This window comes from Triturus cristatus, chromosome 3_1 (genome assembly GCF_964204655.1).
Source record: "Triturus cristatus chromosome 3_1, aTriCri1.1, whole genome shotgun sequence".
In the NCBI taxonomy this organism is placed as follows: Eukaryota; Metazoa; Chordata; class Amphibia; order Caudata; family Salamandridae; genus Triturus; species Triturus cristatus.
In genome coordinates this window covers 100,364,769-100,436,857 of record NC_140583.1, presented here as the reverse complement: position 1 = coordinate 100,436,857, position 72,089 = coordinate 100,364,769, and the positions used below count along the sequence as shown (strand labels likewise).

Sequence of the window (72,089 nt, the reverse complement as noted above, 5' to 3'; positions counted from 1 at the left end):
ACAGGATGGGCCTTTCAGGGCCGGTACTGCAATGATTTACTTCTTTCCTCCACAACAGATCCCAAAGAGTCAAGGTGAATCAATTCCTCTCTCAGCCCTCCACTGTCATGAAGGGGGGTCCTCAGGGGTCCGCCCTTTCACCCATACTTTTCAACTTATGCCTAGAGCCACTTGCAAATGCACTGCACTCCACGAACATTCTTCATCACATGTATGCTGAGGACACTCAATTATATCTGAAAATCTCCGCCACAGAAGACTTGATTTCACTCAACTCTGCCTCGAAGAACACTGAAAAGTGACTCATTGATAACCACCTCATGCTCAACACCTCCAAAACGGAATTCCTCCTCATCGCTTCCCCTAATTACACTCCCAAGCTTGACATTTGGATGAAGACTTCAACAGTTCTCCCCACATTATAGAGTCTGCAAAATCCCTTGGAATCACACTAGACAAACACTTGAACATGCAGAATCATATCAGCAATGCCGCCAAGAGATCGAACTACCATACGAGTATCCTAAGGAAACTCAAGCCATTCCTCCCACAGCATGACTTTAAGCAGCGGTCCAAGCTCTTGTATTGCTGAGGCTGGACTACGGAAGCTCCATGCTTTGTGGTCTTCCCAAACATAACTTGGCCCCGCTAAGGGCCTCCATTAATGTTGCGGCCAGACTGATTACCGGTACAAAAAAAAATCAATCACATATCCCCAGCCCTAAATACCCTAAACTGGCTGCCGTGAGAAGCAAAGATACATCTAAAGATTGCCTGTCTGACTCACGAAGGCCTACATTTAAAGACCACCATATATCTGGCACAAAAGCTAGAGTTATCAGGAGGATGCAGATTCTCACGAGGTGCGAGCTCACTGCTTCTGAAACCACAGATTTTCCACAAAAAGATACGAGTTACAGAGCCTTCCCTGGCATTGCCCCAAAGATTTGGAACTCTCTGCCACCGGAAGTCTGTCGAATCTCATCCACCACTTCATTCAAAAAGGAAGTAAAAACAATCCTAATGAACAGGTTTCTGCCCTAAAAGACTTTGGGGCAGATTTATGAGGTTTTGCCGTAGGGAAGCTGCGCTTCCCTACGGCAAAAGAAAAGGGCAGGGATGCGCCGTATCTATAAAATGCGGCGCATTCCTGTCCTTTTCCCCTGCGCCGGCGCACAATGGGCTGCCTGCAGCAACGCAGGCACCTCTGCACCATGGTGCAAGGGTGCCTGCGTTGCGGAGATGAATATTTTTGTACAGGAAGGGAAACCTTTCTGTCCAAAAATAATCACAAGAGGTTTTTCCTCTTTGTATGGGTGCTGCAGAATGCAGCACACATAGAAAAAGGAAAAACGAGGAGAAATAAAGATATTTCTTCCCGTTGCACCTCCCTTACGCCTCCCCTGGGGAGGCGGAAGCTTTTGGCGCTGCCTCAGATTTACGATTTCTCGTAAATCTGGGGCAGTGTCAAAAGGCCATGGATGTTGCTGGGAACGCCCCCAGCAACACCCATTGCACGCCCCTTTCACGCAGAACACTGCGTTAAAGGGACTGATATTTATGAGGCAGCATTAAGCCACAAAAAGTGGCTCAGTGCTGCCTGATAAATATCACGCAGGCTTCTGCGCCACGGAACGTCACAAAAAGTGACGTTCCGATGGCGCAACGGGCCTCATAAATCTGCCCCTTTGACTCTATTGTTTACTTCCTGCCCCCTATTCTGATGCCCTGATTGACGGCTACATCGTTGTACACCTGTGAACTCCAGCATTACCATGCTATTCACATATATGTAACCAATGCTCTTTTTCTACAAATGTATCCTACCTACCCTAAATGAAGCGCTCCGATACCCTCTAGGGTCACGTTCGCGCTATACAAAACTTCATAAATAAAAAGGAGGGTTTTCATGGTCTACCAGGGACATCAGAACCAATGAGGCATGATACTTGGTATGCGTTTTAGGGTGGGCCCCATAAGGTAGGGGTCGGTCATGGAGGGTGTCAGCAGATGGGGTACATGTCAGACCCGTGGTTGAACCAGTCTTTCATGAGCCCTAGTGCAAGGAAGGAAACAGCCCCCCCCCACCCCCCCCCCCAGTGCTGTTCGAACTGAGAAATATAGCAATAATCAGGTTTCAGTGGGCCTTGGTGCCACTGCACCTGCTGCACAAATGAAAGCTACACCCGTGTCATCATGGGAACTTGTTCTCGATTTGCTCATTTAAGCTCCCTGTTTCCTGCCGCCATAGCTGGACTATAAAGCCCGCTGCTGTGCTGTGATCTAGGCGGCGGCCTGCCTAGCGCCTCGTGCAATCCTCGTCTCGCCTAGGATGCGCTACATGACGTAGACAAGGGCCACAGAGGGGAGGCTCGGGTACGCAGCCAGGCCTTCTCACTTGAAGGGGCGCACCCAGGAGTTTTCGTCTCCGACACATCTCTGGTTCTCATCTTCAGAGCTGCTTTCACGTGTTGGGCACAAATTCATGCTGTGCCAGTCTTTCCGACGAACAATTATAATGTATATCCTGTCTTGAGCTTCCCACCCTGCCACGTTCACCCGCTGCGCATTCATGGCAGCCCTGCTCGGAGCTCTATTCAAGCGCGCGCGCAGCTGAGAGCATCCCTTTAGTTAGGGCCCTGCGGCGGCCATATAAAAGCACTCATTGTATTGTGTTTAAAGCCCCAGCTCGCCTCTGAAATCCTCGCTGCCTCCGATGAATGAATGGAATTCAAAGCCGTCCGAGCCTCCAAGCTCAATGTGTGGTGCGAGTTCGCCACCTGCCGGCCAGAAATATAATGCTTAATATTAGTTTCTGATTTGCAGATTACAGGCACTGCTATGCCGGATTTAGCCGACTATTGAAGGAAGTGTCTTGGTTCCGTGAGAGATTTAAATAAAATCGGATTGCTAGCTACATCCTTAGAACGTGCCAACACTGGGCCCATGGTTGCTGGATGAAAAAAACACTAGACCCCTGCACTTTCCAGCAGTGCTTAATTTGTAAAAAAATAAGTGCAGGTGCTCAAATTTGTATTAGAAGGCCACACCCACTCCCCTGGCTCTGCCCACTTTCTTTATTGGCTCCGCCCACTTCCTTTATTGGCTCCACCCACATCCACAAGTCCAACACGACAGAGCCACCACCTCACTTCTTGAGTTCCACAAGAAGCTGAAGACCTGACTCTTCACATAAGCACCTCCGAGACAAAGTGAAGAAACACAAAGCAAGACAGAAAGGTCAGATCAGGTTAGGGTGCAACAGGTAGTAGCACTGAGATATGCACGTATGTACTTTTGTGCATGCGCCAGATATCTTTGCTCTGAATGCAGTCCCTTAATGGAGCAATAAGTATCCTTCACCAAATATCGTTGGTAGTGGCATGGAACATATCCATCTACTACCAAGTTTATTGTATCACAATGCTGAGCAATCCTCTAATCCAGTGGTTCTTAACCTGTAATCCAGGCACCACTGAGGGTCCAGAAAGCATGCATCAGCTCAAAGTTTTGTTTTTCAACAACAAACTGCAAAAGCTCAAGTTAGGTACTGAAAAAATGGCCTTGGCATGCAGGGAGTTTCTACCAGTGCAAGAAGGTCATTTCTTTGGCTTCCCGTTTGGAACGGACAGGCTTGCCCTGGTTGTCTAGAACAGGAAACATCTACAGAAGGACCTTTTTCCTAAATAGGATAGACAGTTTGACATACATTGAGTGATGGGCTAGCGAGAGATGAGCTATTCACCAAAAGAGTTCTTATGTCGGAGCGGGCATAGGCTCTTCCATTAGAAACATAGTGCTCCTTCAGGCTCTAAATAGAGGAGGGAAAGCAAGAGTTCAGTGAAAAGGACATCAAAACTCTAAATGAGGCCCAAGGTTTTGTACATAGAGAAGGGAAGATAGAATTGCTAAAGTTTTTTTAAAAGTAATAATTCCAGCAAACTTATTCTTTGGTGGCATCCCTGACTTACACATTTCATCCTGGCTACCATTTCACAGGAGACTATTCAGTTTTCTGAGCATTGACATTTTGCTCGCTGACCGATGGAGCACATTGAAACAAATAACAATGAGATGGGTTATTGACCCTTATCGTATGCGGCATGTAGTGTAAGTGGGGCCACTAGAATTCTGTGTTTCTGCCGCTGTATTGGTTTCCACATAATTATGGATTTACTGCGTCTGTCAGATGATCCGCCATCTACTACATCACCTACACATCAACAAGAGTTGTTTCTAACTTTGACAACTCAAGTGTTACTTAAAAAAAATCATCAAACATGAAGCCATATGGTGGCAGACCCTCGAACCATTTACAAATGTGAATTGGTCAACCTTACAGTTGCCAACTGTTTAACTGGCACTGAAGAGGTGAATCCTTTTCCGAGATAGTATTTATGTGCTAAACTGTGAAAATAGCAAAATAATAGGACTGCAGAATGTGCGTCATTATTTGCTCTTTATTACTGCATAATTTAGCCAGCTCTGCCCATAATTTGGGGCTCCATTGTTCCATAATTCCAGTGGCCCGAATTTATACCACTGCACTCAATGGTGCTAGAAAATGAGCAAACAAGTGTTATTACATCTTCCTGATCTGTCTGGTGGCGCACACAATTATATGAAAATAAACCTTTTTAATCTTCCTCTTTACTGGCAAAAGAATCTTTTGAAGATCAACGTGAAAAATGTAGTAGTCAGTAAACGCCTCCACAAACAATTACATTTTAAACTAACTGGTTTGTTGTAATTTTATGTTGTAACCCTATACTATGCGACTATAAAATAATGTAAATGTAAAGAACTGTGTTTTTCAGAGTAGAAGAAAAACAGCATGCATATGCACACCGTTGGTCTGCAGAGATTCGTGCCAACATTAAGTGCATATGGCACCAGCCTGCTTCCGGAGAGTTCAATGCGTTTTGCTGCACTACCAACACAATGAAATATCTCTTAGAACCCCATGTCACCACTTGCAAATGCTCTCAAAATCAATATACAAACACGCAGGCTGCACAAACGTCTAAGAGATTTTTTCGGGACCATTTTCAGGAAAAGCGACCTGACGGCTTTCTAGTTTTCAAGATAGGTAACAAACTACTGGCATGAGAGGCATTCTAAATAACTAATGCACAAAAAAGTGCTACAAATAGTCTGATACACGGTAAATATAAAACGACATTTACACGGGCTTACTGACTTGTTTAAATACAGCATGCAGTGCACTTTTAATGTTCCTCACACTCAGACGATCACCAACCTGAAAAATGACACTTCTTCCACTGAACAGCACCGAGTGCTCGGAGCTCTTGTGAAGAAAAAACCAAGGCTACAGCTCTGTGTTTGTGATTATATCCACTGAATTACAAATAGCGTCTCCCGTCCCAAGCACATCACTTCCGCTTCAAGGTCAAATGGCTCCCTTGTGCGTGTACGTGTGTACGTGTGCCTCATGATAGGTCAGAAGGCTGGGACGTCCAAAAGTAAACATTTTACTGACGAAGCCAGCCGGCAATGAACCCAGGCAGGCATGGATTTACCGCGCAACATCAGGTCTTCGCCGGGGAGACAGAGGGAGCTTAGTGAGTTGATATTGCATGTAGACCCGGCCCTAAGAAATAAGTGCCGGTGCTATGCACCGGAAAGCACCGGCACAAATTAAGCACTGCTTTCCAGTCAAAGTAGTCTGCCTAGGGCTTCCAAGCTGTTCAGTTACCTCCGGTGCAGGGGACAGAGGACCCAAAATAATTGTTATTCTTATTTTTGTTACTCATCTACATGGCCTGTTTTTAATTCTGCATCCATTGAAAGTGTCATTATTTTTGGTTGGTGGAGATTGGTACTTGAGTAGATCAGTTGCCAGTGCTTTAAATGGAAAAAAATAAGTGCAGGTACTCATTAAATTTAGTTGGGGGCGTGGCTAGTGGGCGGGGTTAGAGGCGGGGTGAGACACGATGATAGAAACACTTCTATTGAGTATTCATTTTGCCCTTGCATAGTGTTGGACTTGGCACTTTTTGCAGGGTCATCCCTAAACTTTTTGCCTTCCTCCTGCATTTTTTCTGACCTGTTGTTGGCTGTTTTATGACTCTGGGCACTTTACCACTGCTGTTCAGTGCGAAAGTGCATATGCTCTCCCTATGTAAAATGTATATGTTGGTTGGATTCCATGATTGGCTTATTTGGTTTACTATCAGACCCCAGTAAAGTGCACCAGGATTGCCAGGGCGTGTAAATACATTGTGCCACCCACAGAAGCGGCCTGGTAAAATATGTCTAAGGTCTGCCATTGCAGAACCTGCGTGCAGTCTGGTACTGTCATGCTGACAGGGCAAGTGCACCCACTTCCCAGTCCCTAAACCTTCCCTTAACTTCATATTAGTCACCCCTATGGTAGGCCCTGATGTGTGTGGCATGTCCTAATAGTGAATTACAGCCATTTTCGTTTTTTCACTATTGCATGGCTACCTGTTCCCATAGGCCAGAATGGGCTGTTAGAATTGTTACATCCTATGATCCTAAAAGACCCAGGGAACATGGTAGAAAATCGAGTTTAGTATGCCTGAACTCAGAATAATAAAATACATCTTTTAGTAAAGTTAATTTTAATATTCTGTGTTTGCAAATACCACTTTTAGAAAGTTGGTATTTGCTTGCCTAACCATTTCAGTCCGCCTCTGCTATGATGTGTATCTGCCTGTCTGGTTTGTGTGAGTGACAGGGCTGGGGAAACCCAGAGCGGCAGGGCTAGGTAGCCTGGTGGTGAATAGAGAGGTTGACATCCAGATGGGTGGGACCTGGACTCTGAATAGGGCTGTGCTCTGCCACCACAATGCTGGCTCCACCTCCTGTGGAGCGGCTGATGTCTCTGCCCTGCACCCTGAATAGAAAGGCAGAGTCATGTCAACAAGTGCTCAAGAACTGGTTTGGACTGGGCAAAGGCCCCCCTACCCCACAGGACCAAAGGAATTAGGGGTATAAGTATTGGGACCCTGCTCCCAAGAAATTAGATCCTGCTTGACAAGAAGAACCTCTGCCTGAGGAGAAGGAACTGGGAAAGCTGTAAGGAGGAGTACTGTCCCTGACCTGGGGGATTGGCCTGCAGTGGTTGCCTTGCTGCTGGAAGGAGAGGAGAAAAGACTACAAAGACTTTAATTCAACTTGTGCTTAAAAGATCTCCAAGGGCTTGTGCTGAGCTTGCCCCCTGAACGAAGTCCCAGGACCAGTGGACTTCACCCCCCAGCTCCCCAGAGTCTTTTGGAAGTGCCTGCTGCTGTTGTTGGGCCTTCTGAGGGACTGCGTGTTGCAAGGAGCTGGAAGCGCGACTCAAGAAGGAGAAGCGTGCAGCCGTCGGAGCTGTTGTCGTTGCATCTCGCAAAGGGTGTCGCCGCCGCAGCATCGCTTCGAGCGGAAGCGTATCGCATCATTCCAGAAGTGTCTCGCAATGCCGAAGAAGCGTGTCGCCATCGCAGCCATCATAGCTGACGCATTGCACCGCATCAAGAGAAGAGTCTCGCATCGAGGAAGAAGTGTGTCGCCATCGCAGCCATCGTAGTTGTCGCATTGCACCGCATCAAGAAAAGCGCCTCGCGTCCACGGAGAAGTGTGCCGCCATCGGAGCTTCTGTCGTCGCATCGTGTAAATGGGTGACGCCGCTGCAGCATCGCATCGAGCTGAAGCATCTCGCAAACGTCGGAGAAGAGTACCGCTGCCAAGGCCGCTGTCATCGCATCGCGTAAAGGGGTGACACCGCTGCAGCCGACGCATCGAGACGAGTCTTCTCGCAACATTGGAGAAGCATAAGGCATCTGGAAGATCTTCACGTCTTTATTTCTTTGCACCAAAAACTTCATCGCATTAGCATCGTTGCAACACTTTCGTTGCCCTGCGTGTCACATCTAAGGTACATTGACTTAAAGTGTGGCATTTAAGAACTTAAGAGAACTAAGCAAACTTCTACCATCTAAGTAACAGTATTGTGTATTTTTGTCGTTTAATGGTCTTGTAGTAACTCTATATAAAGAATCCTTATTTTTAATATAAAACCTGTGTGGTGTCCATCTGCAGTGTTGTCACTTGGTTACTGTATGTGTTCACAAATGCTTAACATATAGTGCTCTGAGATAAGCTTTGTCTGCTCGCGCCAAGCTACCTAGAGGGAGAGCAGGGGTTATTTTAGGAGTGTAACCCCTTACCCTGACTAGAGGAAAGGTTCCCTGCTTGTCACAAGTACCTACCTGTGCCAACCAGAGAATCCGGATTCTAACACATTGTCCTTGACAGTTGTCTCAAACTTTCCATATGTACATATGGTAATAAAGGGTGGTGAGAAGGTCTTCTGGGAACAATGCCAGGAGCTTCTAAACCCTGAATGCAGCCAAGCCATCAACAGTACTATTAGCCATTCCAGGCTAAGAATCAATGTGCACCAGGACGAGTGAGACTGGCATAGCATCATTAATAACAAGTATTAGACGCATTTCTTTTCAAATACCTCCTGGGTGTCCTGATTCTCTTCCTCTCTGATTTACTTTCTCTCTCACACACAAACATACACACAACTAGGCAAACACACACAAACAAGCAGACAAATACTCTCTACCAATCTTCACATCTCTAATCTCTCGATCCCTCCCCCACTCACTTCTTTCCCATTTGTATCCATTTCTCCTTACCCCTAAGGTATCCTATAATCCTCTATTATCACTCTTTCTATTTCTAATCTGCCATCTCCGTGCCTCTGTTACTCTTTCCATAGTCGACTCAATCTCTTCCCCATCTCTGTCTGCCCTTACTCCTTCTGTCTTTATTTTTTTCACCTTTTAAACTCTCCTCTGCTCCTTCTATCTCTGCTCCCTCACTCTTTACCTTCTTTCACCCCATTCTCCTTCCTCTTCTCTCGACAGAAGGCTCCATGGCCAGGGAGCTTGCAGTGGCAGGCAGTGAGCACTGCAGGGTCGTGAGCATGCACACATTCAAGCAGGGTAGAGGTCAGGGGAAGAACAATACTGGCCTCTGATGGGCAGGTCAGTACACCTCCTCCCACCTCACCTGGGCTCCAGGCAGGCCGCGTAGGCCATCTCCACCACCTCATCCCTGTCAATGTCACAGCAGGTGAACAGGGGTGGGGGTGGAATTGCAGGAGCAAGTGAGTCAGGCCTCAGTGGGAGGCCAAGCGTTTAATGGCACGGTCACTTATGCAGGCTCTCTTCCCTCCCACCCATTCAGGCTGCACACATCACTGTGTCCCTGGCAGCCGATGTCCAATACAGTAGCAAGACGACCCAGCATGGGGGCCCGGCAGGGTGAGGCTGAGGACAATGAGAGCTTCTGGAGCAGAGGCCCACTAACCCCTGCAGCAGGCCTCCAGCAGGCGCCAAAACTGCAAACATGCTGCCAAATAAATGGAGCACAGCTGGCCCTCAAGCATCGGCCCAGTGTCCATCTGATCAATCAGAGTACCGGTACTCTCCTTGTCACTGGAAAAGTGCCGGTACTCAGCTTGATAAAAACAAGAAGTGCCGGTACTCAGTAAGAGTGAGTACCAGCCCATTTAAAGCACTGTCAGTTGCAGTAAGCACAAACGGTAAAATGTTGTCATAGTTTTTCTTTCGGAGCTCCCTATCAAGCTACGTTTAAATTGTATTCAGTTTTGTTAGGCCGGGTACAAATTGCGCGATCTACCTGGTGGAAATTATTTGAAATCCTCCAAAGATCACGCAAATTCACGTTATTAAACGAAATGCCGGTGTCTGCTTGTTGCACTATTTCTTAAGCACAAAATGTGCCCTTGTGTCCATTTTTGGTGCAAGGATGCATTTTGTGCTAAAACAAGCGCACAATCACGTATGACGGGAATAGTCGTTTGCGTTCACGTATCTTCCTGTCCTCACTCGATAGGATTTTTACCGGAAGGCCCAACTAACTACATGGCGTAATCGCAGGCATTTTGTGCAAAAATCATATGCAACATTCCAGAAATTATGCAATATTTCACCCAGGTATATTTTAGACCAGACGCTGGTATAGCGTGCTAAAGATGCATCATTGATTACAGCTTTTTTCCAAAGATACTTCTTTCTAAATTCTATTCAGCTATAGACAAGGTCACTGGACCAATGCGTTATAAAAAATAACCAGTTTCCTCAAACGTCCTCAAAACAACCTTAAACGCAAATGTCACACCACAGACTACACTTTGTGGCCCCTGGGCAAATGTTTGCGAGTACCCATGACATAGACAAATCACCACTTGTGTAACCAAGAGGCCACTCTCTCACTGAGAAATTGTGGACATTGACGGGGTTTGAGGTTGTGCATTTTGCTTCTTTTGATTGGGGTCACCGTAACCTTGCTACTATCCAGCATCTGCCCGGCTACCGTACCCTTGGTATAAAGCATCCATCCAGCTACCGTAACCTTGGTATACAGCATCCGTCCAGCTACCATAACCTTCGTATACAGTATCCGTCCGGCTACCATAACCTTGCTATTATACAGCGTCCGCCCGGCAACCGTACCCTTGGCATACAGCATCCGTCCGGCTACCGTAACCTTAGTATACAGCATCTGTCCGGCAACCATAACCTTGGTATACAGCATCCGTGCAGCTACCGTAACCGTGCTATTATACAGCGTCCGTCCAGCTACCATACCCTTGGTATACAGCATCCGTCCAGCTACCGTAACCTTGCTATTATACAGCGTCCGCCCGGCTACCGTCCCCTTGGTATACAGCATCCCTCCGGCTACCGTAACCTTAGTATACAGCATCTGTCCGGCAACCATAACCTTGGTATACAGCATCTGTCCAGCTACCGTAACCCTGCTATTATACAGCATCCGCCCGGCTACCGTACCCTTGGTATACAGCATCTGTCAGGCTACCATAACCTTGGTATACAGCATCCGTCCGACTACCATAACCTTGGTATACAGCATCCGTCTGGCTACCATAACCTTGGTATACAGCATCCGTCCGGCTACTGTACCCTTGGTATACAGCATCCGTCCGGCTACCATAACCTTGCTATTATACAGCAGCCGCCTGGCAACCATAACCTTGGTATACAGCATCCATCCAGCTACCGTAACCTTGCTATTCTACAGCGTTCGTCCAGCTACCATAACCTTGGTATATAGCATCCTTCCAGCTACCTTAACCTTGCTATTATACAGCGTCCGTCCAGCAACCACACCATTCGACCGGCTACAGTAACATTGCTATTATACAGCATCCATCTGGCTAACGTAACCTTGGTTTACAGAATCCGTCCGGCTACAGCAATCTTAGTATACAGCATCTGTCCAGCAACCGTAACATTGTTATTATACAGCCTCCATCTGGCTACCGTAACCTTGGTACACAACATCCGACCGGCTACCGTAACCGTGCTATAATACAGCATCTGCCCTCCTACGGTAACCGTGCTATTATACAGCATCCATTCAGCTACCGTACCCTTGGTGTACAGCATCCGTCCAGCTACCCAAACCTTGTTATAATACAGCATCCATCCACCCACTGTAACCTTGGTATACAGCATCCGTCTGGCTGCCGTTACCTTGCTCTTTTTACAGCATGTGTCCGGCCACCGTAACTTTGGTATACAGCATCTGTCCGGCAACCGTAACCTTGCTATTATAGAGCATCCATCCGGCTACGGTAACCTTGGTATACAGCATCCTTCCGGCTGCCTTTACCTTGCTCTTTTTACAGCATGTGTCCGGCCACCGTAACCTTGGTATACAGCATCTGTCCGGTAACCGTAACCTTGGTATACAGCATCTGTCCGGCAACCGTAACCTTGCTATTATAGAGCATCCGTCCAGCTACCGTAACCTTGCTATTATACACCATCCATCCAGCTACTGTAACTTTGGTATACAGCATCCATCTGGCTACTGCAACCTTGGAATTATACAGCATCTGTCCAGCTACCGTAACCTTGCTAATATACAGCATCCATGCGCAAAAAAAAATCCTTTGTATTTTGCAGCAGTTGGGAGTCGTTGGGAATAATGTTGTTCGAACCATCAATTAAGGGTGATCAATTTGGCTGTATGGAAGGGACCGTAGCCCTGCCCCACAGTGTTCCGAGATGCGCAGGGTCCTGCAACTTTCTGTTGAACTGGTATGTGCAGGGGCATAGCTATCAATAGTGCGCGGGTTCAGTGGCACTGGGATCCATTGGTGAGCGGGTCAACTGCACCTTAATTTGTAGCGGTCTTTTCACTACCGAACCAGTGTAATTCCCTGCTTGCATCAAGGCCCCCAGCACCCCGATTACACCACTGCCTGTCATCAGTCAGCCTAGGAAGATGGTCTAAAAGCTTTTTGATGCCGGGACCCTCTTGTCAAATTCTTTTGGGCATAAGGACCCACTCCGGACAAAAAATTCTAGAATCTGGTGCTCTTCATCATCAACAACTATCGACAACCATACATGCCTCCAGTTGCCACAGGAAATGATTTTTACGGTGGGAAAAGAATATAAAACCGTGTTTAACTAAGAGAAGGTCAGCGAGCGTGTTAACATGGTCAAAGGTGGAGCTAAAACCAAAGGGCCTCCTTTATGAAGAATTGGCGTAGGGCAGCGCTGCCAGTCTTCTTGCTGCGCTGCCCCACGCCACTGGGAAAGGGCAGGAATGCGCCATATTTATGAAATACGGTGCATTCGTGTCTTTTCCTATTGTGTTGGCGCACAAATTGCCGCCTAGCACCAACATAGGCAGGATTGTTTTCACGCAGTAAGGGGCACCTTCCGTCACTAAAACAATCCCAAGAGGCATTTCCCTCTTTCTATGTGAGCTGCAGATTGTCGCACACATGGAAAAAGGAAAATATGAGGACAAATGAAAACATTCCTCCTCATTACGCCTCCGCTGGGGAGGCGTAAGGATTTGGTGCTGCCCCAGGTTTTGTAAATTTGGGGGAACATCAAAATCCATGGGTGATGTGTGAGAACCCCCAAGCACTGCCATGGAAGGCCTTCTTGAAGCAGTGTAAGGCGCCGCAGTTACTTGCGCTGCTTTTTCTTACTCCATATCTACGATGCCACGTAAAGGCATGCAGGGTGACTTTGCACCGCCTCAAAGGTACGGTTGAGACGCTAGGGCTGCAGGAGTGTAAAAAAAAATGATGGTCTGGCAGCGCAAGCCTCCCATAAATAAGCCCCAAAATATTCTGGTAGTTGTTTTAGGTTTTTCACCAACAGGTAGCTACATATAAAATAATGGGCGGCTTAAATGAAAAATACATTTAAAAAAGTTGTTGCTCAGTGGGAAATGCACTGTAGTACATTATAAAACCTCTATTAGTTAATGCAGTGCAGAGGTCTGTGTGTAACCAGAGAGCCACAGATTTAAATCTTGGTTGGTGAAGTGGAGAATAGTGATGTGAATTTTTAGTGCTGTGAGGTCACAGCCTGTGACAGAAAGCACTGCGAATATGTAAGTCATTTTTTTATACTAGCATGACACACAGTATAAGATAAACACAGACACAAAATATGCACATAGTTTTACGATGAAATGCTGCTTCCAAAATGTTAATTTTATTTTTACCAGATCCTATGTAATGCAATTAGTTTTTTTTACATAACTGTCCCTTCAACACCTCATTAGGGGTACTAAGGGCTGAATAAATACAATTGTGTTTAAAGGCACACACTTCACAGGCCAGTGGTTAGCTCTTTGCACTACCACTCAAAAAAAAAAATCTTTGTCATCACATTGCTTGGAGGGATTCCATCAATTAAAGCCAGAAGGGGCTCCCAAGCACCCTTTACACTTGCAAATTAACTAATAGCGCACATATGTATTTCATTCAGGCGAGCAGGCACCCTGACACGAAGCCTTTCACAGCACACGAGACTCAATTATTGGAACTTCAGCTGAAGAGTTTTAACGATCCAAATTGGCCGCCCGGGACGGTTGTCTTTTTCCAAAATGAGAGCAGACCTTTGGTTTCCAGGCACTAGTGAGGCTGGGGAATGCACACCCCCCTTCCCAGGACTCCACGGCCCCCCTGGGGGTCGCGCCCCACGGGTTGAAGACCTCTGGCCTAGGACGAGAGGGGCTCAAACCCAGGACTGGATTCATGCAGCCTTCAGTCTAAGCTAGGCTCAAGGCAGCTGGTGGCCAGTCCTGGGATTTTAAAAGCGCTATACCTGTCGTCTTTGCACCCCTGGCGTCGCATCCGGCACTCAGTACACATTACGTTGCTTTTGCTGAACTGCTTGTGGGGTCAGGTTGACAGGTTTTGGGTGAAGGGTTGTTGGTTTTTTAGTTCTTTTGTGCTGGATGTTGTGGCCCTAATAGCAGGTTCCTGGTTCTCCGTTTAGCCCCAAGCCCAGCATCAGTTTCAGTAAAGCGCTTTTAACTTCCCTGAAGTGTCTCAGGGTTAGAACCGTCCATGTAACTTGAGAGCTGGCGCAGGCATGGATCACGAAGGGTGGTGGAGGAGGTGGGTCGCACATGGCGAGAGAGTCTGGGTATATAAAATGCGATCTCTCTGACGGGACCCCCGCCACTAGCACTTCACGGCACCTGCAGTGGAAGACAGTCCTTATAAAATGCCAGACGGTGGACGTAAGCCACTTTATTAAATTACCATCTCGTCTGGCACGAATTTACGACACTGTCTCCTGGGCTATTAACAGGGAGCTCCGGTGGACTGCAGGTGGGGTTCCTCGTCTTAAAGGGCGCAGCGCCCATCTTCCCCTTGCTTCCAGCCTCAAACACCGGAAACATTGGTGCTAAACTTGGAATAGACTCCTCAACAAATCTGAAAGGATAAAGATCTAACCACTTTTAACACGAAGTTAAAAACAACTTTTCTAATCCCTTTCTACTTCAGGCAGTGAAGCCAAAGTCTAGCGCCTCGTGGCTAACACGGCCCTAACGTGCTTTAGGAATCCCTCAACATTCAGCGGTGTGTAAATTGTACAGTGTGAGAACTTCAGACCCTTTAAAGTGTGTGCCTGCCTAGGGTCTTACACTCCATGCGACTTCAACTTTGGAAGAAAATACTCGAACCAGGCTTCGGGATGAACAGCTGCTGGCTGCCATCAGTCATATAGCAAATGTGCAGACAAGGCTTTAAGTGGGATGAAAAATGTGGGGGCTCTCTAAAAGGGAAGACGTAAAATACATTTCTGTGAGTCCCAAGTGTGTCACTCAACCGGTATTTTGGCTTCTCTCTGAGTTTTCTGTTATTGCATCCTGACATGCACCCAAAACCTGCCAGACTATTGGCTATGTCAATGGTTGTGAGCTGTTCAAAATAAATGAGTAACAACAATAATCTTGTTGCAAATAGATAATATTGAAAATGTTTCAATTCTGAAATTGTGAGACTGTGAATTACAATTGAAGGAGTGGAAGGAGTTTGGGTCTTCAGTTATGCCCTTCTCCTCTCCACATCTTGCCCATCTGCATATCTTAAACCTCATCTCTTTACTCTTCAGTGCCCTCTTTTCACTTTCTCTTGAAAGCACTTCCTTTAAAAACAAAGAAAGTGTGCCCGATGGCCTAGGGATCATGCATCGAGGATACAATGCAAGGGCCTAGGCATCATGTATCGAGGATACAATGCAAGGGCCTAGGCATCACGTATCGAGGTTACAATGCAAGGGCCTACATCATGTATCGAGGATACAATGCAAGGGCCTAGGCATCATGTATTGAGGATACAATGCAAGGGCCTAGGCATCACCTATCGAGGATACAATGCAAGGGCCTAGGCATCACCTATCGAGGATACAATGCTAGGGCCTAGGCATCATGTATCGAGAATACAATGCAAGGGCCTAGACATCACGTATCGAGGATACAATGCAAGGGCCTAGGCATCATGTATTGAGGATACAATGCAAAGGCCTAGGCATCACCTATCGAGGATACAATGCAAGGGCCTAGGCATCATGTATCGAGAATACAATGCAAGGGCCTAGACATCACGTATCGAGGATACAATGCAAGGGCCTAGGCATCATGTATTGAGGATACAATGCAAGGGCCTAGGCATCACCTATCGAGGATACAATGCAAGGGCCTAGGCATCATGCATCGAGAATACAATGCAAGGGCCTAGGCATCACGTATCGAGGTTACAATGCAAGGGCCTACATCACGTATCGAGGATACAATGCAAGGACCTAGGCATCACGTATCGAGGATACAATGCAAGGGCCTAGACATCATCTATCGAGGATACAATGCAAGGACCTAGGCATCACGTATCGAGGATACAATGCAAGGGCCTAGGCATCATGTATCGAGAATACAATGCAAGGGCCTAAGCATCACATATCGAGGTTACAATGCAAGGGCCTACATCACGTATCGAGGTTACAATGCAAGGGCCTACATCACGTATCGAGGATACAATGCAAGGGCCTAGGCATCATGTATCGAGAATACAATGCAAGGGCCTAAGCATCACGTATCGAGGTTACAATGCAAGGGTCTAGGCATCACGTATCGAGGTTACAATGCAAGGGCCTACATCACGTATCGAGGATACAATGCAAGGGCCTAGGCATCATGTATCGAGAATACAATGCAAGGGCCTAGGCATCACGTATCGAGGTTACAATGCAAGGGCCTACATCACGTATCGAGGATACAATGCAAGGGTCTAGGCATCACGTATCGAGGATACAATACAAGGGCCTAGGCATCACGTATCGAGGATACAATGCAAAGGCCTAGGCATCACGTATCGAGGATACAATGCAAGGGTCTAGGCATCACGTATCGAGGATACAATGCAAGGGCCTAGGCATCACGTATCGAGGATACAATGCAAGGGCCTAGGCATCACGTATCGAGGATACAATGGAAGGGTCTAGGCATCACGTATCGAGGATACAATGCAAGGGCCTAGGCATCACGTATCGAGGATACAATGCAAGGGCCTAGGCATCACGTATCGAGGATACAATGCAAGGGTCTAGGCATCATGTGTCGAGGATACAATGCAAGGGTCTAGGCATCATGTGTCGAGGATACAATGCAAGGGCCTAGGCATCATGTGTCGAGGATACAATGCAAGGGCCTAGGCATCACGTATCGAGGATACAATGCAAGGGCCTAGGCATCATGTGTCGAGGATACAATGCAAGGGCCTAGGCATCACGTATCGAGGATACAATGCAAGGGTCTAGGCATCACGTATCGAGGATACAATGCAAGGGTCTAGGCATCACGTATCGAGGATACAATGTAAGGGTCAAGGCATCATGTGTCGAGGATACAATGCCCTCCTTATGTTTTCATATTCCTTGATCACACATTTGTATTACCCTATGGAATTTCTGATCTGTCTATTTTAGTCCCTGTTAACTCATTTCCGGAGATCATCCTCAGAACTTGATGAGGGTCAAATAGTTATAGGGTGCTGCAGTAACCTGTTATGATATCTTCAAAGCCTCACAGAGCCGTGATGCCCCTTTCAAGACAGGTCCAGTGAAATCATAAAGGGTGGTCCTTTGTACTCGCGGCTCACATCAAAGCCGTATTCTTCTGGCTCGGTAACACAAAGCAGACTTTACGTTCAGTGTGTGAAGATCCAGTCCACCAGACTATTCATTCCTAGTTCTTGAAAATGAATGACTGAGTTTTCACTCTAGTTCCCGAGTGTTAGATGAAAGGGGCTCCTCCATACATTACCTCCAAACGTGATCCCGTAGACCCTCGGACTGACTTCCTTTGCTTTTCATTCTTACTTGTATCAGATGTATTGTACTTATGTTTTTTAGAAGAGAGGAGTGATGTTATAGTGTTTAACCTTGTGAGGGGAATATATAGTGTAACTTTATGATATTGGTTGTGACTTTTGGGCATACTATTTTTTCATCTATAAAAATCAAATAAGCAAATTTGTTGTTTTGAGTTGCCCCCTTTTGGGAATCCCTTTTTGGTACAAAAAAATAAATTTGACTGACTTAATTAATTTAGGCAATGACCAAGGGGGATTTCTTCAGTGTGTTATTTTACTGGATATCCCAGCCCTTTGCGATAACATTAAGCATAATACACCATATTTGGTTTTGTATTCAAAATTACCATATCCTATTGTCTCACACAGTGTATAAGACCATCATTTTTTTACAGTTATTCTCCTAATTGTTCTTGTTAAAGGGTGTTAATTGTACTGTTCATTTAATAACTTGTTTGAATCGTTATACTGCTCCATTACTACAGAAGTGGTTTATGTTATTCAGCGCCAAGATGACTACGGGTAAACGTGCACTTTACAACTACACATGTTTATGTTTAGTTCCATTCCTCGTTAAATGTCTGCAATATTTTCTGACCCAAGAGGGTCACTTTTGATGACGCTCTCTTATCCACAATGTACAACCATATCAATATCAACGCCTTTGACAACTTCCGCTTTGAGCACTTTAGCAAACCTATCTACCTAAACAATTCGATATCCCCATCCATCTTGATCATTCTCCATTGGACCCATAACGATCGATAACTCGTGTTTCCCAGGACATTCTAGGGCTTCGAATGCAACATATGATGGTTTTAGTATTACTTGTGATTTATTAGTTGTTACATTCCACATAATTCCTGACTCTTTTTTATATAACCATATCTACATCCGGCCACCAATACAGCCCTTTTATTTAGGGTTTAAATAATTACTAGGTGACCTCAGTGACATATATTCATCACTTTATCTCATAAATTCTTCTGTGGAATAAATTTTCCACCACCCAATTACCTACAATCTCTACTGTTTACATTTCTTATCTCCCAGAATGACATTCATCTATACTCTGTAAAGGGTTTGTCTGGCCACCTATCCAACACACGTTCTTTCCTTTTCCTCGGTTGGTCAGAACCTTCCAATCCCTTTTACAATTACTCGTGTCCAATGCCCCCTTCTTTGTTCCTTATTAGGGTCACACAACAATCATCCCATCCAGCTATTGGTTCCTCTTTTATCAAGAAAGGTATTCTGCATTGAAAATTTGCCACCTTACTTTAACATCCGGAACATTACTAACAGAATAGGTGAATTCCTGAGACCTAATTGCAAACCGTGTACTACGTGGTGAAGCGCAGAGCACCCCACCCGTTGTAAGCGGCTACTATCACTGGCATATCGCAGATGAACCGCCGAAAATATTTAAGTCCCCAAACATATGCTATAGTTTCCTTTTCATTAATGGAATATTTCTATCCCGTTGGTGTCAATGAACATGATGCAAATGCAATCACAGCTTTATTTTCTTCCTCTTCAGATCGGGTTAGCACTGATCCTATTTCTGGTTCCACTAGCATCAGTTGATGCTATGCTTTTGAGCTCTGTCTCAAAACCATGGAGTTGGAGGTGCCTTACAAGCATAATATTTTATGTTTTCAAATTCAGCTTAACATTCCTTTCACTAACAAACTGTAACTATATTTTTTAGCAATCGCATGATGCTTTGTGGTTTTTTCTCTAATGTGTACACAATCGTGAAATAAAACTCCTCCAACTCTGTGAAGGCTCTTGCACCGTTTTTAGGTCTCGGCTAGCGATGGCTGCGCTTGCGCAGTCTCGCTCGCGAGATTTAATGACATTGAGAAGAGGGGCTTGCACCCGCCCCTCTTCTCTCCTGTTCTCCATTGGCTGGCCTCTTAAATGCTGGCCAGCCACTGGAGAAGAGGTCCAGTCACTCCGATTATGCCCCGTCCTTTTCGGATCGGGGGGCGTGTTTTTTGCGAGAAGTCTCAGGGAGGAGACAACAGCAAAACACGCCCCCGAATCCAAAAACGACGTGGCGTTTCTCCGAGGCATTTTTTCTCTGCCACGGAGAAAGGCGGTGGTATCTTCCGGTGCCCTTGTCAGCAATCGTTTGGTTTGTGATTTTTAATGGCTTTGTTTAAAACTTTGTGGTTCGGCTGGCTTTAACCAGCGGCTGAAAGGAGTGTCAGCACTTCTATCCGTTGACTGCATTTCGCACATGTGCACCGTGAACCACTTTAAAAAGCTTCCACTCACCCGACATTAAGAAACTTTTAAAGCATATATTTTAATGTATATTTTAATGGTGCTTTGTATCTCGTTTTATTGGCACATGGTTATGGTTTTAACTAAAACGAACTTTATTCGGATTCTGATTGTTCCGTAGTTCTCAGAGTGTGTCCCTCGGCTTGTTCTGTGTGGAGTCCGGCAGGTAAGGCCTCTTGTTCTTCTGTCCTTTCGGTTCCTTCTGTCCCTCACATCCCACCGTTTCCTGTTGTCCCCACATCCTTGCGCTCCCCTTCCTTCTATCTCCCACGTCATCGCCTCGCCCCCTTCCCCCAACCCGCCGCGAGCTGCTGTGGTTACACTACTCCACGAGCCCCCGGGGGCGCTGGCACAGATGCTTAATTGACTCCCTGTGGTATTCCTCACGTGGCGCAGTTTGTTTGCTAGCATTTTCCGAGCCCCCTCTCAGGGGAAGCGACAAACAGGGACAGCCAGGGTGAAACCGAGACATTCACCGAGAGAAGAGCCTTCGGGTTATATGTTTATGCCCAGGAAGGTGGGGGATATTTGTCTTTGCCTAACTTAAAACGTCATCGCATTTTAGTTCACAGAATACAAACAGCAACGCTCATGCCATGCACACAGCCGGTATGCTCCATCCAATCTTTCCGTAGTTCTCAGGCAACTTCTGCGATAAGAAACTTTTAAAGCATATATTTTAATGAATATTTTAATGGTGCTATGTATCGCGTTTTATTGGCACATGGTTATGGTTTTAACTAAAACGAACTTTATTCGGGTTCTGATTGTTCCGTAGTTCTCAGTGTGTGTGTGTGAATATGGGATGGCCAGGCAACTGGAGACCGGCTTCCAAACTTGCGTGGTAGTCATGTCTAATAAATGACGTTGATAATCGAGTGCAGTGCGTTCCGACAACTGATCATGTGATAAAAGCAGTTCGGGTTTTATGCATGATAAGCTTGTAGGCTGCCACAACCGAGTTTCTGCATAGAATTGCTTTTTTATTCTAGTATCCTACCACTAGGAGACCACTGACCGTACTTCTGCGGCAGAATGCAGTATTAGTGCCTGCCTTTAAATCTGCAGCAATGACCGGGGTAGGCCAAGATAAAGAGGCAGGAAGAGGAGTTGGCCTAACGGCTTAGGCGATCGACCTCGGACCTGGGGAACTGGGTTCGAGTCTCGGCAGTGACGCTGAACAGCCTGTGATTCTGGGCAAATCACTTAATCTTCCCCGTGCCTAACAAAGAATGATTGTGTGTCCTAATGTAACGTAACAGGTGCTATGTAAGGCGCTCTGATACCTGATTGGATTCGGGTCAAGTTCGCGCTATATAAAAACTCAGCAAAAAAACAAAAGGGTCCCTGGTATCTAAAAGAAAGTTTTTGGCTGACATGGAGGTGTGAGAACATAAGGAAAACACGAGGCAGACTGATTCACTCTTGCACTGTCAGGGCACCAACTACCAAGTGCTTTACGCTCGCCCTCGCATATGGAAGGTGGCAGACTGGCTTGGGTCCGAGCCATAACCAGACTGGGACGTGGGACATGAACCCCCGTTCAAAATTCTACTTTCCTCAACCCTGCAGAATAGGTGGAATCTGGGACGTTGCAAAATCCCTTAGTTACTGCTCAGGCGCAAGCTTTTCCACTTCCTTGGTAATAGGCTGCATTTGTTCAGCACTAGGCAGTAACCTACCTTAAAAAGAACAAGCATTTACAATGCAACGGTCTCGGGATTGTTAAAGTTAGAGCTATTGGCATTGCTCATGACATTGATTTTGTTTATGTTTTTGTTTTTAAAACATGTAGAGAAACGTCATTGTTATTTACAATGTCAATAGCTTAATCAGTGTGTGTGTAGGTGGCTCTGTGTGTGGGTGCAAATGAAATAGGTCTCGCATTTGAGAGTGATTAAGCTATTGACATTGTAAATAACAATGGCGTTTTTTTAAATGTCTTAAAAACATAAACAAAAATAATGTCATGAGCAATGCCAATAGCTCTAACTTTACCAATGCCGAGACCATTGCATTGTAAATGCTTGTTATTCAATGGAGGGGGTGTTCCTTACTGCTTCAATCAAATTTTGATTTGGTCTGATACCCTGACTTCCTACTACATGGCCAATGTCAGTCACGTTACTCAACACAAATTTACATTCTTATACTCCTCATTCAATCCTTTATTTCTAAAACACTTTTTCAATCATCTGTCGTGTTCCTCTTTTGATTTACCCAATCAAAAGATGATGTCTCCGAAAAACAAGACACCATCTTTGCCCTTGAAAATCTTGTGTATTAGTCTCAGAAAATACTGCTGAGGTGGCTGAGGCCAACACAAGTGGCATCCTTTTAAATTGAAAACTACCTATAGGGGTTACCAACATAGTTAATCTGCAGCTCTTTCTATGGAATAACATTGGGTGGTACGCAGCCAAAAGGTTAATCCGGGAGTACTGTTTTATTCGCCTTTATCATCACCAACAATTAACACATTTTTAGCAGCTGAAAGCTGTACAGAAGTATGTTATAATTTAAATGTTAAAGATCTACACACAATCTCACTCTGCCACCATCTAGTCAAGCCAGCACAAAGGGAGATATCTATTCGGATGATTCTATAATTCCTTCTCTCTGCAATGTGTCCAGTTCCTCTTCTACTTCCTTCAGAATCACCAGAAGGTCATTCTTCACTTTGGGTTTTTATTGGAAAAGTCTTCTTATTCTACTATTTTCACTGAAAATATCACAGGAAATTCCTTTATAAGTTTTTGTCAAATAATGTTGATTTCACACAAGGTCTATTGTGTGCCGTTTGGAATCAAAATGATGTCTAGTGCCCTTTAATTAATTCAGCTTCAAATGCAAGGTTCCAACTGTGCAACATACACATTATATTCAGGTTGTTTAAAGTTAAAATCAAACATTTATAGTCAAAACCTAAGCATTTTTATTTATTTTCCTTCAAAACCTTTTGGTCTAATATTTAAGGGGAAAAACTCTTATCCTAACTTGTTTTTAAAACTATCTCTACACACCTCCTCATTTACAATTATATAAGGAGACCCTGAGTCACCAACAATGCTTGTATTCACTGCCCTCTAATTCTCAAGTTACGCACAATCTTCTTTTTCGGACCATCCACCCGTGCTCAATACATGATCATTCATGCTCAGCACACACATTTTATCACTTGACGTACTAGACTAAGATGAATAATCTTATACATCTGTCACACATTAAACTTAATGGTTATGCTAGTATTTAAATATTCCAACATAGTGCCCAATGTTCGCTCAATCAAAACATTTCTGTGATAGTGCAGGACGTTTTTTGCTTAAGGCTAAATGTTCATTGCTATTACATCTGTAACATTTGTTATGCATATCATTGTTATTTTCTATTTGTTCCAAACCTTCTTTTCATAAGTTGTTCCTGACTACTCCTTGCGGTTGTCCCTGTGGTCCATTTTCTTAAATGTGTCTCGCTCATTCCCCTTCCCCGTCTTCCCTTTCCCCAGAATATCTCTTACTTCTGCACCTAATCCCTCCAGCACAGCTTTGACGCATATTCTATTTACCGTAAAAAAAAAAAAAATATATGTAATCAGCGACATGCCTCCTTCAGTTCAAATTATCCTATTAGCCCACAGTATGTCTTGGGTAATAGGGTTATTTACATTTGCATGATTAGCCGATCTCTCATCCACTTGCTTTGTAACGCTCCTGAATAACATGCAATCATTAGTGATTTGACCTATAGTAATCTATATTTCATATGTCCCTTGTTTCCTATGAATTTTATTTTAAAGATATGTGGCTACAAACACTGTGGGGAAAACAGGGATCTAGATCCTCCAATGTATGCTTGAAAACATCATCTCGCCCAGCAGTTCTGTTTCTTATTAATTCTATTATACACCTTCAGACCACCAGGAACTAAATGTAATATAGCCTTATAGCCCGCCGTAGTGGGCTAAACCGGCCATTAAAGGTCCGCTCCAGCGTTAAAGGCCCGAGCCGAAGGCGAGGGCCTTTAACAAGGGAGCAGGAATTTAATGGCCGGTATAGCCCAGATACGAAAGGCTCTAAGGCTATTAGAACATTCTGCCACTAGAGGGCAGAATGTTCTAACAAATAAACAAAGGCCTCTCAGAGCCGGAGGGGGTTTAAATCACCTCGGGCTCCGACAGGCCTTTGATCACAGCAACAGCTGTGAACATCTGTGGGCTTTTACCGGCCCGTAGAAGCTCAGAGCACTCCATTGTATTCAATGGAGTGCTCCACATTCCAATGTTCTAATAATATATATATATATATATATATATATATATATATATATATATATTATTTTCAAATGTTCATCTTTGTTCTTCATCTGTAGCTATATACTTAAAAAAATAGTATTTTCCTTGTTCCCATTCTCTGAGGTTTCACCATCCACTGGTATAAATGGTTGTGGAGCCATTCACCATGGTTGCGGTCTATGAGAAATACTAAAAAATATATTATCAAAAACAAAGCTCACTTTTTCAAAGGAAATTAACAAGGTAGTAAAATGCATAATTTAAACAAGAACATAATATTCTAATAATTAAGTCTAGTCCTGGCCTGTAAAATATCAGGTGACTGGATCTAGATCAGGTAGATATGTATATTATAACTAGTTTATGTCACTTAATGTAGGGTTCATTTTACCTTTATTTTGAAACTCATTTGCTATCTTATTTTGGAGTCTTGCCCTTGGAGGCTAAGTTTTATGAAGTAAAGAGAAATAAGTCTTGCTGCATCAGAACTACTGTGAAAATATAATTAAAGCTAATTATCAGAAGGGAATTCTTATGTGGTTGGATATAACCCAGCAGCAATGAAAAAACACTGCTCCCATCAGTTAAAAAAGAAAGAGTAAATACCAAGACTGGGCTAATGCCAAGACACATTCCTAGAGACTTAAAAGTAGTGCATCCTGTTCCTCTGCTAATTATTCTGAATACTTCGATTTTGGATGACTGCTCGCGAAAACTGACGGAGAGGGAACGCGGAAACCAAGACACTCTCTAAGTACTTATGGTACGGCATGAAAGGTGCCGCTGAGTTAGGCCCAGAAGGAATAGCAGAATTATAGACTGGAAGCGGACAACATACCATATCATGCCAGGATGCATGGCCATGGGGTAAAGAGCCTTACTGGGCCGGGCTCTGGAACAGCCTTAGAGTCAGGGGCTTGGGCAGTACCATATGGCACAATCAGAGGACAGGATCTGAGGGGCAGAACAAGAGGAAATGGTCCAGAGGCAGGTCCAGCTTTCCTTCACGGATGTAAAATTCAACCCCATTTTTAATTCCATTTTCCGAAATCAACTTAAAACCAAATCACTAATCATTTTTGATTTCCCTGTGCATGTCAAGAACAAGTACGAGGATACCAATGCCTTTCATCTGCAGATCTTCTCCAATCATAGAAAAAAAGATATCTTGGGAGACACAAGGATGCAAAAATGTCCTTTATTTACATTCACCTCCCTGGGTTCCATCACTTGTTTGCCACAGCGGACAGTTGGTCTCGTATCCTCCCGAGCCCGTCCAACATGGTATCCAGCGTCTCCTTGCTCAACTCCACCGTCACCGCGGTTACAAAGGGCTTGTTCCCACAGAGGCTGGCCTCCTCCTGGATCTGGGAAAGAAACAAGTGTGAGAGACAGCTTGAAAATCCGACCACGAGGGCTTCTTCTGAGAATTATGAACAATCCTTTAGGCTTTCAGGCTCTTCTCTAGAAGGCGTAGTCAGGGTCGGATACACAAATGTAGATTACCAGGCCACCGCCCACAGGCTCTCCAAATGTGACAGGAGATAAGGACTGTCAGGGCCTTGCAGTCCACCAATTAGAATTTTGCCGGTAATGTTTTGCAAAGTTTATCAATCTTACAACTGCATGCAGTTATAAAGATTCCCCTTTTCCTAATCCTTCACTATCTCCACAACAAACTTTTTTGTGGGGGACAACTTTGAAATATATATGTTGGTAGCAAGAATTTCCCCCCCCCCCAAAAAAAACCCCGCAGGTTTTGTGTTTTATTTTCTTCGTCAACACCTACTATTTGTCAAATTTTAACTAACTATTTTTTTAAAACATTGCCAATTTCATGACCTTAGTGAAGCAAGTGATTATTTAAAACAAATTCACAAAGTAGCCAAAAGTCAACTTCATATTTTACACACCAGGGGGCTGAGTGATACTCCAGCAATCATGAGAAATGTTTCTTTCTACTGCCCTTTAAGGTATGGCAGTATGGTATTGCAATAGTGAGGCCATGTCTTACCTTCATCTGGAGCAGGCAGGTGGGTACGGCCATTCTGCTGATACTGTCCGATGAGGTCTTGATGTCCACTCTCCAATCCATGTCAACCAGACACGGCAGAGAAACTGCAGGAGGAGAGACACACTTTGTGAAGGCGGTAGACAATGTACACAAAAAGCAGAAACCTTAGTTCAAAAACACATTTAGTGAATATGTACAACACTACCTTCCTCTCACCCATGTAGCATGTATGCTCCTGAATTACTCTAGGTTGTAGCCCAGCTGCCTCCTGGCTTGTGATAGGCTGCCCTTGTCAAGACTCCTGTTGACCTCAAGTCGACAAAAAGTTACTGACTTGCGGAAGTTTCCAGTCAGTAATAATGGGGCATATTACGCAGAATAAACAAATTCATCCTGCCTGTGGAAGTTGAAGGGTATGGATTAGGGCAGTCACAAGCTTTCGGCCTGTATTCTTGAAGCGGATTCTCATTTGTGGTGATGAATTTCAAATAGAATGGTCACCTTGGAGAAACGTGTATGATCAATAGAGTAGATTGGTTCATTGTGGTAAGCTGTCAGATCCAACAGCTCTCATGTGTTTGTTATTAAATGTTTGGCTTATTTATTTTGAAGTGTTTGTTAACCCCTTCAGTGCCCGCCCCTTTCCCCGCCCTGTGCCGGCCGTTACATTAGCGGGCGGGGTTTATGACGAGCTGGACTCTTCATGGGCACAGCGCAACCGCGGCCCATGACGAGTCCAGCTCGTCATGGGCACCGAAGAGGTTAAGGATAATAAGCTTTTCAGGGTGGATAGCTGAAAGGTTGTAAACAGGTATTTTGTTAGATGAAATCTAACAGATTATCGGAATGATAGCGCAGACGTCGAAGACAATATGTGACAAATAGAAAAAACGCTTTCAGAAGCAATACTGAGAGCGAAGCTTTATCCCCAGCCACATGGTGGTTTTCTTGAATACCACATTTTATTGGGCAGAAGTGTGAGACTGATTTAAGCTGTAGGCCTGATCAGTTTTATTAAGGAAAAGTTACGGCAGATGCACCAGGGTAGGGTGTACATATTTATTGTGAAAAGCAAATATAGGAAATCCACCGATTGTGTGTGATTACTCCCATCTTTTTTGCCTTTTGCTGAACCCTATCTTTTTGGGCGCTTTAGAACGCTGCACATGTTACCTCTGCTAACCAGCAGTAAAGTGCTTGCCCTCCCCTTTCAAACATGGCCATATTGGCATTTTCCTACTGGTATATTTAACTTGCCTGTAAGTCCCTTATATATGGAACAAACAGTGCCTAGAGCCTGGAAGTGTAATATCACTAGAGGAATTCAGCAGCCATTACGTCATCCAGTGCAAACATGGCTACAGGCAGGATCAGACTGCCCTTTAGGGCAGGCAGGCAGGCAGGGCCGATGGGCTGGTATGACAGATCAGTGTATTGGTCGTCTTTTTTAGCAGTTGTGGGGCCGGTTTTATGACCAAGTAGTTTTTACTCTCGATTTGCCAGATAATGCCACTTTTTTTGCTATATGCTTAGCTAATGGGGCCACTTTTATTTTGGTGCCCAGGCACAATAATTGTCCCAGTCCGACCCTGGCTCCAGGGCGACTATGATAACCCAGCTATAATAGTGTAAAATAGCACCCCAAATTGTCAAAATAAACCTCTCATGACAGGTAAAAAGCTCCCTTTTAAAAATGAGTGCACCAATTTAATGTAAGCCTTGTAGCCCACAAGGTAGGGTGCATGGCATTAAAAAGAGGGACGGGTACAAAATTAATGTTACCATATTACTACAGTGACAAGGCCCTGAAAGTAATTTTCACTGTGGCAGGACTAGCTGCCTACAGGAGAACATCTCAGTACAGAATACAATACTACACTGTAACTGAGGAAATGGACCAGCTAGTAAAATAAATAGTTATTAAAAACATTTAATTCAACTGTGAAGTTGGATGTGTAATAGATATTAAGTAAAAGCAACTTTAGAATGTTTTCCTTTATCTGCCTGAACTGTCAAACTGTCAGAAGGCTAATTAGCATAATCCTTTTTAAGTCTGGCTTGACAGTTCAACTGTTACCTGACCTTTTAATGTACTCCAATATTCTACAGTTCTTTGCTACACACAAACACATATCCATTGTCATGCAATCTACTTGTAATGCTTCACATTACCATACAACATTCTTTTAATGCCAGACGTCCTGGCATTTCCAGTGCTTGTTTTTATTGAAAGCGTACACCCGAAAAGTGCCTTAAAAGAAAAATTCCATTCCCGGCTCAAATTTACGACTATTATTACAATGAGGTTGAAAGGTTACGGGTTCTGTGAAAATATGCATGGGTACACATGTATGTGCCATGATTCTTGAGTACAACCCTTGTGAAAGGGTTGCAGGTGCTTCTGTGGTGTGCAGAAAACCTGTGGCGACAGCATCTTCTCTAATGAAGATTACAATGGATGGATTATAGTTTTAAGCTCAAATTAACATGACATTGGCAAGCCTAAACAGGTTAAAAAAGATCTTCTCATTGTTAAACACTTTTAAATTTGCCACTTATCAACTGATAGCGATCCGATAATCATGCCCCTTTACAGGTTTTGATTTGGAGTCACTTTAGGTTGGAACAAAAGAGGCACGCCTTAGCGCAAAGTTTGATATGGAGAGATTCTCGCTGTGGAAATTAGAGTGAACCCTACTTAAACCAGACTTCGAGGAGCCGCTTTGTTTGACAGCAAACACATTTTATTTCTCTCTTCTTTGTATTTATCTTGCATATCATAGTTGAGTCAGTATTTTTATAGTGGAGGGGTAAGTCTGTGAATGCAAGAAAGAGTCAGTGGGTGGATAAATACACGCATAAGTGTAAGGATGAGTTATAGAATGAGTGTATGATGACTTACTGAGTGCCCAAGCTCACCAGTGACTAAAGAAGCACTTTCAGTTATAAGCCAGATCAGTTAGCATTGCCAAGGCTTGTTAGATATAGACTTTCAGCGGGTGGTGATGGGGTTGAACAATCAAGGTGTACTCCTAGGAGACTGTTATGAGGGTGGAACATCTGGTATTGATAGCACACATCACTTACAATAAGAATGCTACTATATTTCTTTTAAAGTAAGACTTTTAATTAATATCATGCAGACATGCTTAGTAACTTTTCAACTTTCTATGGCATTGACCACACTTTGCCTTGTCTCAGTAGTTAGGTTGCTCCACCAAAAGATGCTCAGCTGAGTGGAAGGAGAGGAAGTGCTTGCAAGTAATCAGGCTTACAACAGTACAAGGATGAGCCAAGGGCCAAGCCTACTCTCAACTCCACTGGTGCGTAAATATCTCACTGTTTAGGAGTCTACTTCGAGTCAAAAGGTTCGCAAATATAGTACTTACTTTGACTAGCTTCTGCTTCTTGTCTCCAGCTGGACCTGTGAAGCAAAAGGGAAAAACAACAAGTCATATGTTCTTCCTTTTCAGGCACGAACTTCCTATTTCATTCAATAGTTGATTTCTTTTAAACGAGAGCTCCTAGCAGAAGTTGACTGGACTTGGGGAGACTCTGAGAACAGGCTCGCGGCCTACATTTCTTTTTGACTTTTCAGTGGGGCACAGACAGACAGACGGATGGATGGATAGACAGATGCATTTGTGCATGCATTCTTAACGAAACACCTTTTAAACTCACATACCGGCCCATGGGGAATACAGCTAATTATGCAGACAGCAGGGGACCTTTAAAGCTTGTTAGAACAGTCAACAAAAGTGGAGATGCTGCATTACTAGCTCTTTTGACACAGTGCACAAGGGCACATTACTTTTTAAACTGAAAGAAGTTGATATAGATCACAACACCCTCAACTGGATTTTCTCTAGATTATACTAGATCCACACACCCCCTCCCTAGCCAGAATCTTACTGCAAAAAAACCAGGAGTTCCACAAGGATCTATCTTCTGACATCTACTCTTTAACTTATACATCAAACCATTACTACATCTTATCAGCAGCTTTAGACTCACCTGCTACAACTACACAGATGGCACACAGATAATTCACAAACTAGACAACTCCAAGGACACAAGAAACATCAAAATGTAAACGCCTGTGTTGTAGTCAGAGATCAATGGATGACGTTAAAGACAGAAATACTGACCTGCAGTGAAAACTATGACCCTATATCTTCCTTGTCAGGTGAACTCGGATCACTGCCAAAAATAGCCCAAACCATGAAAAATCGAGCATTTTCTTTGACTTCACACTTTCCAAGACTATTCAAATGGACAGGTTGTCCCAATCAACCTCCTACACCATGGAAACACTTAGACACACCATTCAACATCTCTAATTTCCTCAAAAAGTACAAGCAACAACATCATTCATCCTCTCAAAACTTGACTATTCTAACAGACTATATCATAGCACTCTCCTCTCAACTTTCGGAAGGCCACAATTAAATCCTAAACTCTGGAGCAAGATTGCTTCTACGTGTAAATATACACATGCACACTTAGCCAGTTTGGAAAGCTCTAAACTGGCTCCCAATAGCTAGATGATCCTCTTACAAACTACTGCGCATCACTCAGAGTTATTAATAGTAAAGGAGCAAAATTCATGCAAGCAAACATCCAAAAATTGTCCCAACCTGGGAACTTACAGATTGGCACAACACTTTATTATTCCTGCTATGGGAAGAAAACCATTAGTGGTTCTACTTTTTATGTTCAAGGAGCACAATCTCGGAATTCCCTGTCTGCAAAGATCAGAGCCACTGAAAATCTCTTAGAGTTTAGAAGAATAGTTAAGACCTGCTTATTCCCAATGTGATGCAGCAAAGAATCCACACGTTCTCATTTCCTCCCTACAGACAAATACCCTCCAGGGCGCTCAAGATAAAAAAAGTGATACATCCACGGAATCCTTAACAAACAACCCCTAATATCAGCCTGGAAACTCAACAAACTAAACACGTAAAAAGATGCAAACACCAATGATTGTCCATTCCTCAAAATAGGAGAAGACAAACTTCAACAACCCACTACCTGGACATAACACTTAAAACATCATGCTATTAGAACAAGTACAAAGTCAAACAATTTCAATAATATTCAATATCTATGTAAAAAAAAAAAAGAAAAAAAAAAAAAAAGGATTGTAACAACACCATCAACAGCCAGACGGACGACTTATACCACGTGCCCATAGGTAATTAACTGTCAGACTTTATTTCTAAGGTTTATAGTTCCTCAGATTGGCTCCTACCTCATCCTTGCAAAAACCCCTGCATAAAAATAACCTGATTTGTAGCTACGGTTTACCCTCTCTCGTGCCGTTCGTTTTGAATGGTACTCTCCATACACACAGTGGCAGCTGGTAATTTTAGCAAGGATTGGGTGTGGCGGGCAACGCAAGCACACATATACACTCACTCACAGAAGAGGCAGTCCCTCACTCGTCACAGAGTGGGATGGGGTCATCGTACTGCTAACCCCACCCCACTTTGGGATGAGGTGTCACAGGCCATGGGATCTTCAAGGGGTCCCCAGGTTCAAGCCAATCAATAAGGCCCTCCCTCATCACTAAGGGGAGGGCACTTTTGCCGGGCTGAGGAGGTCACGCCCATAGGACTGTAAAATCCTCAGTCTGGGAAAGTTCCGCTCAGGCAGCAAGGAGCATGGACATTTAGCACATGTCTGGCTCCTGACTGCCTGACCAAGATGAGTGTCTGTCAGGCTGACCTTTGCTCTGCCTGACAGGCACTCTTCTTGCTGGGGAAAAGGTGGGGGGCCTCCACCCATACAGTCAGGCAACGACTGCGTACACGTCAACCTCTCTATGCCTTTGGGTTAACGCTACCCTTTCACATACCTGCCACCTTACACTGTACTATACATCCGTAAAATATCCACACCGCTTCTTATGAATCATACACGCTCCTTCTAAGTGACCAATTGTGCAATACCAACATATTTTAAACCCATCTACTCCTTCTGCTCACATACATCATAGTTTCTCATTTTGTTTAACCCCTCCTTGCTATCTCACAATATCTAACCTCCTCAATCCTATTTACTCACCCCTCTTTTTCCACTTGCATTAATTCATTATAATAAGGACTCTTAAATCTTATTAACTGTATATATTACCACTTGAACAGGGAGGAAAGTCTTCAGTTTCCTAGAGCACAAGACTGACCTAACAACCCACATGTCTAGAACAATAATAAATGAACCCTGGATTAACCACTACCTATAGAGCTACGGAGCAGTGTCTTATCTGCCATAAAACATTCAACGCCTCATCAGGGGTAATAAGAACTAGATCAATGCAATTACAATACAACTGTGTGTGGATCAATCCAATGTGAGGCTACAGTGGATGTAGCAATGACTCAGGCTGAATGAGTTTTTACATTCTTTTTTTATGATGTTGGCCTCTTTGGAACTAACACAATATCCCTCTAGGACAGTACGTCTCTGGCAATCAAGCAAAGAAAATATGGAAAACAATTTAAAGAAACTACAGTTGTGACCTATTTGAAGAGTCCAAACCTCCCCCAGTTTCCAGCCACCCAGACTGTATCCGCCAGATGACATATAGAAGTCAGTGGGAAGTAGGAGGTTTTCAAGAGGATCTCATTTTGAGGAATGGGAAGGATGTTAATTCTGAACTTTCCCATATTGTCCCTGCTCCAAATATAGAAAAGCGGATCCAAGACTCCTGCACATGGCCTCACACGACCCAAAACAATAGGGTCAGTGAATGCAGGTGGTAGTAGTCAAACAGTCTGAAATATGAACTAAGGACTTCAAATACAGTATTTTTAATGCTTGTCTAGGTCCCTAAGGGTCGCCCTCGTGTCTCACTACCATACCGTGATGCCTACTCACACCACCATCCCCACAAGCAGCGTCTACTGCTTACCTTCCCTGTCCTCCTCCATCCAGCTCCTTATCATTGGCCTGGACTCTGCTTCCACAATGTGCGACTATCTCTTCTCTAGCACTGTGGCAACCCAGTAACCACTGTGCTCCCCATGAGTCATTTTTCTCAGTCTTCCCCAGAGCTGGATTTTGGGGTGGTTTTCACAACAGGACTAGATTCCCAGCAGTTGACCACTAGTTCATAAATAAAAAAAACTTTGTAGCCCCAGTTCTACTGGATGGATCAGATTGGACCTTCTCAAGTCTCAACAGTCCCTTCAAGGGAGACAGATTGTTAATCTATCTACCTACAGGTACTTCTGAGACATCAATCTCCTAGCCAAGGCAGGTGGCCTCCCATGCCCACAGTAGAATTTCAATCCCTATAAGCCGCTTCTGTCAAAGCTCAAATACTTACACGCTTTGTAGGATTATTTTGGCCAGAAGGTTCTTCAGACTTTGATGAAAGGTTTCTGGAAAGAGAGCTAAAATCTCTTCAGCTGAATTCAAGCCTCGGTACACGATGTGTCGGGTGAGGAGATGTAGGGAGCGGATCAGCTGCAGGAGGAAGAAATATGGAAGACGCTGACAGACATGCACACGCTGAAGGACAGTTATATTTCTAAAACAACGATGCAGAAAGGGAACACTCCATCACAGCAGACACATTTCTTCCTTTGCCTTCCTGAGTGTCTGTATAACAAATTGCCCAATAACAAATTAGTATTCATAGCTGATGGTTGATGCTGCATGGTCACCGTTATCCTCGAACACCATCTTCTAGGAACCCCTCTTCCGATGACATGAGTGACAAAGTTTCTATAGCTGATATTGAAAGGTTAGCCACTTTCACTTTGGTGAAACACGAACTACTTGGAAATCTAGATGCAAATCGTTAATAGCCAAATGTATATTTGCTGCAATTCATTACTTGGAAGTGATCCGCTGAATCAAAATAGGACAAGGAATAAACTGTAGAACATACATGTACCTTGAGTAACTACGTTTGTGAGAATTCCAGTATAATGTGAGGCTTGTCTTAGGGTCCTGGGCAGTGTCCATGGTGAGGCTATTGCCCAGGCCACAAACACTGATGCACTACAAGTAGATAATAAAGCTACTCCTTTGGTACCTCACTCACCAGAGGTAGCAAAATGAAACAGTCAATCCTAATGCCAGGTGATGGTAGTATTTTAGAAACTCAGACACAGTCCAACACATTATATACCACATAATAGGCCTAATGCACAGTAAAAACCAGCCCTGCTAGTAAGAATAGCGTTTTATTCACCGACTTGTGAAACAGAGCCGGAAAAAAACCTAGAAGAAGGTTAAAACTTCTAGCGTCAAGATAGTGCTCCAAGCGCTTTTAGAGTATAACAGCTAGGCTCTATATGTCCTCTCAGATAGGGTCTATAGTCAATGTGCGCCATTGGGGAACGGTTTGGGTGTCTTCGAAACCCTTCAGGGTTGGTAGTATTGTTTTCTTTATAACTATTAAAAGGGCTGAATTGTAAGATAGAAAAACAATATATTTCATAGGATACAGGTCCAGCTTCGGTGGGCCAAACTTTGGAGCTTCGCTCCAACTGGGTCAGCTAGAGTTAACATTTCTGACTGCTAAGGGTATCATCACAATGGTCATTTCATGTTTTTCAGTGGTAATTTCATCTTTTGGAAAGTAGGTTCCTTATACCAGTAATTGACATCAGAGCAGATTGGGTAACAGATACTGGATTTTTGATTAACCTCTAAAGATGGCGGACACGTGTAAAGAAAGCTACTAGGACACCAGACACAACAAGGATTGCATCAAAGAAAGAGGAAGCCCACATTACAAAAAAAGATTGGGTGGTTCTCGGGAACCTCCAAACAGAGTGGAAAGAGGAACTACTCTTCCTCTCCTTGTTATGTCATGTTAATACAATTCTAAAGCGCTTGAATACCCATGGGTGTCTTGGCGCTGATAAGTAATGGCAGTTTAGGCAAGAGCAAGAGAGGGCTTGAAATGAAAAGGACAAGTTTTTATCAGTTTCCTAAAACTCAGTAATGTGGAAGCTGCTCTGATATTTATAGGCAGACTGTTCCGTAGAGCCGGGGCTTCCAAGGATAAGCAACTACCCCTCAATTTGAGTGTCTTAAAGATGGAGTGGGTGACCATCAAGGTGTTTTTAGATCATAGGCTTCTGCTGCATATGTACCAGGAAAGGGACTGTATGAGGTAACCAGGACCTAAATCATGCAGGGCCTTATAGGCGAGGCATAGCGCCTTGAATTTGATACAGTTACTCACTTAAAGCCAGTGGAGCCCCTTAATGGAGGCTGAGACAGAATGGAACTTAGGAAGATCAAGAATAAGTCTAGCCGCCGCATTTTGCACGCTCTGAAGTTTCTTCACGTATTATTTTTAGAGCTTAACAAAGAGTCGATTACAGTAGTCCACTTTTGTGAGAATTAGAAGAGAGAGGACTGTTTTTCTGTAAGTAAGAGGAATGAAAGGAAGGATCCTCCTGATAATTCTCAAAGTGTTGAAACTGGAGGAGACGACGGAGCTGATATGCTTATTAAAGTTCAGTTTGTCAACAATAGTTATGCCTGGATTTTTCACTTTTTGGACTGGGAAGGGGAGAGATCCTAACTCTGGTGGCCAACATGCTGGGCTCCAGAAATGTGGATTATTACCGAAGAGTATGACCTGTGTTTTCTTCGAGTTCAATTCAGGGCTGTACTGGCCGTAGCGAGCACTGGGCAATCCTCCGGTGGGCCGCAGGGGTGGGGGCCAGTTTTGGGCCCCAGGGGGCCATTTTTGTTACAGGGCCATTTTTGCAGCATAGCTACAAAATCGTCCCTGTAACAAAATCGGCCGAAAACCGGCAGTGGCAGAGAGCTTGGCCGCACACCCAACCTCCCGGGGACGGGTGGGCGAGCACTTTGCCAGGGCTGGTTTTGGTTCCCAGTCCGGCCCTAGTTTAATTTAAGGCAATGCATACCCATCCAGTTGCTGACGGTTCTCATGCAGTTGTGTAACTGAGAAATGGTGACTTCCGCATTGTTAGAGGCAGACACCACAATCTGAGTATCATCCGCGTACGATGTGGGGATGAACCCAAAAGGATCTTATCAGGGAAACCAGCTCAGTAACATAAATATTGAAGAGCAGGGGTCTCAGGGAAGATCCCCGAGGGACCCCGCATAGAAGAGAGAAGGGCTTGGATGAGAAATTCTCCAACATGATTGAGTGGTTTCTGTCCATTAGGAATGATTGAAGTAGGGCAGGAGCTTTATCAGTAATGCCCAATTTTTTGAGGCGACCAGCGAGAGTAGCATGATCAACTGTGTCGAAAGCCGCTGACAGGTCGAGAAGGATAAGTGCTGCAGAGGCTCCTTTATCAAAGATGGTTCTTAATTCATCTGCGGTCTTTATTAAGGCCGTCTCTGTGCTGTGTTTGGCCCTAAAGCCGAATTGGGAGGGATCCAGGAACTGATTTTCTTGAATGAGCTGTGTCAGTTGTGTATTAATATTTTTTGCCACTATTTTTGCTGGAAATGGTAACCTAGAGATAGGGCGATAGTTAGCTGGATTATCAGGTTCTAGGCTAGGTTTCTTAAGGAGTGGCAAAATAGAAGCCTTTTTCTATAAATCGGGAAAGGTGTCAGAGCTAAACATCCTGTTAAAGATGTTAGTTAGATATGAAGCAATCGAAACCGGCATCTGTTTCAGTATGAAAGGGGGGCAAGGATCACAAGGTGACCCCAATCTTGTGGAGTTGAGCAAGTTGAGAACATCTGCAGTAGATAGATAGATATTGAACTTTATTCGATATGTGAAAACAATATCAAAAAAGTACATACATATAAAAAGTCCATTAAAAACAATTAAAATTACATTCAATTTGTAACACGATTAGATACACTCAGGCCTCAAGATATAAGTCCACTTAGGTCTGCATTGATGTCCTCAACCTCATCGTCGTTTTCAGGTAAGATGACATGGCTGCCAGGACTAAAGGAGTTTCCAGGGTTTTTAATTTGTTGTATGCCGGTTTGCATGAGCGTAAACCCCAAGATTTGAGCAATGGTTTAAAAAAAATGGTCCTTGGCAATTGATAAAATCTACAAAATAGGATGCAATGAATGTTAGATTGAATCGAAAGGCCATCACAGGGGCATTTCTGTAAGTCGTTGGACCAGCAATTTGGGTTGGGGAAGGTTAGAAGTCTAAAAAAGGTGTTAGTGCGGAAACGGGTCAGGAGCATACGGGTAAACGGTGATGGTTCTAATAGTAAATATTGCTGAGTGCCACTCATAGTAATCAAATTTTGATAGTCAGCAATTGTAGTCTTCTGTTTTTCTAAGAACCAGCGTTTGCGGCACAGGTGATTTAGAACAAGTCGCTTTAACTCGACTTTTGATATGTTAGTTAAGGTTAGTGGGTCGGCAAAAAATTCCGGGTGCCCGATGTCAGTGGACAACCTTTTGACATAATTCAACCACTTAATGTTCCTGACCTCTGTCAGTTTTAGACAGTCTGTGATAATTTCCCTATTAAATGGGGTCTCTTCATTGGTCCAGACTTTATGCCATAAAATAAGGGGAGAGGAATTAATCGTATCTACAATGTGTGTGAGGCCCAATTCGGTATGCACCATATGAGTAGAAGTGCCTGGGGGGACAGCCAAGAGGTAGCGTAGAAAAGCATTCTCGAGGCGCTGGATTTGTTCAACGGGTTCGATCCCCCAGATCCCAGATCCATAGGTGCCAGTTGAAATACACTTCGCGCGATAGATCTCAAGTAAAGGGCGTATTGGGCGGCCCCCTAGTTTTTTAGAAAAATTTGTCAGTGCGCCTATAGCTTTAGACAATGCTAAACCTCTGGCTTGAGCCGCGGCTCGCCACGTGCCTCTCTTATTAAAAGTGATGCCCAAGTAAGGGAAGCTATCAATATTAATTAATTTTTTACCGTTCAGAAAAATGGTGCATGGCTTTTTTCCGATCCCTAGACCACAGGACATAGTATAAGTTTTGGAGGTGTTAACATTTAAGCCTCTCTTTGACATAAAGTCAGTAAATTCAGTAACTGCCCTTTGTAGGCCCGTGGGAGTCTGGGACATAATTGCCGCATCGTCTGCGTAGAACAGAATGGGGATCGGTTTACCATTAATTGTAGGGTAATCGTGGAAATTTCTGGTCAGATGGTGGCTGACAGAGTTATTATAAAGGGTAAAAAGTAAAGGAGCTAATATACAACCCTGTCTGACACCTCGTCTAATAAAGAATCTGTCAGAACATTCTCCATTGTTACCATATCTCACGCGGGCCGATGCATCCCTGTACAGCTCTTTAATAAATGATATAATAATAGGATCTAGGCCGATCTCTGTAAGGGATTCCCATAACTGCCTGTGATCGACACAGTCGAATGCAGAGCTAAGGTCTACAAAAGTTATGAAGAGGTTAACTCTTTTCGCCTGGGTATATTTGGCTATTATTAGGGTCAGATTTAAGCCCTGTTCAATGGTACCCTTGCCTTGTCTGAAGCCATATTGCATATCAGAAATAATATCTTGAGTGCTTAACCAGTCGTGTATTCTATTTAAAATGATTCGCCCGGCTACCTTCATAAGGGAGTCTAAGAGTGAAATTGGGCGATAATTGGCGGGATTATCCCTCACGCCTTTTTTAAAGATCGGGACGACAATTGCCTCTGGCCAGGTGGAAATAAAGCCGATGGTATTCAGAGAATTCAGTACGTTAGTGAGTAGTGGGGCCCATAAATCAGGCTGTGACTTAAAAACGTCTATAGGGACGCAGTCTGGGCCTTTCCCGGAAGGGCTATCTTTTAAGGCCATCAGTACTTCAACATGGTCAAAAATGGTATTTAAAGGGAAAGAAGTAGAAATAGTTAAGTCAGGAGGAGAGTTAGGATCAGTTTCATTCTCAAATGGTTGATTATCCAGGTTAGTAGGATTATATAGAGTGCTAAAATGTTTAACCCAGGTTTCAGGGGTAATGGCTGAGTCCAAGATCGGGGGCTGAGAAGATCGAAAAAAGGGTGCATTAACTGCCCTCCAAAAAGTGGTGTTATCCCTCTTCTCGGAGGCTTCCACAAGGGCTGACCAGGCCAGCAACTTCAGCTGGCTTTTCCTTGCCTGACGCTTGATTCGATAGTTGTGTCTGGCATGCTGGACCTCTAGGCGGTTTCTAGGGTTAGACTTCAAAGCTGCTTTCAGAAGTCGCAGGGCTTTAGAACAGTCCCTATCAAACCAGCCGTGGATAGGTGGTGCAGATTTCTTTGGTGCACGCGCAAGGAGAGATTTAATTTCTGACAAAATTGCAGAGAAGGAGTTTGTTATTGTCTGCGAGTTTTCCGTAGGTGACAAACAGATTTGGAAATGATCATAAGCGTTGGTGACCAAGCTTTTAAGAAAACTAGAAGGGACTACTTTGTCCCATTTGAGAAAAAGGCCCATGGTGGTTCCCAACTGCAGGGGAGGAGAATAAGAGGGATTCTGCCTGATCATGTCATTAGTGATCGAGGTTAGCTTTAAAGTTACCTCAATAGGATAGTGATCACTAATGGCAGTGTCGAGGGTCTCCCAAGTAATTATCGATCCTGAATACCTTGAAGATATAAGTGAGTAATCGATCGTGGTGTGACAACCTATCCCATTATAAGTGGGTTTAAAGGACTTGGGTGGAAGACATAGGTCATTGACAAAAGATAAATTAAAATGGGATAATAATCCATTTAACAAGTCTCCCAATTTGGTGTGGCAAAAGTGATTGGGAGAATCATCCATTTCAGTCGTCAGACCGCAAGTGCCATTAATACTCTGAGAACATAGCTGGCAGTTAAAATCGCCTACCAAGATGACTAAAGTATCAGAGTTATTTTGGGACTCTTTTTTTGTTAGGTCAGATTTTAATCCATTAAGCACTGTGTCCAAGTGTGCATTTGGGATGTTATTATAGAAATTGACCAAGATGACATTGTTAATGAAGCCGCCGGTCAGACTGATTAACTGATAATAAGAGGACCCTGTAATGTAAGTTGATTTTAATCGGGATTCTACAGAAATATAGATCGTAAGTCCTCCCTTGTTTCTGCCGTGGGGGCTGGGGGAAGCTGGGGTGTGAAAGGTCTGATACCCTAGGAGATGGAGCTCTGTAGAGGTCCAGGTTTCCTGCAGGCAAATAATGCTATATCGGGAAACGATTTGAATCCATGCAGGGTTAGACAATTTGTCGAGGAGGCCTGCCACGTTCCAAGACAAAAGGCTATCGCCATGCAGGGGCTCGTCCGGGCCGATTATGCCAGACGTCGAGTCTGTTACAGCCTCAGCAGCTTCTAGAAGATGCGAGGGATTCTTCGAGGAGGGAGGATCTCTATGGGCCGGGATAGGGAAGGGAGTTGTGGTAAAAGGGCCGGGAGGCAGAGACAATAACTCTAAAGGTGAAAAATGAGGAACGATAACTGGAGTTGGCTTCCACCCCGCGTTGTTATTAGGCAAGATGTTATTCTTGATGTTAGAATTGTCTGCAGTAGTGATAAATGAGAATTGGCTGAACTTAGAGGGCTTATATTAGTGGTAGCTTGAGCTGTAGTGGGGCTTACGCTGAGATTGAAGGTTCTAGAGGAAGTGAATTGGGTATACATTTGTTCCACTTTGTCACAGAAGTGAGAGGCTATTTCCTCACAGAAGGATTGCCTGATGTTGCTCCCTTTATTCTCTGGAGCTTTAGTAAGTTTGTTTATGTGCTTTGATGCTTCAATTTCTTGCGTATAATAGTTAGACTGTTCCTTGGTAATAGCTGCCTTATATTTGGCCAGGGAACATTTGTAAATTACTTTGTCAGAGGAATTGTAGTTTGATATCCATTTCTTTTCGAGCTTTCCGCAATTTTGTTTTTCAAGACGAAGAGTATCTGTGAACCGAGGGGCATATTGTTTAGGTTTGTTTTGATGATGCTGATGATAATGATGATGGGGGACGATAAATGAGCAGGCCTTTGAAAGAGTAGTTGTTGGTTAACTCCAGGCTAAAGGAGAGAGTTTCCACTCCGAATTGTTCGTAGAGTCAGTTTTACATTTGAAATGGCTTTTGTTAATTATCCCTTGACATCCACCTCTTTTTTCCACTCTTTCTACTCTTGACCGTGAATAACCTTGTGGGGTTGCTATTAAAGGGGCAGGGCTGGAATGATTATTAGCTCACGTTTCTGTGATAATCAGGACATCCAGTTGATGACGCTCAATAAAGTCAGCAGGCTCATGAGCAAGTTTTACTAGAGACGGTGCGTTGATCAGAGCAAGGCGGAAATTAGAGAAGGTGTGATGCGGAGTGTTTGCAAAGAGAGCATGTTTGGTGTTAGACAACGACTCATGGTTGGTGAAACGGATTCAACAGTTATAACACAGAGATCTTGAGAGATCCTGAATGGGATCAACTCGAAAGCAGCAGTGATCAGGTTTATTGAAGAACTGAAGGGCTTTACCTGACCACTTAACCCTAGTCTCCTTTACTGGGACAAAACAGGCAGTATTTCCGGCCCTCGAAGTGATCCAGGCGCGGACAGGCACAGACGAGCTTGCCTTTAGCGTGCCTTTGTGGCCACTGGACTGGGCCAAGTGAAAAGTTCAGGAGGACTGTGATGAAGCAGGAGGACGGATAAAGTCCCAGATTAGTCCAGCTGAAAGTTTACCTTCTCTAGTTTTGTATCAAGAGTCGCATTTGTGTTAAAGAATGAAGCAGGAAGCAAGGAGAGTGTTGCAGGCATTAGTCGTGTGGTATGAAGAGCAGTCAGGCGTTACTGATGGGTGGGCTGGAGCAACGGGTTAGTGGTCCCCCGTGGGCGGTAGATGTGGCTATGCGATGAGATGGGCTGGCGGCGGCTCGTACTGGATTTTTAGTGTGAGTGGCACAGTCTCGGTGCAAATGGTCCAGTTCGTAGTAGCTAAGAATCCAAAAGCTTGATTTATGAGCCCATGGCCAAACCAATGGTCCAGAGACTGAAAGGCACCGCTTGGGGTCAGGAACTCAATGCAGCTCAGTCCAGTAGCTGAAGAGCCTTTTATGGTTCTGAGGATCAGATCTGGAGGCCAGCAGACCAGCCCTTGGAGTCACTCTGGGGTGCTGGGTTCAAGATGATGTTGCAGGTCCAGTTCCTCTTCACCGGGCACGAGGGCAGTAGGCATCAGGTCAGCAGAGCAGGCCAGCAGCTCCTTTAGAGCAGAAGACCAGCACAGTGACCGTCCTGTACCAGCACAGCAGTCCTCCTGGAAGTTTCCACAGGTCCAGAAGTGTACTGAAATGTTGGTGACTGACGTCCTTCTTCTATACATAGTTGTGCCTTTGAAGTGCGGAGAAGCCTCTAGAAACATACCTTTGAAGTGAACAGATGCCCTGCCTTACTGGCCTGGCTCCAGATTTACTACATTGGATATGCACCCCTTTGTGTGAACGGCCTATTCAGGTGTAAGTGGGGCTAGGCCAACTCCTTCCACCCATCCTGCCTGTTATGTCCCATCCGGTGACACCTAAGCTTCCCATTCTATATGGCTGTCTAGGTGGAAGACAAAGCCCAACTGTCAGCTATACAAGTCATGTTTCTAAATCTGTGGACCTTGCCTGCCAGTTACCCTACCTGCTCCAGCACTGCCTTCCCCGCCATTGCACTCCCGTCTCCCGCCGCCGCTAATTCCAGCAGCGGCTGCGGAGTGGGGACGGACTACCCTTCCCAGCAGTCTCTGCGGCAGGGGAGCCGCCGACGCAGTTTTCGCGCCAGGAGGCGCACAAAAGATCGCCGTAACCTCGGCAGAGCGGGCCTCTGTTTCTAAATCTGTGGACCTTGCCTGCCAGTTACCCTACCTGCTCCAGCACTGCCTTCCCCGCCATTGCACTCCCGTCTCCCGCCGCCGCTTATTCCAGCAGCGGCCGCGGAGTGGGGACGGACTACCCTTCCCAGCAGTCTCTGCGGCAGGGGAGCCGCCGACGCAGTTTTCGCGCCAGGAGGCGCACAAAAGATCGCCGTAACCTCCGCGTCGCGGGACCGCGCGCGGGCGGCGCCGGGCTAAGCCCGGGCAAAGGGGGGGCCGTCTGTGGCCGTCAGGGGCAGGAAGAGGCTGGGCTGGGCCAACTCCCTGAGATCTGGTCAACGCAACGAAAGGTACATTATCCACATTTACATACTGTGACCATCTTACCTCTATTGGTTAGTCCGTGACTGATCACTGAGTACACCACTGCGTGACATTGACTGTATCATCTGCAACGACTATTTTGAGCCGATCAATTAAATAGACATAATGTCAACAGGTACCTCGAAGAGTAGAGACTCACTGTTGGGCGGTTCAGTGCGAGGCACCTTGGACAATTTTATTACTAGGGCTGCCTCAGTTCTCGAAAAGGAGATTGCTATGGTGGAGAGACACCTATCGGCTGAACACGTTCAAAACAAACGCTCCTCGCTTGGACTGATTCAATTGGCTGTATCTCCGAACCCTACAACACCTGTTCCCTGTCTAATACATGATCCTTGGAGTGTTTCTAGAATCCCTTTACCCGCCTGTGACTCTACCTCCTTGACACAATCCCGTATCCACTTAACATCGCCTGTTTCTAAATCTCATTCTAATCCTTCCTCTGATTGTATAACATTGGTCTTATCGCCTTCTAGGGCCACTGTCACCAGCCCTCAAAAGAAGAAGGGTAGAAGAATTACTATTACAGCCCCTCCTCCCCTGAAAAAAAGAAAGAAGGGAGCGAAGAAAAACAATAAAATCAATACACCCGCTAACAACAAGCTTAACCAAGCGGGAAACATCGTTATTGATTGTCTTTCACCTGCTAAACAGATAAAAGGTCCCGATATTCAGACAGGCCCCGACATTCAGTCAGACCCTTGTAATTACGACCTAATAATGAATGAAATTACGGGTCGACTGGAATTACTAGTCAAATCATTTGCTCTTCCATTATTAGAAAGAATAAAGGGTTTATCCAAACAATTAGAGTCAATAGAGAAGCTGACACTAAAAAACACTGACCAACTGAAAGACCTACTGTCTAATACATTGGTAACCTTAAACAGCCCTACTGTTCCCAAACCATCCTCAGTGACTAATGATAGACAACCCAATTTAGAGGCAAATAAAAAACTACCATCTTTATTTAGCCGAAAAAACCTGCCATCTAGCGAAAAAAGCAATAACGAACCAGTACAAGGTCAGATTACTGTCCATCCTCAAATTAGTGGACCAGAATATAAACCACGTAATGTATCTGTTGGTATCGCCCCTGGAACAAATGAGGGTCTTAATTGCAATCACATAGACTTACCCCCAGAGGCGGTCCCTTATGTTGTAGTTTTGACAGGAGTTCCGGTCCTGGAAGCAGTGAAAAAAGAGGGCTACTACGATCTGAAAAACAAGGTGATGCACTGGCTGAGACAGAATAGGCCTTTACCTCCAAATATTAATGGAGAAATTCTGAATGTCCGCAGACTTGGCTGGGTCGGCCCACGGCTGAAGGAAACTCAAGGCGATGTGATTATTGTCAACTTTAGAGATCACAGGGCAACCAGGCACATAATTAATTGGTTTCAAGGTCAGGATCAAAGTTCCATCAGAACCTATGACCTGACCTATTTTTATCCACAGATATTAACCAAAAACCTAATACAGCCCAATACCTATTCATGGGCCCGAGTAAGGCCCTCTAATTTTAATATCTTAACATACAACCGTTTTTCTCCCCTTAGAGGGTTAGAGGATGTCGATTGACTTTCCCCACGAGATTTCAACCGGGGCACTTTTTGCAGTCTAACGAAGATACAAGCAAATAGTGATCCTTGCCATTCCTCTCTAATTTGCATTGTTTCAGTTACTAAGAAGCCATTATCTTTGTCATTAAATACCGATTCTCAATCGATGGACGAATCGCTGGAATCTCTGACCCCTATATTACATCCTAAAATTACATCTGATCAAGAGTCCAGCAAATTAAAAATTGCGGCTGCATTTTGGAACGTAGCTGGTCTACGCTCCAAACTAGGGAACGACGTCTGGACTAATTTTATTTTAAATTTTAACATTTTGTGTCTACAGGAGACATGGCTGACAACAGTGACCCATCTGGATGGTTATAGAACATATTTCTCACCCGCCCAACACTCTAATTCTGGCCGGGCTAAGGGAGGATTAATTATCTATTTATCAAATCTGATCAAGATGGAAAAGATAAGGGTCATAAAACTTGACCCCAACTTTCAGCTTCTTAGCCTCACACTAAATGCGAGGGACTCTTTCCTCTTGGTCAATTATTATAATAATCTCTCCGACTCAGACGCAACGGAAACAATTAACTCTATCTTTTCCTTAATACTATCTATAATTAAGAAATCAGCCAGAGAGGTGACCATCATATGGGGTGGTGATTTTAACCAGACTATTTGTGGTGTTTCCAATCCTTTTCTATGCGGTTTAAATGACGAGGACGATAATCCCATTCCACATTTCACCCATTCGACTCTAGGTAGCTCACTAAATGAAATAATTTTTAAGCTAGATCTGAGAATCGCGAACAAACTAGCTAATGGAAATACGATGTTGGCCCCCACCTACCATGGGAAGGGATGCAATTCCACTATCGATTTCATTTTGTTTTCAAGCGGTTCGATAATGAGGGATACTACCTTTAACATCCATCAGACCGTATTGAGCGACCACTTCCCTCTTAGTATCACTTTTTTTCTTTCCATTAGGCCCGACACTAAATTCCCTAGCGTTCTTGATCAAAACAACCTAGAACTAGCTAGATTCAATGGCTACTCTCTCAAGTGGGCTTTAGTTGATCCAATTGAAACTGTTAATACAGTGGTCACTGAAGCATACTTGTCTGTTATGAAATGTCTGGATTTGACTACCTCAGACGCAGACGTTATTATTAACTTTGGCACTGTGATACAGACCGTAAAAAAAGCCCTAATGGCAAAAAAGAACTATTCCACAAGGAATAGACAGGGTTGGTTTAACCACACGTGCACAGCAGCCTACACTAAATTAAAACTTGCTTTACACAAGAAAGTTAGGGACCGCGCAGAAATATCTAAATTAAGGAGGGCCTATAATGTTGCTATAAAGCAAAGGAAATTGGAATTAAAAAGACAACTCTGGGACCAACTACATGAGAGTTGTCTTAGCAATAACAGTGTCGCCTTTTGGAAGGTGGTAAAAACACCTTTTTTGATCGATAAGGGTAGCTTTCCAAGTGTAGAGGTCGCTATAGATGAAAGGGAATGGGTAGAGCACTTTTCAAAATTTTTTATGACCAATTCGTTATCAATTGCCCCTAGAGATAATGATTTTTCTCGCCAACAGCCTTCGACTTTCCCTATTGATCTGTCTATTACATGTGACCAGGTCGCACGGGCTTTAAACGCAAGCAAGAAAGGGAAGGTACCGGGCCCTGATGGTGTCCCAATAGACTTCTTCAAAATCCACTCCGAGTTCTGGATCCCCCTTTTGACCAGGGCTTTCAATGCGCTGTCTACTATTGGCATTCCAGAATCCTGGAAGAAATCCATACTAGTTCCTATCTTCAAGAAAGGGGATAGGAACTTACCCTCCTGCTACCGCCCCATCTCCCTATTGGATTCCACGGGAAAAATGATGGGCCGGATACTACTTGATCGTTTGCAGGAGAGGGCAGCGGAAAATAACATTCTATCCGACTTACAATATGGGTTCCGTGAAGGTCTGGGGACCATAGACCAAGCCTTGAATTTATCATTATTGATTGATAAATATGTCAACATCAAGGCTGGAGCTCTTTATATGGTTTACGTAGATTTATCAGCCGCATTTGATTGCGTTAGCCACTCCAAACTCTGGTCCATCCTATTAGATCTAGGGGTGGAACAGACTGTAGTAACTTACATCAGGGAACTTTACGCTGACGCAACAGCCAGAGTAAGGTTTGGAATCAGCGGAGAACTCACTGTGTCGTTCGGGGTGGAGAAGGGCGTGAGGCAAGGTTGTGTCCTGGCTCCATTTCTATTCACGCTCTACACCAACGGTCTGGAGAGGGAGATGTTGAGAGGAGCTCAGGACCTTCCTACGGTAGCAAATCGTCGCGTACCAGCTCTTTTGTACGCCGACGATGCAGTGATATTGGCTCGCACACCCAACGAACTCCAGAGGGCCCTAAGTAGCTATGCATTATTTATGGCCACGCTAGACCTTAAAGTCAACATCGGGAAAACTTTCGTCATGAAGGCGGGCATTGGCAGGAAAAATAAAACTAGGCCCATTTACTTGAACAAAGAAAGATTATTAACCACTGACAAATATCCCTATCTCGGTGTCATGATCGATGAAAAACTAAGCTGGAAACCGGCAGTTGAAGCGAGAAAACTGAACTTTGCAAGAACCACCTCCGCACTTGTAAATTTCTCTAGGAAACTAGGGAGAAAAACACCTGTGGAAATGGTTAAAATCTATAAAGCCAAATGCATCTCAGTGGCTTTATATCGTGCAGGTGTATGGGGACATGCAGCCGTGGGTCCTATTCAGTCAGTAGAGAATGGCTTTCTGAAAGATCTTCTCGACTTACCAACTACACCTGCTAACTATTCCTGCCATTTGGAATTGGGTCTTCCCTATGTGATAGACCTGGTGAGAATCCAGCCTTTGCTACTATGGCACCGAATCTGGTCTTCAGAACAAACAGTCTTCACCCAAAAAATTATTCAAGACTGCAAGGGCCTTGATAATGCACATAGATCTAGGTGGTTAGTCTATGTCAAAAATTTTCTAACTGATTTAGGGTTGGCAAAATTTTACCATGACCCTACTCAGATCGAGGAGTTAACAAGAAAGGTTTTCTATAAACTTTGTTTTAACCATCTTGAAGACCTAAGACTCAACTCTGAGGTTATGAAACAAACAGCCAGGCACAGTTTAACAGTCCAGACGGTCTTTGGGATTCAGCCTTACCTAACTTATACTATAACTTCCTATGAACTGTTTCTTTTAGTTAGGTTTAGACTGAATCTTTTTCATCGTTTGGTGGCCTTTCCGTTGAGGAATAATTGGGCTAAAATATTGCCACCCTGCCCCTGTGATGGAAGTTCCTCCCAGTCTACCATCCACACCATTTTCTTCTGTAAATATTACATGGACCAACGGAGAAACCTACTAATCCCCCTACTAAAACGTCTGGGCTTTCGTACCTGTCGCCCAGCTCTACTTTTCTTACAGTCACTCAAGGGGGAGGGGCTGGTTTACATCGTTTCTAACCTCCTACAGTATATTATGCGACATAGACCGAACTTAGGGTAATTTAATTTATTTGATTTACTGTTAAATTGATCAAAATTGATGCTCCTAACCTTGATATCTTCCCTGCATTGCCACTTTAACCATGTAAATAGAAATCACTGTGATCATTCCTGTCTGCGATGAATTTTAAATCGATGGGATTTTTTTATGAGAAATTTTATCATGTATTTGTTTTAATTGTATCTTTTATGGCCTTTTTTTTTTGAAAGGCCGAATAAAGAATTTTTTTTTTTTTTTTTTTTTAAAGTCATGTGACCCAGAGACAGCATGCCGGCCAGGATAAGATAATGCCAACTTTCTAAAAGTGAAATTTTCAGAATAGAAATTTTAAATCTGGCTTTATCTTAAGTTTGGACACCAAACATGAACTCGTTATCACTTGCCATTTGGAAATTATACTTATAAAATGTAATAAGGCAACTCAAATGTTATCCTATGTGAAAGATATCCCTCACAGTAGTGAGAAAACAAATTTAAGAGTTTTTCACAACCAGGACAAGTAAACCTTAAACATACAAGTCCTGCTTTTTACATTCAGTGCACCCTGCCCTCTGTGCTGTCCAGGGGGTACACTTGGCTAGGCATTTATGTGTTAAATACAAAGGTTTGGGCCTGGCAAAAAGCTTATTTTGCTAGGTCAAAATGGTAGTTTAAAACTACACACACAGGCCGCAATGGCAGGCCTGAAACATGTTTAAAGGTCTACTTAACTGAGTGGCAAAACCAATGCTGCACACCCACTGGTAGCATTTAATTTTCATGCCATGGGCACATGTAGTGCCACTTTACTAGGGACTAACAAGTAAATTAAATATGCAATTGGGTATAAGCCAATTCTACCGTGTTTTAAAGGAGAGAGCACAAGCACTTGTGGTTAACAGTGGTAAAGTGCACAGAGTCCTAAGGCCAATAAAAATGAATTCAACATAAATGGAACCGTAAAGGCAAAATATCTGTGGATGACCATGCGGAAAGGGTCAAGTTCAACAGTGTTCAACTCCAATAGCACATCAATGCAAACAATCTTTTGTATGACTATCAGCCTGGCTTCAGATCACACTGCAGCATGGAGACTGCTATCTTACACATTGTAGCCACACATCTTGACACAAAGGTGGAAGATGGCCCTTGCCTCCTGAATTTTTTGATTCTCACAGCTCTCACAATTAACCATCCTACCCTCACACACACCTTGGAGTCTCAAGTGGGATTCACCAGCCATGTTCTTCATTGGTTTTCCTACCTTTTCCCCCAACACAAGATTGTACACATGGTTACCTCTAGGTCCCAAAATATCCCTAACACCTACACTGTCCCCAGGGTTCCATACTGTCTCGTGCCATCTTCAGTCTCTACTTGGATCCGCTTGTCCTCTAATCCCCGATAACCACTTCAATATTCACCAATATGCTGATGACGCGCAACTCTACGTGAAAGTATCCCCTGCGTCAGACATCCAGCGCCTGCCTACACAACATCCAGACCTGGATGTCCACCTGAAGCTCAACCCAAACAAGAGAGAATTTTTATTATTTGCTAAGAACAAACAAAAAAACTGCACACACCTGGCTCAATTACATGAATCCTGACAGCTTCCAACCTCAACTTTCAATGAATGCCAGGTTACTCCAAGACTCCACATTGGCACCCTTAAGGGCATATTACATGCTGCAGCACGTCTCATCCACAGCGGCACATCACTCCATCCTGATGGAACTCCAGTGGATCCCCCTGCCAGCCCACATCATCTTCAAAACAAGCTGCATCATTTACAAAGCTATTAGACCAGCACCCATGTTTATTTTGTAAACAAGTTCAACATTGCGGGTGGTTGTAAGGACACCCACAGCCAGTACAACACCTAACTTCAGACTAGGATGTGTAGAAAAGAAAAAACAAGGCAGGCATACTTTTCAATCTATGCATTCAAGATGTAGAACAACATTCAAGTATCCATCAGAATCACTCCAATGCTCTTATAAAAAAGTTGAAGACTGACCTCTTTAAAGAACATCACTGTTCCCAATCTAGCTATCTCTCCTATCATTTGTTGACTTTATAATCGTCTTTGGCCTTCTAAATTTCTCTGCTGCATTTTGGTGGTTTCATACCGAAATACAATATACTTACATACAGACAAAAGCAAGGACTGACTACTTTATCTACTCCATTAACACCTGTAAGAAATCAGCCTTTTCTGCGTAGTGACCATTTTTTTTGCCTTTTCCTGGACCTTATATATTTGCTGGTGTTAGAACTTAGTGCACTTTAACCCTTCTAACCATTGGTGAAGTGGCAGTGGTCTCCTTTATACATGGTAATATTGGCATATTCCTAATTTAGTTCACCTAAAAGTCCCTATTATATGGTACAAAATGCACTGCAGGCCTTATTAGGCACTGCAGGCCTTATTAGACACTTGTATCATTTGTGGACAACAGCAACTATTGTGTTATCCACCACAGTAACAGTGTAAAATATAGCTTCATGCCTACCATTGTATCCGGACTGTTGCAGTATAAACACTGCAATTCGACCTGTCAAAATAAACTCTTTTGACAGGTCAAAACCTCACTTTTAAATATTAATGAGTCGCATCATGTAGGCCTCATAGCCCAGAACGCAGGCTGCATGGTATTTAAAAGTAGGAAATGTAGAAATTTTATGTTAACATGTCCTTAGAAGTGATTAGCAGCCAAAAATTACTTTTCACTGTTGAAGGCCTAGCTGTCCTAGGCAGAAAACAAAAGTCCAGATTAAAATCCTAATATTGTAAATGAATGGGACTAGATAGAAAAATACTGAAACAACTATTGCTAATAGTTATTAGAATCTAATTCAGTGGTGAAGTTGAACTTTTAATACATTTTAAGGAAAAGTAACTTTGAGAAAGTTACCTTTTTTCCTGCCTGAAGTCCTTCGAGGCTAATTTGTATTTGCTCTCCAATTTCTCTAAACCAGCAGTTTGCATTCAAATAAGTGTGAATTAGATGTGAAATTCCTGCCAGAAGTTACACATTAGGTCAGTGTGATTAAAAGGTTGATTTAAATGGGCATGGATGACTCAGCTGAGGTCATCAAAAAGTGGGGGCTATGAGCATCCTTTTTGACATTACAGTGTCAAATCCTGCTGTAGTGTCAAATCCTACTTGACAGGTCTGCCTGGTTTACATATGACACTGGAGGTGCACTTAAAAGGAAGGAAACAGTCTGCCAAGACAATACCGGTGTATGCACTGTCTGGGTGCTGTAAACCTTCGCTTTTACCCTACCAGTCTTTTGGCTCTGGATTTTACATACAACACTGGGGGCGCATTTGAAAGGTAGATAACAGGTTGCCATGACAATTACGGAGTAGCCACTGTCTGATTTCTGGGAAACCATTCTTTTATGCTACCAGACGTCTCTCTATGGGTTTGTTACAGTGTGGGTACAGTGGCTGCTTCACACTGGATTTTGGTGTACTCTCAACACACACAGACAGCCATTTGAGCCCCAGTTTTTTGTGGCCGAAGACTTTCACATTCTTGAAAATGCCCAGTGTGTATGTTTGGCCATGGGAACTTTTATCCCATTGGTATCCCTGTTCGTGATACGGGTGACAGCGGATTCCTACTAGAACCAGGGGGCATTACACGCCCTGTTAGACAAAGGGAAATGTGGAAGAGGCTGATGAAAGCCGAAACATGATGAGAAAAGGACTCTTGAGCAAACACTGATTTATTTTCTCCACTTTGGATTGCTTAATAGCAGATCACAAAGAGAATATGAAAAGGAGCGTGATACCGTGTGCAAAATCAGCTGTGCTGTAAATGTGCTCAACAAACATTTGATCGACAGAGGAAGTTTTAAAAAGTGTATAAAGAGTACATAGTATCTGATGTTTGATTGAAGATAAGACTTCCCAAAAGATTAGATGCTGCCCTGAAGAAGTCCCATGTGAAAAGGGACGAAACGCGTAGGCTGTTTCATTTTTGGAATTGTCCATCTGTTTTATCACGAAATCTGCAAAATTAAAGAATAAAGAGGTTGAAAAACAATCTGATTGTGAATCCAACATTTTGTATTGTATGACTACTAAAAGTCTCTTTCTGTCATTTGATCTAAATATGAGTAATGTGTAAACTCTGTAAATTATAAGAAGACCTCTTCAGATTCTTTTGAAAAAGAACCTTACTGTGCTCCTCAAAATTATTGAGTTGTATGTTTAAACTTGTTTTTTTTCGGTTGACCCAAAGGAGTGAGCACTCTTTGAAACGGTAGGGATAAACTGTGTGCAGGCAAAGTTTAGGCCATAACCGAATTCTTGTTGTACTAGTGTCCAGGAGTCATACCCACCCGCTAGCTAGTGCCAGACACAAATGTGGCATCTCCAGGCACCCACCCAGAACACTGCTGGACCGGAGGAAGAACAGGTGAGGGCTGGACCTGCTCTATGTGACCTGAGAGGAGCCATAGAGGACTGAACCTACTCCCTCTTGTACCAGGACAAATAAATAGACTGCAAAGGTCATAAGGCAGGCTTCCTGTTCAAGCTACAGGGATGGAAGAAGCTACAAAAAAAACTTTCCTGCAAGTGCCCAGCTGATCAGTGGTAACTGGACCTGGACTGGACCAATTTGGTTTGGGATGTTTATTGTTATGCATGTTGGCTTAATTACGGTTTTGGTACTGTATAAGTATTTTATAAATTTTCTTAAGTTAAGCTTGTCTGATCAGTGACATCGCTACTAGGGGGTTGAGCTCTGGTTCACCTAGTGATTTTGACGGTTCACCCGGTCAAGAATTGTGATTATTTCTTGAGGTGGGCAGTCACCCACCCCAAATAATAATCCAATATCTTACAAAAACCACTCATGCTAATGAAGATTTCACAGTGGCTGGCGTGGTAAAACCATACAGACCTTGAGAAGAAGGTGACTGTAGGGTTCAAGCAGATCTATTCAATAAAGGAAAAGTCATATCCTTCGAGCTTTGCAACAATACGTGTGCAGTAAAGAAGGGGAAGCATTTAGATACCAACAGTAGAGCCTTGAACTACCCAAAGCCTTCAAAAAGGAGCAGCCACTAGAAAACTGAAAGACTTCCAGAAATTAGTGACATCATTGGACGAGCCCAAAGAAGTAGTGTCTGCGTTCTAGAAATTCCTAGTGGTACCACCTAGGCAAGTCAAATGTTTTTTTTTAAAGAAATGGATAGGACTTACAACCTTGGGGATCTCAGAGTAGGTATTGGAAGGCCTCTGGTAAGCCATCACCAGGACAAGTCTACCTACATAGGCAGTCCTTTCTTAAAGTCATGCAGCTCTATATCTAACCCCGGATAGGCTGCATAGGACGTGTAAAAGAATCCTTGATCAATGCTGGAGTGGATGAGCGGATCTTATACAGAAATGCTGTGGGTGCTGAAGGTTTCTCTGTTTTTGGAGGCAGGTGTTAACAGCAATGAACAAAATTATGGGCTACTCAGTGCCATGCGAAACCATGGTACCCTGTACTTATACTGGTGGGGGTGACGCTAGCAGTGACACAAGTGAATGGTCACTAATCTTCAAAATAGAGGAGACCAACATAGTGACAGCACACGTGTAGAAACAAAAAACCCCACCCATATAGAAAATATGGTACAACAAAGTCTAGTACACAATGGCCATGACGGATGTCACTTAGTGAAATAAAGAGATTACTTTTTAGGAGTTTGGAAACCAGTACTGGAGTGCATGGATGGAGACTGTAGGGTAGAAATATGTCCGGAGAACCTGAGAGTCGGAAGTCTCATTAACTGACCCTACCTGGAACACTGACTGCCCTGTGAAGACCAGGCACAGTATCCTAGATTTAGCCAGAGAAAAGTGAGAGGGTGAGACGTTAATTAATTGGACTTGACAAATGGAAGACACCACAAGTTGGTGGGGGTGTAGGGTACTTATTTTGACAGGAATTGGAATATAAAATAACTGCACAAGAGGTTGGAAAGAAGAAATCTCTGCTCACCAAGACATTTAATACTGAACTATTTCCCCCAAAAAAGGTACTGGAAATTAGCTAGATGAGATGGAAATCGTTTCGAGTCTGACTTCGTGATACACAAACATATACACTGTGGACATATAGTAATATTCACTGGTAACTGGGACTTTAAAATGAAATTGTACGAAGAAGGGTGTCCAACGTAGTTCAAGGAGGCGGGTACGCATGCCAAACTGAGGATAATCACCCACTGTACATGAGTTCAATTTGGACTCATTGTAAATACATTTATGTACTGTGAGTGCTAAAAAAATTTGCTCTAAACTATTCTTTCTATATCTATGTCGAACAGACCTCTATTCATGTATTCCTTCAGACATGTGGGGAGAAGGACTTCAATTATTCAATTGTGCTTAAAACTACATCTGAGTTGTAAATGTTTGTTTCAATGTTAATAAAAGTTGCTACAGAAAGATGCGAACACGACAGATCCTTGGTAGCAAGAGGCGGCAGTCAATGTCTATGGGGAAATAAATGGAGATAAATTATAAGGAAGGATTTTTTTATTTACAAATCAGGAGGTAACAGAACACACTGTTTCACCTTGAAGAAAAGTACAAATATATATGTTAGAAAAACTCCACGTAAGAAAGTTAAGTAAGTAATGTTTATACTTGACAGATAGTCCTCTTCAAACACAACCGCTCAGGTAGCTCTACAACACGGGTACTCATAGTACGGCCCGCGGGCCGCCAGCGGCCCGGCAAGCCTTCCTTGGCGGCCCACGGACCTTGCAGACATCGTACCTGTGCTTGTCAGCAAACACCGCTGAGCTATGGGGGCCGGGCGATTCTTTTAAGGACCATTCACTTGTTAATGAGGCATTGTTGTATTTCACCTCTTCTTAGCGCCCCTGCATCTCCCCTCTGATTGAGTGGAGATGCAGGGGCGCCAAGAAGAGGGGAAATACAACAAAGCCTCATTAACAAGTGAATGGTCCATAAAAGACCTGTGAAGTACTCGGTGCGGCAGTGGCTGTGTGTGCCCGGGAAGCAGCCTCAGCCCAGGGTGACACACGCGCGGGGGGTGAGGTGACAGAGGGTGAGGAAGACAGCAGCGGGTCAGGTGACGGAGGGCAGTAGGGAGTGACAGCAGCGGGTGAGGTGACAGAGGGAGACAGATGGGGACAGAGAGAGGGAGATGGAGGGAGGGAAACAGAGAGAGGGAGGGAGACAGAGAGAGGGAGACAGACAGAGGGAGGGAGACAGACAGAGGGAGGGAGACAGACAGAGGGAGGGAGACAGAGGGAGGGAGACAGAGGGAGGGAGACAGAGGGAGGGAGACAGAGGGAGGGAGACAGAGGGAGGGAGACAGAGGGAGGGAGACAGAGGGAGGGAGACAGAGGGAGGGAGACAGAGGGAGGGAGACAGAGGGAGGGAGACAGAGGGAGGGAGACAGAGGGAGGGAGACAGAGGGAGGGAGACAGAGGGAGGGAGACAGAGGGAGGGAGACAGAGGGAGGGAGACAGAGGGAGGGAGACAGAGGGAGGGAGACAGAGGGAGGGAGGGAGGGCGAAAGAGGGAAGGATGGAGGGAGACAGGCAGACAGAGGGAGGGAGGGAGGGAGACAGAGGGAGGGAGACAGAGGGAGGGAGAGGGGGGAGACGGAGAGAGAGGGGGGGACGGAGAGAGGGAGAGAGGGAGACAGAGAGGAAGAGAGAGAGGGAGACAAGCAGAGTGAGAGACGGAAGGGGTGGGGGGGCGATAGAGAGGGAAGGAAGGTACCATTATAGATTACAACACCCCCTACCCCTTTCATAGAAATTAAAATGTATATACATAGCAAAAAGTAACATGAAATGTACAACACAAAGTACAAAGGAATAGAGTTATCCATGATATAATAAGGCTGTAAAGGTACAATATACATGGAATTAAAAGACTGGATAAATATACCATGCAAATACAGAGGGAAAGTGACTCCTTCTTATAGTCTGCCTGCCAACCAGGAGGGCGGTGGTAGCCGACTTCTTTGGATCTGGCATTATCTGTGAGAATCTTATTCTCGTTCGCTTCTTTCACTATTACAGGATTGAGAGCCTCTGACGACCGGGCCACATTGTCCATACTCTGAGTACATCCATCCTCCAATACCACAGAACTACGCTGGACGCGTTTAATTCTTGCTGGTTTAGAGAAAGAGGGTATTTTGGAGTCTGTGGTGCAAGGTCTTTTAATTACGACCCATTGTCCTTCACTCCACTCACGTCTCACAGTACCCTATTTCTTGTCATACTTATTTTTGTAATCATGTTTTCCAATCTTTCCACTGACTGAGCTTCTATCCACCCAGACAGGACATCCCCCATTGAGATGACAACAATATGCATCACACATCTTGGCAATAGCACATTACAGGAAGGGTCCTTTAAAGCACACACTGGAGCACCTCCTACTTACCTTCTCAGCCTCCTCGGGCGTGGCAGAGAGGCTGGAACAAGTGCTGTCAATCAACCGGGAGGAGCCAATGGTGGATGTTGCAAAGCAGTCGCAACAAAGCTTTCTGACCACATCCTTGGAGGAGGCCTAGGAAAGGAGGCGAACACAAAAGCTTTTAAAAAAATAGCTTCATATGTGTTACGTGCAGTAAAAATACGTACATATACATACACCGGTTTTACTGTCAAAAAGCTCAGGTTCAGTTACTTTGCTGCATCAATAAAGAGGACAGCACTGGCCTAGGAGAAAATCAGGAGGATGAAGGGGCTGGGATAGAGTCAGTCACATATCAGAAACTCATTTAGACTGTGGCCTATCAGAAAGTCTCCTACGTTTCCTATTGGTCAACTCAAATCTACTGAAGACAAAAAACGTAACTTGTAGGACATATAACATTCAACAAAATACAGGCATGATCATTACAATATGTAGCTTTAACACACCATTTTCAAAGCTTGTTACTGATTGTCCCTCCAAGATCCAGACAGGTGGGAGAAACTGCTCCATAGAACAATTTCCCATTAAAGTTTGTATTTGAAATATAATAAAACAGAGAAGAACTTTCACACAATGACAGAAATTAAAGGTGGCCACAAAGCAAACAAGCATTACAAATGCAATAGGTCTCGCTTTTTTATTAAGTTAAAGCCATTTGCTTTGTAATGGAATTGTATAGCAAAGCAAATGGCTTTAACCTAATGAAAGGCAAGACCTATTGCATTTTCGATGCTTGCTTTTAACATCAATTGTGAAATTTACGTCAATGTATCATGCATTTGGCTCTGAAAGTCTAACTTTGTTACATTAAACTTCAAAATGTTCCACTAAATTCCCCCCACACTCCCCGCTTTAAAAGAAACAAACAGGTTATTAACCCCAGACACTGGCGATCCGAAGCGCGGTGTGGATGTTAGCGCTAGTTAGCAAGGATGACCTGGTGAGGATGGCAGAGACGCGGGACATGCTAGATGAAGGGAAACACCTGAATGGGCACACAGACTGGTCTGACGAAGACCTCATTAGTGGCGGTGAGGACCGCTTACTGGTAGTGAGCAAGAAGCACAAGAGGGTGGTTACATTAGTGAGATGCAACTGTCGGCAGCGAGGAACCTGATTAGGCAAACACATGAGACAAGTGCATTGCCGGTGACGAGGAATCGCTTCAGAGAGCACAAAATGTCAAGCAGCCCTGCTGGCGGTAAGCAAGAGGACATGGCGATGTTAGGAAAGTGAGGAGACAAGCCAGCCGGCATTGGCAGTGAAAGACCTCACTTCTGGGGTTGTGTACATTTCCAGAATTTGAACTTACGCCCACTGCATCAGATATGTGTGTATATATATATGTGTATATATATATCCTCTCAAGATTCCCCAAGCTTTAGAGACGCACTCCACAAGGAACAGTTCATCCCAACTTTAATTCACAGGAGACAGCATTTCCAGCCTGGTTGATTAATGTCCCTGACGCGTTTCGATGCCTCCGGCATCTTAATCATAGGGTGGGTGATTTGGAATTCCAGAAACAGATTGCCGCTTATTTTCCCCAGCGTGCCTTCTCCAGTGAATTGCATGCTGGTAGCGGCAGTCCCAATTACTCCCCTTCGGTGGGGTCCGTTATTCCAACGAAAATTGTTCTCCCAATTTTACGCTCTGATATTTTTCTCCCCTCCAGTGGGTCCCAGGTTCGTAAATCTGCATTGGATACCTTCGTTCCTCGCGCTGGATAAGGCTGCACGTTATGCAGCCACACAGACCTTCAAACGGTGTAAGCGGCGGTGCGAACCTCCCACGGTTGGAGCTACCGTGTAATATATCCTCTCAAGATTCCCCAAGCTTTAGAGACGCACTCCACAAGGAACAGTTCATCCGAACTTTATTTCACAGGAGACAGCATTTCCAGCCTGGTTGATTAATGTCCCCGACGCGTTTCGATGCCTCCGGCATCTTAATCATAGGGTGGGTGATTTGGAATTCCAGAAACGGATTGCCGCTTATTTTCCCCAGCGTGCCTTCTCCAGTGAATTGCATGCTGGTAGCGGCAGTCCCAATTCAGTAAGAGTTTATTGTGTTTGCTTTGTGTCTCACAGTATGCATGCATAATGGTCTACTTTCAGCGCACAGTAGCTATTTTCCAGGTTCATTTCAACACTCCTTGAGTCATTTCTGACACCTTGCGCATGACTTCCATTTCCCACACTCTCCTTAATACTATGGGTTCATTTGTGTTTCACATTCACGCTTCACGTGTGTCTCCATTCCCTTTCATTGCCATTTCTTGTGCATGTTGAATTGTCTTGGCTTGACTCAGACCAGCAGCTTATTTTCATGGTTTCACCTACGATGCATCTTGTATTTCTTTCAGTCATTGCAACTAAGATTGTCTACATTTTTCTTGTGTTTTCAATCAAATTTATTTTTTCTACAGCTGCCCCTGAAGAAGGGATGCTTTTCATCCCGAAATGCATTGGGCACCTCCCTTTGAATTGACGTTCTACTTCATTGCCATTATGCAGTTTTTATACTGATTGTACTCTTGGTTTCTTTGTTATTCCTTACACTGATGCCACGTGCAATACTATTGTTGCTTTTTGATTGACTCATAAAAGAGTTTTCTTGCAAAAACTTTTTGTTTATTTGTCCAGGAGACTGTTGCTCCAGAGAGTTTAAAGCTCATGTTAATTCTATTTTCCTAGCGATTGTGAATGTGACATATTTGTTTTCCACAAAGTCCCAGCTGTGCACTCAGTATACCGGTGTAGTTCACCAGCAGTTCTGCATTACTTTGTAGCCTGGCACTTAGAATGTAGGTGCCCCATTAAACCAGTCGGGCCAGAATGCTGTGACGTGATCCGAGGCCTGGTTCAGCTGCAGCAGTGGGGGGCTCTGTTCACAGTTCATGCTCTGAGCAGTAGTGCCCCCCAACTCCACGGACATTCTGGCAGGCGGCAGAGTGAGGTGAGGGGGAGGCTCAGTTCAGAGCAGAGACCTTACCCCTCACTGCTGGGATCCTCTCACATGCGAGAGTGAGAGAGAACAAGAGAGAGAGAGTGGTTGATTGGCTGTGCGTCTGCGTCCCCACGCTTAAAGGTCGGTATGGTTACGGCTGTGGTGAACGCTTTCCTCGTCTCTGTTGTCACTGCAGTTATAGGGCGAGGGGGATGTTTAGGAGGGATTTGTAATCAATCCCTTGTCAGACCACACACACGCGAGGAGAGTCCTGGCCCTGCATGCCTGTCAGCAGCTGACAGTGGGACGGAGGGGACTGGAGTGCCAATCTAAGATTTCCCCTTACTCTTTAAACACCGCCCCCTCCTTCTGGTAGCTGCTGCCGGTCAGGAGCTCATTACAAGGCTGCCTCTCGTTTATTTATTATGAGCTAACTAACAAGCGCGTGAGTGTGATAGCTATTGGAGCGGCTGTGAAAGCGATACGCGAATTAAAAGCACGCCACGATAGCTAAGGGAGCGGCCGTGAAAGCGATATGCTAATTAAACGCACGCCGCCATGCGCGCGCTTGTGAAAGCTATTGAAACAAAGCAAAACAAGATGGCGTCGGACTGTCCGTACGTACACGTGCATGTTTTGCTTTGTGTCAATGGCGAGAGCAGCCATGTTTGTCCATCTGTACGCGTGCATGTTCAGCTTTGGCTGAATTGATCGCAAAAGGCCCTCGCATGGCGAACGCAGCACATGCGCGCTGCTAACGCAAGGCGAGACCTAATAAAATGAGGCCCATTCAGAAAAGAAAGAACTTTGAACATAAATTACAACAAGGCCAAGAAACACAGTTTACAGCACAAACAATTGGAATCAGATCGGTCAGTTGATTTGGTTTCTTTGTTGGAATTCTGAATTGCAACTATCAGAAAGATTAGATTGTAAAGTAATAGGCAAAGACAAAAGCAATGCATACTTCATGAGATGGAGTCATTTTGTCATTGTAGTTAGAAGCAAGGCTCTCCAGCCATTTGACAAGTTCCAAATGACTTCCACTGACCTTTCCCAAACAACAGCTTAGTGCCCTTCACCCTGCTGGAACTTCAGAGGCTGCCATTGCCAGCCCGCACCATGTTCAAAACCAGCTGCATCATCTACAAAGCCATTGCAACCAGAACCCCTGCTTATCCGGCCTACAATCACAATATCTCCAGTGGTTCTCAGCACACTCACAGTAAGGACACCAGCAGGCTGGAAACTAAGAAGTGTAAAAAAGAAAATTAAAAACAGGCATTAGGCCTTCTCCATCTATCCGCCCAGGATCTGGGCCGACAGCTTTGTATCCACGAGGACATCCCAAACTCTGCTGAAATTGAGGAAAGAGATGAAAACACATCTCCTTGAAGAACACGACATCGTGATGCAGTAACCGACAATCCCAATTACATGTTGATGGTGTCTTTGCCTTGTACTCTGTACATCATTCTACTGCATTTTGGCTAGGTTTCAGCTATATAAATGCCACATACAAACAGAATGTAGAAGCGGAAATAGGGGGCAAAGAAAACCAACAAACCAAGGTGCATTTTCTGTTTCTTTTTTTTGTCAGTGACATCCACCTTTCTTTTTGCAGTTTTATAGGGCGCAAATTTCACCCAAAGGCATCACATCACTTCATATAGAGCCAGAAGTTTACAATGAGAACCAGGTTTTACACTCAAGTTTTTAGCTGCAAAGGTTGACCATCACACATCAAAATCAGTTTGTAAGGTATTGCAAAGCTCCTCTGTTATTGTACTAAAAAATGTAGTCTCTGGGACAGGCGAGAGCAAACACCACTTGGATTTGCAGAAAGCCAGATTGGCAAAATACCCTAACCTACTCTTGGCAAGTAAAACCAGGCAAAAAAAAGTCATTATATATAATTTGATACACCTACATGTAACGGGTGTGATTTACATAAAATCACATATCTTACATAGATAATGCTTGTCCAAAGACCTCCAGTTTGTACTGTAAAGTGAACTTTGAGTAGAAATCCCATACTAGAGAGTACTGACTTGCCGATGCACCATAGTGCATGGCTGAATGTCAGACAAAAATGGTCATGTGCACAAATGATATCACTGACACACAGTTCTTATATAATCATTCACTCAGCGCAGCAATATTTGACCCAGTGCTCCACTATAATAAGGAATCTAAGCCAGTGGTTCTCAAAGTACGACCCACAAGTCTCCTTTCCCTCATGGGCCGCAGATCTTCCCCTGGGGCTGGATCACCTTCCCTTGTGGCCTGTAGATCTTCCTCTGCGTTGGCCCGCCTTCCCTTGCGGCCCGCAGATCTTCCTCTGGAGTTGGTCCACCTACCCTTGCAGCCCACAGCTCTTCCTCTGGGGTTGGTCCACCTTCCCTTGAGGCCCGCAGCTCTTCCTCTGGTGATGGTCCACCTTCCCTGGCGGCCCACAGATCTGCCTTTGGGGCTGGTCCTTCTTCCCTTGTGGCCAGCAGATCTTCCTCTGCGTTGGTCTGCCTTCCCATGTGGCCCACAGAACTTCCTCTGCGTTGTACCGCCTTCTCTTGTGTCCTGCAGAACTTCCTCTGGGGTTGGTCCGCCATCCCATGCGGCCAGCAGATCTTCCTCTGGGTTTGTCCGCCTTCCCTTGTGGCCCGCTGATCTTCCTATGCGGTTGGTCCATCTTCCCTTGCGGCCCGCAGCTCTTCCTCTGGGGTTGGTCCACCTTACCTGGCGGCACGCAGCTGTTCCTCAGGGGCTGGTCCACCTTGCCAGGCGGCCCGCAGCGGTTCCTCCGGGGCTGGTCCACCTTCCCTTGCGGCCCGCAGATCTTCCGCTAGGGCTAGTCCGCCTTCCCTTGTGCCCACAATTTTTCCTCTGGGGTTGGTCCACTTTCCCTTGCGGCCCGCAGATCTTCCGCTAGGGCTAGTCCGCCTTCCCTTGTGCCCACAATTTTTCCTCTGGGGTTGGTCCACTTTCCCTTCTGGTCCGCTTATCTTCCTCTGGGGCTGGTCCATCTTCCCTTGCGGCCTGCAGCTCTTCCTCTGGGGCTGGTCCATCTTTCCTTCTGGCCTGCAGATCTTCCTCTAGGGCTGGTCCGCCTTCCCATGCGGCCCGCAGATCTTCCTCTGCATTGGTCCACCTTCCCTTGCAGCCCGCAGATCTTCCTCTGGGGCTTGTCCACCTTCCCTCTCAGCCCACAGCTCTTCCTCTGGGGTTGGTCCACATTCCCTTGAGGCCCACAGCTCTTCCTCTGGTGGTGGTCCACCTTCCCTTGCAGCACGCAGGTCTTCCTCGGGGTTGGTCCACCTTCCATTGCGGCCCGCAGATCTTTCTCTGGGGCTGGTCCACCTTCTCTCTCAGCCCACAGCTCTTCCTCTGGGGTTAGTCCAACTTCCCTTGAGGCCCGCAGCTCTTCCTCTGGTGATGGTCCACATTCCCTTGCGTCCCGCAGATCTTCCTCTGCATTGATCCGCCTTCCCATGTGGCCCACAGATCTTCCTCTGCGATTGCCTGCCTTCCTATGTGGCCGCAGATCTTCCTCTAGGGCTGATCTGCCTTCACTTGTGGCCCACAAATCTTCCTCTGCAGTTGGTCCACTTTCCCTTCTGGCCAACATATCTTCCTTTGGTGCAGGTCCGCCTTCCCTTAAGGCCCACAGATCTTTCTATTCGGTTGGTCTACCTTCCCTTGCGGGCCGCAGATCTTCCTCTGGGGTTGGTCCTCCTTCCCTTGTAGCCCGCAGCTCTTCCTCTGGGGTTGGTCCACCTTGCCTGGCGGCACGCAGCTGTTCCTCAGGGGCTGGTCCACCTTGCCAGGCGGCCTGCAGCTGTTCCTCCGGGGCAGGTCCACCTTCCCTTGCGGCCCGCAGATCTTCCGCTAGGGCTAGTCCGCCTTCCCTTGTGCCCACAATTTGTCCTCTGGGGTTGGTCCACTTTCCTTTCTGGTCCGCTTATCTTCCTCTGGGGCTGGTCCATCTTCCCTTGCGGCCTGCAGCTCTTCCTCTGGGGCTGGTCCATCTTTCCTTCTGGCCTGCAGATCTTCCTCTAGGGCTGATCCGCCTTCCCATGCGGCCCGCAGATCTTCCTCTGCATTGGTCCACCTTCCCTTGCAGCCCGCAGATCTTCCTCTGGGGCTGGTCCACTTTCCCTCTCAGCCCACAGCTCTTCCTCTGGGGTTGGTCCACCTTCCCTTGAGGCCCACAGCTCTTCCTCTGGTGGTGGTCCACCTTCCCTTGCAGCACGCAGGTCTTCCTCGGGGTTGGTCCACCTTCCATTGCGGCCCGCAGATCTTTCTCTGGGGCTGGTCCACCTTCCCTCTCAGCCCACAGCTCTTCCTCTGGGGTTAGTCCAACTTCCCTTGAGGCCCGCAGCTCTTCCTCTGGTGATGGTCCACATTCCCTTGCGTCCCGCAGATCTTCCTCTGCGTTGATCCGCCTTCCCATGTGGCCTGCAGATCTTCCTCTGCGATTGTCTGCCTTCCTATGTGGCCGCAGATCTTCCTCTAGGGCTGATCTGCCTTCACTTGTGGCCCACAAATCTTCCTCTGCAGTTGGTCCACTTTCCCTTCTGGCCAACATATCTTACTTTGGTGCAGGTCCGCCTTCCCTTAAGGCCCACAGATCTTTCTATTCGGTTGGTCTACCTTCCCTTGCGGGCCGCAGATCTTCCTCTGGGCTTGGTCCTCCTTCCCTTGTGGGCCGCAGATCTTCATCTGGGCTTGGTCCATCTTCCGTTGCGGCCCACAGATCTTCCTTGGGGGTTGGTTCACCTCCCCTTGAGGCCCGCAACTCTTCCTCTGGTGATGGTCCACCTTCCCTTGCGGCCCGCAGATCTTCCTCTGCGTTGGTCCGCCTTCCGATGTGGCCCGCAGATCTTCCTCTGCGATGGTCCGCCTTCCTAGGGCTGGTCTGCCTTCCCTTGTGGCCCACAGATCTTCCTCTGGGGTTGGTCCGCCTTCACTTGCGGCCCGCAGATCTTCCTCTGTGGCTGGTCCGTCTTCCCTTGCGGCCCGCAGATCTTCCTATGTGGCTGGTCCGCCTTCCCTTGATTTGTTGACCCATCATCTAAGCCAAATTATAAATTTAATGTTGTGCTGTGTTGTAGTCTCATACTATCCTAAGGGATCAGTAAAAATTCAGGAAATGGGCAAATCACCTTGTCACGATTCACTCCCTGTGCTCTCGTTCCCACCACCAGGGGGCCAAATTGTGGAGCTTTCCAGTGTTCTAATAGGCTTCCAGACACTCCCCTGTATGCATATCCTGACTTCCAGGCATTTGGACATCATTTAGGAATTGACATCCATTCCCAATCTATGCCAGTTTTTGTGGAAGCCAGTCTGCTCATCCTGGAAACTCCTTTACCTATAATCCCCTGGCTCACTGCTTTGTCTCCAACCCTACAGGCCAAGGATGGGTGGAGGAATTCCTATGGCTGGCTGCTGCTAGCCTGCTCACACCTGATGTGCATGACTGCTGTGAGCTCTTTTAAGCCCCATCTCCCTTCACCCCAGTGTTGGTCACTGTAGCTGTTTTATGGTGAGACCGATCCTTGTTTACTGAGCTTTTGATATTCCTTGATTCCAGAGCTATAGTTAATCCTTCTGCCTGACTTAGCACTGCCTGCAGTGCTACCTTGTTTCCTGAGTTCCTGAGCTATAGTTATTCTTTGTTTCTGTTCTTCAGTTTTTCTTTGTTCCTGGTTTGCACTGCTTGCAGTGCTCTCGATTTCTTGTTTCCTGAGCTGTAGCTTTTCCTGTTTCCTTGAACTAGCACTGCCTGCAATGCTACCTTGACTCCTGAAGCTTTAGTAATTGCCCTGTTCCTGAACTAGCCATGCCTACGGTGCTACCTTGACTCCTGAAGCTTTAGTAATTCCCTGCTCTTGAACTAGCCTTGCCTGCAGTGCTACCGTCACTCCTGAAGCTTTAGTAATTCCCGGTTCCTGAACCAGCACTGCCTGCAGTGCTACCTTGACTCCTGAGCCCTAGCTCGATTCTTGTTCCTGCCCCAGCACTGCCTTCTATGCTACTTTGTTTTTTTGAATCCTGAACCTGCACTATTCTAGTATACCCTTGTAGCCTCCCCTTCTGTATATCCTTTTCCAGTCCCTGCCTTTCTTCCCATTTCCTTGGTTTTAGTTTGTGGTCTTTCTATTCTGCTGTCTTGCTTCTGTTACCTGCTTTCTGCCAAGTGTGCCCTGTGATTCCCTTCCTTTCCTGTTAATCACTCCTCCTTGCTAGCTCCTTGTCATTGCGCTTGTGTTTAGTTCTACCCCTTTGCAGTAACTGCCCTATGTGTTCCTATTTGAACGCCATCATCCGTGGGCACCGCTGACTACCTAGGTGGTGTTTCTTGTTCACTGTGAGTACTGTCTTTGAGTTACATTTATAACATCACCATAGGGATCAGCTCCACCTCCCGCTGCCTTTGCATGCATATCCTATATATGGGTATTTGCAGTCAGTATCTGTAACAGCAATTGTGGGTGAGGAACTTACTGAGCTTCAGTCTTATTGTATGGAGCTCTGAAGTGCTTTACCCCACATTCCCTTTATTGTTAATGTTGTATCATATATATGTCTTGCACATTTGTCCTGGGTGTAGTTAGTCTAAATGCTAAATTGCCTCATGAGTGCCCTTCCTTTCTAAGTCTCACCCATCTTGTTCACTTGTACAGGCTTCCCCTTTGGATCCCTTTTTCTCCTCTGACTCCCTGTGTGATCCTAGGCAGCGCTGTACTACTCTTTCTGTGCACTGTACGTTTTCTACCCAGTTTCCAGTCCTTGCCCAAGACCCTGACTGTGTCCCCGACATAGTCCCAACAGTCCCTGACACACCTCATCCTTACTAACTACCCCTTACTAACCTCTCCCACACTCAGCAGCTGAAGGGCCTTCCCATGCATTAATAACATGAAGTTTCAAATGAATACTTCTAAGGCATCTTCAAAGATGTGTTTGCCCTATACTAATACCTCATACTAGTGCTTCATTTGAGCCGGTTGTTTCCAGTGCTTGCCACCGGCACTTATTTGTCAACACCGGCACTTATTACTGTCTGCCACATGGTGGCACTGCTTATGTAATTTAGAGATGAGCAGAACAATAGTTGTTTATTATTTCAATATACATTAAAACAAATCGAACCTGCCACTCAGACCATTCTTAAAGCTTTGGGGCCTTAAATAGTCTGAATTGTCACACTTGTTGCAGTGTGATAGTTAGTGGTTGTGCAGGTACTGTCATTGGAGGCGATGACAGGGGCAATGGGTGGCGCAGGCTGAAGTGGCCTTCTGGGGGAGGGTCCTGGCACTTATTATTTTACAAATTAATCACTGCCTCTTACATATATTGGCCTAACGGCTAGGGCGCTCGACATTAAACCTGGGGAACTGGGTTCGAGTCTCGGTAAGGACGCTGAACATCCTGTGATTCTGGGCAAATCACTTATTCTCCCCGTGCCTAACAAAGAATGAATGTGTGTCCTAATGTAACGTAACTGGTGCTTTGTAAAGCGCTCTGATACCTGATTGGATTCGGGTCAAGTTCACGCTATATAAAACTCTGCAAAAAAACACAAAAAAAGATGTACTACTGAAGTGCACCATGGGTTTCAGGGTGTCCTCATTCTTTGGGTGATCCTGCAGTCCCCAATATCTTTCTAAAACACCCAAACACCTCTATCTCTAAGAAGAACCTGTGCACACCCAACATGACAGCAGTGGTACCTTCTGTTTACGCTATTCTTCTACCAATGATAACTATTTCCAAAGTTCCTGGAGAAGACCGGGTGCAGGGGCTGGTGTGGCCTTTCTATATGTCACCATGTGCTATCAAAACCTGCAGCTACAATGAAGCTTGAATGCCTACCTCCATTTAAGAATAAATGGAGGTGTGAAGGAGAGACATGTTCTGCCTAACCCTTTTTCTCTTCCACTATCCTTCTAGATGACTGGGAGACTGCCAGAGCGTAAACTCGCTACAGACAGTTAGACAACAGCAGTATACAGCAGACACTACACACTTGATGGTAAATATCCAGTCTTTAACAGGGCATAAAACAAAACAAATGATCCATTTGAAAAGTCCCAACGTGAAAAATGAAAAAATTACACTAGTATTACTAACTGTAGAAAGAATGCAACGCACAGGCATTGCTAGATGCAGGTGCACCTGTCTACACGAGAATCGCTAACTGCAGAAATAATGCATTATACAGGTATTGCATAAGTAATGCCAATGACAGAATGGCCGACTGTGCCGGCTCCTTAACAGGGGCGTCAGGGCGGAGCCCTGTGAGGCACCATTTACAGCCCCTTTCCTCTGCCCACAACTGCTAGTTATTTAACCGAGCAGTGTACTCGAAAACACAACTTTTGTGATTTTATGAACAATGCCAGTGTACAGGTCTGCACTCTTGGCCTCGTCTCCTAGCTCCTGATTACTGTAGGAGGAGAGGGCTGAGGCAGGATCCATTATTGGAGTGTTGTTTAAAAACATGTCACTCTGTAGATGGATGTCTGGATTGAACATGTGAGGGGGGTAGTTCAACTATGATCATCTCACCCAGACATAATCCATTTTATTTAGCAAACATGCCTCAGGAAGCACAATATATATACTAAAATGTGGCTGTCAGGACGCACATCTGTGCATCTCTGAGGCCAATGAGGAGCTACACAGAGTAGCAGGGACAAGATCTCTAGCACTGCTCAAAGGAGATGGATGGAGTTAGGTCTTCCCCTTTTTAATCCTGGTCCTGCTACTCTGTCTGGTTCCTCATTTTGAATCAAGGATTTCTGGTTCCAACGTCCAGAAGCAGATTCCTGCTCTGCTGCTGTCATGGAGCCTCCGAGTTGCCAGCAAAGGAAGTAATGTAAGACAAATATGCTGGGTCTCATTAATGGGTTGTTTGCTGTAGGGCAGCGCAGCAGGCCTTGCTGCTGCGCGGCCCTACGGCTAAAGAAAAGGGCAGGAATGCGCCGTATCTATTAGATACGACACATTCCTGTCCTTTTCTCCTGCACCGGCTCACAATGGGGTGCCATGCACCAACGCAGGAACCATTGCACCACGGTGCAAGGGTGTCGGCATTGCGGGGATGATTACTTTTGTGTAGGAAGGAAAACCTTCCTGCACAAAAACAATCACAAGAAGATTTTTTTCCTCTTTCTATGTGTGCTGCAGACGCATAGAAAGAGGAACACTGAGGAGAAATAAAGATATTTCTCCTTGTTGTGCCTCCCTTACGCCTGGGAGGCGTACGTTTTTAGTGCTGCCTCAGGCTTACGATTTCGCATAAATCTGGGGCAGTGTCAAAAAGCCATGGATGTTGCTTGAACACTCCCAGCAACACCCATGGAACACCCCTTTAACGCAGTTTTCTGCGTGAAAAGGGCACATATTTATAAGGCCATTAAAATCCGCTTGGCTTTACGGGGCCTTATAAATATGCCAGTGGCATATCGCGCCACCGGAATATCAAAACAGTGACGTGCTAGAGGTGCCAAAGTGCCGGTATGGCATTGTAAATTAGGCCTGCTGTTTCTCTGTGCATGTATTAGTTTGTGTCTTTGACTTAGAGGGAATGAGATTGAGTGAATGTATGTGTGTATTTTTGAAAGTGTCAATGAGAGCAAGAGTGAATGAGAATCAGTGCGTATGAGGAAGGGTATGAATAAGTGAGTGTGAGGGAATGCATGAAGGAGTTAGTGCATTGGGAGTGATAGGAGATTGTGAGAGGAAGGGAAGTGAGTCAGGGGTGTAGCAATCAATGGTGTAGCAGTTAGAGGAGCACCCGTGCCCAGAAGCCTGATGGACCTACTGAATCTTATTTATTAAAGCAGAGGGCTTGTACATCCGGAGCTGCGAGTGCGAAAGTGTGAGTGTTTTTTAGTGACAACTAATGAGTGTGAGTACATTTGTGTGTAGCAGTGAGTTGCTATGAGTGAGAATGAGTGTCAATGTGATAGGGTGAGAGAAGGGTGAGAGAAGGGGAAGTGAGTAAATGAGTGAGGTGGGAAGTGACTAAATGAAAGAGAGTTTGTGTGAGTGAGAAACTGAAAGTGAGTAAGAGTGTGTTTGTGTACATGTTTTATGATTGCGATTCTGGCACTGGCCATGGCATACTCAATATGATAATATTTGGCATAAGGACGGGCACTCAAGAAAAAATACAGACCCTGAAATACTAGAATACTTGATATATGGGAAAATCCTGCTGCTGACATACTCGAGTTCATTCTTTCCCTTAGAGAGGGCAGCCATGGAACACGGGGTCTGAGGCCACGGGTGGGGGAAGCAAATCATGATAAATGTCTGGCGTTGAAATTCCAGAGGCCATTTTTGACATACCAGTCACCCACAGTATATGGGTTGTATCAATGGTAACATTCTGGTACTAGAATATTGTATGTAATTCTTGGCTTAAGGGGGATACCCACAACAAGATGCTGGCATTGGGAGCCTGAAGGTAAATCTTACATATGAGGAAACCTCAAGGCAAAATGTGAAAACTATGGGGTGAACTCATGGCAAGTATTACACCCCCCCCCCCCCCACCCCATCATCAAAGATCACCCCCCGTCACTGCTGCCATCTGTGAAAATAAGCCATACAAAGAGCACGGGCAGCTGCCGAGATAACTCAGAGCAGAAGTTCTGCTAATCGTAGAAATATTGTATTGCACTGGAATTTTCACCTGGATCTACACTGCAGCGATAATTCATCATATGAGCACTGCCAACAGTCGACCACATGCAGTGCTAACATTCAATGCATGGCGCATACATTCCCAGCTGCAATAGTGCATGGTCCAAGCATTGCCAAATACAGTTATATGGAATTATTTCTACTAACAGGAGATATAATGCAGTGCACGGTCATTACCGGGTTGAATCATAATGCAAACAAACATTGCTATCTGTTGCCAACACGCATGCATGGAGGATTGCCAGCTGTGGGCATGCTGGCGGTGATAACACCTCCAGTGAGAACTGCCAAGTGCAGACACGAGGTATCGCTTGCAATTTGAGCCCTTGACTCCCTCCACGCATGTATATTGTATCGAAAACGTTCGACTGAAATTGACTGAGATGACAACTCCCATAATACATTACGGATCAAACTGACAGCACAGGGCTGGAAAGCTATGCCTTCGGGTAACGAGAAGTAATCATGATCTGGTACCCCTAATCACAAGGGCAGTGAATTAACAGCTGCGCTGATCGCGGGCAACAATAGTAATGGCAGCAGCGCTGGTACGCCTCTTCCAAGCACTATAACCGCTACAGAAGGTCTATCCGCCGTACCTTCAGCAGAATCTGCAGAGCTGCGAAGTCCTCCTCTCCCAGGGATGCCATCTTCAGCCTGTCATGTGACCTGTTTCCTCCCGATGAAGTGACGCAAGGTCACGTGATCCCGTTGTGCACCATGGGTGTTGTAGTTCAAGCGTGATTTTAGCGCTTGCATCCCTCCCTGGTATTTAGATGAAATATTCATCAATGTATGTTCAAGTCTCGAAGGAAACGGCTGCTTAGCGGGGCCACTGACTTAAGGTACCTGTAATGAGCAAAACTCCATACCAGGCAAGGTCACATGTTATAATCTAAGTGTAACTCAATTAACTTTGTTCCGTTCTGAAGTAAATTAACGCCTGGCTTGGTGGCGAAGCTGTGTCACATTTTTCATTTTTTACCACATATTTAAGTTTACATTTCTTTTATTGATTTTCAAGACAAATGAACCCACAGACAAGCCAACTTGGTCCTTGGTCATCAAAATACAATCTGACAGAAAAGTTATTGCTTTTGGCAAACGATACAATAACAAGAAAAAGAAACCCACCTTCAACCCCTCCCCCCCTACAGGTCGGTTGAACAGTCTTGCATGGTATATTTCGGGATCGAGTAAAGGATGGTATCTGGGGAGGGAACCTACTAAGGAGTAGAAGTGCTCGGGTCCGGTTGCTTCGGTGGGTCCGCAAGCCGTAGAAGTCTCAGGTATTTGGGGCAAGTCAGTTCCGTGAACTCAGAAGTCAAGAGTGTAAGAAAAGTTTCCCACAGGTCATGGAAGGAAGCATCCGGGTGAACC

At 44.9% G+C, this 72,089-nt stretch overlaps 1 protein-coding gene across 1 annotated transcript; it reads right to left on the bottom strand.

Moving 5' to 3' along the window:
• Positions 1–25,490: 25,490 nt before the first annotated feature.
• COMMD9 (COMM domain containing 9) lies at positions 25,491–71,442 on the bottom strand. Its single transcript, XM_085643480.1, has 6 exons — positions 71,309–71,442; positions 57,006–57,131; positions 33,656–33,795; positions 29,712–29,746; positions 26,323–26,426; positions 25,491–25,675 (listed from the first exon to the last, which is right to left on the bottom strand). Exons 1-6 carry the CDS (start codon positions 71,357–71,359, stop codon positions 25,535–25,537), a joined length of 597 nt encoding a protein of 198 aa, XP_085499606.1. The 5' UTR covers positions 71,360–71,442; the 3' UTR covers positions 25,491–25,534.
• Positions 71,443–72,089: the final 647 nt, after the last annotated feature.

Bases quoted from the DNA above. Each gene is read 5' to 3' on its own strand.
- COMMD9 (XM_085643480.1), bottom strand. From the start codon at position 71,359: ATGGCATCCCTGGGAGAGGAGGACTTCGCAGCTCTGCAGATTCTGCTG. The intron at 33,796-57,005 runs GTAAGTAGGAGG...TTCCTCCTGCAG, and splicing joins CGCCCGAGGAGGCTGAGAAG to CTGATCCGCTCCCTACATCT. The intron at 29,747-33,655 runs GTAAGTATTTGA...TTTGCTTCACAG, and splicing joins AAAATAATCCTACAAAGCGT to GTCCAGCTGGAGACAAGAAG.